At 49.5% G+C, this 54,005-nt stretch overlaps 2 protein-coding genes across 10 annotated transcripts; one reads left to right on the forward strand and one right to left on the reverse strand.

The window, feature by feature from the left end:
* The first annotated feature begins 31,038 nt into the window (after window positions 1-31,038).
* On the forward strand, window positions 31,039-48,430 carry DDR1 (discoidin domain receptor tyrosine kinase 1). 9 transcript variants are annotated; one of them, XM_040250164.1, is made up of 20 exons: window positions 33,101-33,184; window positions 33,520-33,621; window positions 34,383-34,560; window positions 37,496-37,622; window positions 37,713-37,815; window positions 38,033-38,261; window positions 39,607-39,754; window positions 40,017-40,125; window positions 40,621-40,807; window positions 41,019-41,265; window positions 41,782-41,877; window positions 42,000-42,151; window positions 42,950-43,115; window positions 43,858-43,968; window positions 45,010-45,254; window positions 45,427-45,554; window positions 45,724-45,939; window positions 46,388-46,622; window positions 47,174-47,323; window positions 47,436-48,430. In XM_040250164.1, the coding sequence occupies exons 4-20, from the start codon at window positions 37,538-37,540 to the stop codon at window positions 47,574-47,576; spliced, it is 2,748 nt and encodes a 915-aa protein (XP_040106098.1). In that variant the 5' UTR covers window positions 33,101-33,184; window positions 33,520-33,621; window positions 34,383-34,560; window positions 37,496-37,537; the 3' UTR covers window positions 47,577-48,430. The 9 variants fall into 9 exon arrangements, with proteins under 9 accessions (XP_040106103.1, XP_040106100.1, XP_040106105.1 ...); XM_040250165.1 differs by having other exon boundaries at window positions 33,184-33,280; window positions 47,436-47,927; XM_040250172.1 differs by lacking the exon at window positions 43,858-43,968.
* LOC120869754 (basic proline-rich protein-like) lies at window positions 33,957-34,655 on the reverse strand. Its single transcript, XM_040249030.1, has one exon. It carries the CDS (start codon window positions 34,653-34,655, stop codon window positions 33,957-33,959), a length of 699 nt encoding a protein of 232 aa, XP_040104964.1.
* Window positions 48,431-54,005: the final 5,575 nt, after the last annotated feature.

Genomic DNA, 54,005 nt, shown 5'->3' on the forward strand with positions numbered 1-54,005 from the left:
TCTTCTATTCTAACGCCATGCTTCTAACTGAGAAGCTGGATGCACTAAAAAGATTCTGCTCTTCCTCTATCATCTGGAAACTTGACACATTTGGTCAGCAAAGGGACTAACTCCTAGCATGTCTTTTTTCCTTTTGTTGGAACGAGCTTCCCCTCCTACCAAGAGCAAAATTCCTTATCATTTCCTGCAGTGATCTGGACACCATCAAGTTGAACACCCTGCCATTTAACAGAGTGAATGATAATTCTAACGGGAATATGGGAGGAAAGGAAAAGACAAAAGGGAATTACTCGAAAACAACGCATGCATACTTTTTTTCCAGCAACTGCAAAGGCCATGCCGCAGCTCACCAACCATGTAATCTTGTGTTTCTAATTTATTTGGCCACCAGAGGGCAAACTGAGAGCATTTTTTTAAAGGAAGGGGGAAGGCTGCCACCCTAAACAATCCCAACAAAACACTATTAGATAATCATTGCTGAAAATGCCCACAAGAAATCACATTCCAAGTGTCTGTTCTAAGTTGATATTTTGATATTGTTTCCTCTCCATGAAGGCATCTTAACCTTAAAATTTCTAAGATGGGCCTCCTGAATTTTCTTCCCCTCCCATGTGTGTGCACGTGTGTGCGTGTGCGTGGGTGTGCGTGTGTGTGCGTGTGCATTGCGTGTGTGTGTGTGTGTAGAAAGCCCCCTGAGAGCAAGAATGGGTTGCCTATACTGCATCTGACATGTACCTCCCGTTGCTATAAACGCCTTGTTATTGAGCCATTGAATCTCCAAGTGGGTGAAAAGATCAATGAGGAATTAGTGCTAATCTTAACATTATTGGACTAAAACATGAATCCCACCTGTGAAGAGAAGTGCTGAGTCCTATGGGAGTCTGAGGATGAGTGCAGTTGATCCCTCAGTGTTAGGCTGTCCCTGCTGGTTGCCTCTGGGTATGACTTGGTGCTTGTGGGGTTTGGAGTGCCCAAGTCTGCTGTGGGTCTTTGAGGCTGAGGAGGTCGGGGGAGGAGGGTGCATGAGAGCGGTTATGGCAAGAGGGAACTGAGAAAGTAAAAACATGCAGGGTTTGTTTTGTGTTTCTGTACACTTTTGACCCTGGGGAATTTTAAAGGACTTTTTCTAATATTTATCTTAGATGGATGGAGTCATTCATTTGATACATATCCCAGGCACTATGTAGGGGTTGGTAATAAACAGTAAATGCTGCAGAGTTCCAGGCTTCAGGGAGCCTTTTTTTTTTTTTTTTTTTCAGGTTGGCTGTGCTGAGCAACATGTGGAATCTTAGTTCCCCAACCAGGGATTGAACCCTGGGCCCCAGCAGTAAAAGCACCTAGTCCTAACCACTGGACTGCCAGGGAATGTCCCTTCAAGGAGCTTTCTAAGTTTGTTTTTAGCCCCATAAACATGGAAATCCCAGGAGAGGTGCCATGACACCCCAGGAAACATCCAGGGTCCAGATGTGTGGATGGAGACACAGCTCCCAGCAAAAGCAGGTTGTGTTGAAAACTGCTGAATGCGAGGAATAAGTCAAAATGGCAAACCTTCAGGAAAATACCCTAAATCATTTCTTATATAAAGGAAAACATTGAGTGTTTGCTGAAGAAAGCAAGAGAAAGCAGCATAACCATGCTGCAAAAATATAAATTGATCCCTGGTGATTGCTAAGATCTTGATGATCTGATAAAATGGCACATAAGGCAGAGCAAACACACCCTTGTGTTAAAGCCAGAAATTTCATCTACAGTGAAAGATGTTACCAAAGACAATTGGAGGAAATCAAGTCTGTTACCGAGTATAAACAAGGTTCTACTGTACAGCACAGGAAGCTATAGTCAATATCCTATGATAAACCATAACGGAAAAGAATATAAAAAAGAAAGTCTTAATAAACAAGAAGGTCATACTGTGTAGCACAGGGAACTCTATTCAATATCCTGTGATAAACCATAATGGAAATGAATATAAAAAAATGTCTATATGTGTATAACTGAGTCACTTTGCTGTACAACAGATATTGATACAACATTGTAAATCAACTATACTACAATTAAAAAATAAAGATTGTTACTGAGTCCAAGCTCCTACTGTTCACTGCTCAACAGGCTAATACATCGCACTTTGCTGTGGGACCATCACCACCATCCTCTCCAGAACTCTTTTCATCTCGTATGACAAGCTCTGTACCCATGAAACAACTTCTCATTCCTCACTTCCTCTAGTCCCTGGCAACCACCATCTTACTTTCTGTCTCTACAAATTTGACTACTTCTTATAAGTGGAATCTTACAGTGTTTGTGTTTTCGTGGTTTATTTCACTGAAAGTAATATCCTCAAGGTTCATCCATGTTGTAGCATGTGTTAGAACTTCCATTTCTTTCTTCCTTTATTATTTTTAATTATTTATTTTGGCTGTGACAGGTCTCCCCGCTACCCCCAGGGGCTTTCTCTAGTTGTGTCCAGCGGGGGCTACTCTCTAGTTGCAATGAATGGGCGTCTCATTGTGGTAGCTGCTTTTGTTGCCGAGCATGGGCTCTAGAGCACAGGCTCAATAGTTGTTTTCTTTTAAAGTTGAGTAATATTCCATCGTATGTGTAGGCTATGTTTTGTTTACTCATTTATTCACTGATGGACACTTGGATTGCTTTCACCTTTCACCTTTTAGCTGTTGTGAATAGTGCTGCTATGAACGCGGGTATATAAATATCTCTTTGAAATTCTGCTTTTGGTTATTTTGGGTATGTCCCCAGAAGTGGAATTGCTGGATCATATGGTAATTCTGTTTTTAATGTCTTAAGGAACCACTATGTTTTCCACAGCGGCTCCATGATTTTACATTCCTACCAACAGTGCATAAGCGTTTTAATTGCTTCATATCCTCACAAATACTTGTTATTTTCAATTTTGATAGTAGCCATCCTAATGGTGAGATGGCATAAAACCTTTTTAAACACAGGTTTTCTGATAATTTTGATCTCCCAAACTGCTAACTGCATAAAGTCCTAAATTCCCTAATCACAATGTTTTTATCGAAGAATATTTTTAGGAAACAATACCCCCCATGTTAGGGAAAGGATATTCTATGTCATTTGAACAGTCTTTACCAAATATAAAGGTAAAAATTTGAATTCTATTATAATTTTCTTTCATTATGAATGAAGTTGAACTTTTCCCTGTAATTGTTAATTAGTTATGATTTCTCTGCTATGAATTGGGTCTGAATTTCTTACATGGTACAATATAAAGTAGAAATAACTATTGAATGTTTTCTGTGTGCCAACTACTGTTCCAAGAATTTCGCATGTGGTAGCGCAGTTAATCCCGACCCACCATGAGGCAGGTGCAACTATTAATCTCATTTTTATGGAGGAGACAGAAAAATGGAGAGATCAGGGAACTTGTCCAAGGTCCTACCCAGGAAGCCTGGATTCAGAGTCTGTGCCCTTAGCTACAGAATGGCCAATATTTTCCCAACCTGCTTGATTTTTTTTTTCTATTAACTATAAAATTAAAAAATAATTATCAGCCTATGCCTTTCTCTTGTTACCAATTTTTTGGGGGGACCATGCCCTTGCCAGTGAAAGCAGAGTCCTAACCACTGGACCGCCAGAGAATTCCCAGTACATTTCTTTTTCTTTCAGCCAGTCTAGAACATTCTGTCCTTTTCAGATAATAGAAAAAATTTTATATTAGATGTTTATATATGTATTAATATGCATTTTCTTTCCTTTCTTTTTCATTTTTTTGTGGACTATTATGTGAACCATTTTTTAAAGTCTTTAATTTGTAATGATGTTGTTTCTGTTTTAAGTTTTGGTTCTTTTTTTGGCCTTGAAGCATGTGAGATCTCAGCTCAACCAAGGTTCAAACTCCCACCCCCTGCACTGGAAGGTAAAGTCTTAACTGCTGGACTGCCGAGGAAGCCCCTGTATGTATTTTCCAAAGAATCTTCTCTCTGAAACCATTTATTGAATTATACTTTTCATTCCTTGTTTCATGTCGGTACCTTTCTGCTGGTCTTTATCTCCTAATCGCTGTTTGTTTAATAAACGTATGTTCAGTCATCTCTTTGAGGATCCTGAAGTCTCCTTCTGGTCATTCTGTTTTTTTTCACTTCATCTGGCGTGACTCTGCCTCTGGAGTATTGATGCTGCTGGTTGCTTTTCTTAGTGTTAGTTTCTGTGTATTGTGGAATTTTAGTTTCCAGGTCATTTCCGGGTTTTCCATTATTCATCTCCGGTTCCTCACTCCTTATCCAGCGACTGAGCAGTTGCCTGCCCAGGGTCCTGTCCAGTGTGAAGTCTTCTACGGCAGCCAGGGCTCCTGCCCTGGCCTGACCTGCCGACGACTCAGGTCCCGCCGAAGGACGCTGGGTTACAGGCGTGTGCAGCACTGTATGCTCTGTAGGCCACAGTCCCAGGGAAAGTCAGTAGCAACTTATTTCAATCTATGTTTTTTTGGAGATGATGGGAAGAGACCAATCACAGCTCCTGAATTTTTGGTATGAATTGACTACTCTGGTCCCCTAGCTCAAGTGGGCAATTCAATTCTTTATCATCACTTGACAGGACTTGAATTACCAGCTGCCCTTGACTGTATCCAGACTCCAAAAAGCTACAGCATCAGCCTTGTTCATCTTTTGTGCTTTTATATTCAGGGGATAATCTCCTCTGGTTAAAAATGGATTTTTTATTTTATCTTACAGTTTATCCACCATTGCTTTGTGGATTCTATCTATTCTATTGGGTTCTCTATTCTATCTCACTCGTGTGTCTGTGTCTTTATGTGCAAGCACTCATTGTTGCTTTCTCTCTCTCATTTTTTCATTGTAGCTCTCTGCTATGAGTTAAGGAGCCTGTCTCACAAGTTCCTCCAATCATGTCCTGGTCGTTTTCTCCAGTCTGGATCAGGTAGGAAGCTTTACAGCAGTAATCTGACATGAGAGAGGAGGAAATGGTGCTGTCCCCCACCCAATGTGAGGACGCATCAGTGGAGCCCTGGGGTTGCTGTTCTGAAATAGCAGGAAGGTTTCTCCTTGGGAGTTCCATGCCAACATGTCACCAAGGGTCTCCAGCCAGGCTAGATCCAGCACCAGGGAGTACAGCAGAGTGAACATTGGTGGCTTGACATGGTTCCTAGATGGACAACCAGAAGTTTAGAATCTGAGGGATTCCTGCAGAAAATAATGGTGCATACAGCAGCCGGGATGTACCTGAGGCATTGTGCACCATGTCCTTAGGACCTCTTGAGTAAATTATCCAACATTCCACACTGGAGGCAGGGCACATCCATGGCCCCAGGTCCCTCCGCCTCTCCTGCTGCACCAGAATATTTCTCATGCCATAGGCAAGGTGATTGAAACACAGAGCTGCATGCAAAGTGGTGCCTCTTTTGCAGCATAAACAGAACCAGATCTTCAGCTTGAGGGTCCTCATGGCTATGAATTCAGGGGCAGGGAGCAGCAGCCTCTGCCCCACCCAGAGGCCCTGGCTCCCTTTCTGCCACTGTCTCTTGAGATGCCTGTGCAAGTCTGCCCCAGAAACACGTTCTTCCTGGAGCTGGGTGTCATCTCAGGACAGAGAATATCAGGAGTCATAACTTGGCCTTGCGGCAAGTGAAGTCGGCTAGTCCGGCCGGAGACTGCAGGTTGTTGGGCTTGGGCTTTGGGCCTGAGCCGGAGCTTGCAGCGGGTAGCCTCTGGGAGGGCCACCAGGGGGAGCCCTTTCCACATCTTAGATGTGCTGGTGTGCGCACACCTGAGTTTCTACATGATGACCGTATTGAATCGTCCTCCATTTTCCTAAATTACGTAGTCAAGTCTCCTGCCATGGTTCAGGTTCTAACTTACTTCGATGTAGTTATGTAATGTTGACATCACACATCACACTGTGGGCTCGGAGAGAAACAAGAGGGGTTGCGTGTGGCGTCACTCCCCAAATGCCCCCCACCCCCCAGGTCCACCTCATCTGGCAACCAAGGTCTTGAGATCATCCTGAAGCTATAGTGGCTCCAGCAGCAGGTGGAGAGGGACATCAATGTAAGGAGGGCGCCTAGATTTGCTGCACAGCCCTCCAGCAGGCACCTTTGCTAGGATGGAGAGCCCTGGCTGCTGGCAAATCCTTCCTGCTCTTTTTGGATGCTCTGGAGGCTGCAGGTGGGGCCACGAGTCGTTCAAGGAGGCTCAGGGAAGAATCTGCCTGGGTGAGAAGAGAGTGTGGCTGCATCTGAGGAGGGCAGTGGCTGACCCAGCTTCAGGTGTATAGGAGGCTCACTGGGGAGGGAGCTGAAAAGAGGGGCTCCGCAGGGCAAGATGGAGCCAAGGGGACCTTTCCAACATGAACGTCACAATGGGATTCTGGCTCCCTTTAAAGCACCTCACGCTCTCTGGCTGGGTCACAACACTGAAGGGTGGTGCTGTTAGAAGCTATTGAGTAAGTCTGAAGGAATTTCAGGGTCTTGGGGGCCTTATTCTCTGGTGCAGGCTGAGAAAAGGCCAGGCCCTTCTAGAAAAAGAACCATGTGCAACATAGTCCTGCCCACGTTGTAGGTAAGAGATGGTAGGAGTGGGGAGAGATTGAGGAGGAGAGAGGAGGCAGAAGGTAGGGCCTGCTGATCCTCTCTGGCTCCTGTGTTTCAAACACTAGTCCCCCTGAGGGAAATGAATGGATTCAGGACATAAGCCCGGCACTCAGAGACTAAGAGCCACCCCCGACTCCCGAAGGGAAGGGATTCCCTTGGAGTGAGACTGAGGGGATTCTATGAGGCTGTGGACATTGTGGGTCCTAGAGGATGAGGGTCTTTGGGCTGAGCCCTGGGAAAGGGGCAGAGATGGCAGAAAGGTCTGTAACAGCAGGGAGACCTCGGTCTGGCTTCTTGGAGCCTGCAGTCGCTGAGGAGGAAGCAGCATGGGGAGCTGCCCACAGGGCAGAACCTCAGCTGCCTCACAGCAGAGCCCTTGGCCCCAGCTAGAGGCAGAAGAGCTGCTCCCCACACAAAAGCGCCATGTCCCCCAGGGAGCAGGGGAAGGAAAGTTGTAGCCGATTTGTGCAGTGGATACTTCTCAGTGAAGACAACATATCATCCTATAGCCCCATGGGACAAAGCAGTGACTCTGCAGACAAAACGTCGAATGGAAGAAGCCAGATCTGAAAAGGCACATAGCGTATGATTCCATTTATAAAAAGCTCAAGTCCAGACAAAACTGTAGAGACCAGAAGAATGGTTACCCTCAGGGGAGGGGTGTGACTAAAAGGAGGCCTGAGGGAGGCCCCTGGCACTTGGGGAATGTTCTGTTCCTTAGTGTAGGTGCTGGTGGCATAGACATGCTTGCTCGGTGTGTGAAAGTTCACTGGGATTTGTGTGCCTTTCTATACAGATGTTATATTTGTGTAAAACATTTTTTTTTTAATTTAAGTGCAAAAACATGAGACTCCAGAATGGAGTGAGGAGGTGGGAACACTCTTCTATTATTTCAGTACCCATTGTGTTCCAAGCCCTCCTCCTAGGATCTTTGCTCCCATCTTATCAAGAGGAGGGGAGGCAGGGCAGAATTTAAGTCATGAAGGACTTTTACTCTTCATTTTTGACATCTTCTGTGAATCAATATATATATATATATATTTGACCAACTGTTTAATGGCATCCTGAATTGATCTCATGCATTTTTCAGCTCCTGCAAAAACTAAAATGGATAAAATGGGGTTTGTGTTATTGTGAGCCTACAATTTGCTTACTCCTTCATAAAATACTAGCCGGACCTCCACTATATGAGCATCAGCATCTGTAAATCCAGCAGCATGACTGGTGGGCTACTCACATCAAGCAGGCAGACACTGTTGATTAAGCTGGAGGTCTCCTTGATATCATTTCCTGGTCTCCTGGTATCATCTCCAACACCCCCAGTTTCATTGCAGCAGGCAAGTCTCAACTCACTTGGATTCCCATGGAGGAAGAGGACTAATTCTATCCACTGCTTGCGATTAAAGATGGCCACAAATGCTTTTGGCCACTTCTCCCATTGAGAAATGGGGTCTTCTTGAATCTGAGTGGGTTCTGGGACTTTTTGATCAACAGAAGTTGGTGGAGGCGATGCTGAGCCACTTTCCAGACCTAGGCAACCTCCATTTCCAGTCTCTTGGAACACTCTCTGGGAGCCCAAACCACCATGCAGGAAGTCCAGACTCCCTGAGGCTGCATGCTGGAGCAGCCATGCCCAGCACTGTGGGTACACCAGAGGAGCCCAGTGGTCCCCCCAAGGAGACAGAAATGTGAGGGAAGCTGTCTTGAACACTTTGGACTTGAACACTTTGCCAACTGAGAGAGATCCCAGTCCACATTGATAGGAGTAGAATTGCTGAAATGACAGGTAAAATCATGAGCGAGGCTGTTTTAAGTCACTTGGTTTGGAGCAGTTATGCAAAAATAGGTAACTGAAACATCTGAATTGCTACCTGGACCGGAGCCTGCATGTCCTTGGTTCTGCAAGAATCCATCTCCTTGACTCACTTTGCCAATGCAGCTACTACAGAACATGCCAAGTCTTCATTCTATTAGAATTCTTTTTGTTGCCAGGCTTGTGGCAGAATAATTTATTGTGGAATTGTGTTTTGTTCTGTTCTTATTGTGCTATGTATATTTCCCCCACTGAGAAAGTTATGAAGCTTTTGCTCTCAATTCTGAGCTTCTGTTTTGATTATAGAGAGAGTGGGTGGGTGTTGGCATTTGGATTATGTGCAAACACCTAGGCCAAGAGAGACAGAAGTGGGCTGTGGGTATGTGCTGAGCAGCAGAGGCTGAGAATCTCTGGGATCTGGAAGAGTGGTGCCCTCCCCGAAATGAGTAGTGGAGTCCTAGATCCCTAACTGTGCCCAGAGCACACCCAGACTGGACGATAGCTGGGGAATGCTCAGAGAGGAAGAAATGGTTTCTCCCAGGCTGGAGCACATAGACCAGGGTCCCCAGGGGAGACTCTGCAGTCAGTAATATGGACATCTGTAAGGGGCAATGCTGGGCCTGACGCAGGGGGCTCCAGGGTTGACAGCAACCTCTGAAATCAGAGAGAACAGCAGAAACAATGGCTGCTGCTATGGACTGAATGTTTGTGTCATCCCCAGAGTCATGTGTTGAAGCCCTATCCCCAGTGCGATGGTATTGTAATGGGTGGGAAGTAATCAGGTCTAGATGAGGTCATGAGGGTGGAGCTCATATAAAAAGAGGAAGAGACCAGAGCACACCTCCCCTCAACACTGTGCCATGTGAGGACACAGTGAGAAAATGGCCATCTGCCAGCCAGGAAGAGAACTCTTACCAGACACTGAAGCTACCAGCACCTGGACTCCCCAGCCTCTAGAAGTGTGAGAAAGAGACGCGTGTTGTTTAAGCCATCTTGTCTGTGGTATTTTGTTGCAGCAGCCTGAGCTGCCAGCTACCCTAGTTAGCAAGTCCAGGGACTTGCTCTCAGCTCTTCTGGCACTGCTTAAACCCCTGATGTTTTACAGTCTCCTGAAGGGAGGAGGGAGCCCCACTAATGACTAGGGTTGAATTTCCTTGCAGTCTGGCAGTTTGGGACACAGAGCAGATTCCATTTAATTGAGAAAAAAAATGAGGAATGTGATATTTCATGCACACTTTGTAACCAAAAATGATAAATGTAACATGCTTCTCAAGCCATCTGGAACATTTCATGGCTTTTTCTTTATTGCATTGAGGGCTCCTCTGGCCATTGAATTCTTGGTATTTTCCTTGGCAGGATTTTCGTGAAACGTCTCCAAGGTTTGGATTTATTTAATTATTTAAATAAAAAGGGCATGGAAACAGAGGAGGGGCTTGCTCAGAAAAGTAAAACCCAAATATTTTTGATACATGTCCTTTGTTGTTCACTTACTGAACATCTGGTCTCTGGATTCTTTGATTTTAACAAATCGTGTATGGATTTTTTAAATTTCCAATCTTCTTAAAGAGATTACATTTATGTAGTTTAAAATGAAACACATATCAAAAGGTACATGAGAAATATCACTCCCATTCAGGTCCTTCTCTCTGTTTTCTCTCACTTTGCCCCTGTAAGTAACCATTTTTAATATAATAGTGACTTTTTTATCCTTCCAAAGTTTCTTTGTGCAGATGTACTTTTTTTCTTTCCTTCTTTTTTTTAAGTCCTTTTTTTTTGGCTGGCTGTGCTGGGGCTTTGCTGCTGCACAGCCTCTTCTCTAGGGGCTACTCTAGTTGTGGGGTGGGCTTCTCATAGTGGCTTCTCTTGCTGTGGAGCACGGACTCTAGGGGGTGCGGGCTTCAATACTTGTGGCCAATGGGTTCAGCAGCTGTGGCTCACAGGCTCTAGAGCACAGGCTCCGAAGCACTTGGGATCCTCCCGGACCAGGGATCAAACCTGTGTCTCCTATACTGGCAGACAGAATCTTTACCACTGAGCCATCAAGGAAGCCCTGTTTTGTTCTTTCTTACACAAAAAAGCATATTATATATAGCCTGTTCCTTCTTTTTTAAAAATTTAACTATTTCCTCTGGGTATCTTTCCATGTCAGAGCACATAAAACTCTTCTGCTGGTTTTTGGACACTATTCCATTGGTGTCCCCAACCTTGGCTCAAACGATAAAGAATCTGCCTGCAATGCAGGAGACCCCAGGTTCAATCCCTGGGTTGGGAAGATCCCCTGGAGAAGGGAGTGGCAACCCACTCCAGTACTCTTGCCTGGAGAATCCCATGGGCAGAGTAGCCTGGTTGGCTACAGTAGTCCATGAGGTCGAAAAGAGTCGGATACAACTGAAGTGACTTAGCACACACATAGGCTGTACAGTAATATAGTTGGCCCTCCATAACTTCAGTTTCTGCATCTGCAGATTCAACCAACTGTGGATCACATGATATGTTTACCCCCAGAGGCTGGTTTAATCTGTGGATGTGGAACTGGCAAATACAGAGAGCTGGCTATGAGACTTAAGCATCATCAGATTTCGGGACCCCTTGTGGGTTCTAGAACCAACACCCCGCAGCTACTGTGGTATGACTCCTTTATAAAATAGAGATGAGAGATGCTGACATATTTTGAGAAGTCTATCACAAAAACTTGAGTGTTTAGCCAATGCATTATGAAAAGAAATCAACCAAGTGCAAGTGTCTTATCACAGAAGCATAGGATCCAAGCTTCCAGTTATTGTAGGAATTGAAACTGGATGTAATAAAGGTCCAGCCATTGTAAGGGAACTAGTATTCTAAAAGTTGAGGGAAGCTGAGGACTCTGTCAAGATACAGACATGAAACAGTGTCACAATTTACTTATTCTTTGCCTTCTCTTAGGGATGGAACAAGAAAAGATTAACCCAGGAAGCATATAGTACAGTTGGCTTCCTCCCTTATACAATTCCACATTTTCATTTTCCACATTAACATTCATATGGAATTGATTTTGAGTATCGAGAGAAAATCCTAATCATTAATGTATTTCATATGGTTAGAAACAGAATACCATTTATGTTATGTAATATAATAAAACTGTCTTTTCCCACTAGTTTGAAATGTATATTTTACCATATACCTGTTGACCTAAAACAAATAAACTGCCAGTTACTTCCCTAGCAAAGGTAAGATTACTCTGGATCAGCAAAAAATTGCAATTCAGAGCCTGTAACCGCAGCAAGCCGAATGCAAGTCCTTGAGCAGGAAGGAGAGTAAAACTCTTTTTAAAAGGGGAAAAGGAAGTTGGGGGGGCTGTAGTAAATAGAGAGTCCACTGGAGAAATTGAGAGTTCAGAGTATAGTGGCTTGACATTGGCTCAGTTGTGACAGCCTCTCATTGGCTGAACTCTTGCCAGGAGGAAGAGGAAGTCTTTCTTCCTCCTGTTAAGACACTTGCAATTGGTTGAAATACATTGTCATGGGGTGTGAGAGCTCCCCCTTCTGGCCTCTTGACTATTTTAATTGAGGTTTCCACTTATCAATTTTTATATATCAAATTCTATTTTTTTAAATTTTAATTAATTAATTTATTTATTGACTGCACTGTCTTCATTGCTGCACAGGCTTACTCTAGTTGCTGTGAGTGGGGCCTACTCTCTAGTTGCATTGTGCGGGCTTTTCACTGTGATGACTTCTCTTGCTGGGAAGCACAGGCTCTAGGGTGTGTAGGTTCAGTAGTTGTGTCTTGCTGGCTCTAGAGCACAGGCTCAGTAATTGCAACGTGGACTTAGTTGCCCTGCAGCATATAGGATCTTCCCAGACCAGGGACTGAACCTGTGTCCCCTGCATTGCAGGGTGGATTCTTAACCACTGGGCAGCCAGGGAAGTCCCAATATACCAAATTTTTACATACAACTGAGATCTCTTTGTGAGCTTTAGTCAGCTTCATTGGTTAAGCAGTTTTAGTACCAGCAAGACTTGATTTTAACTCTCAGGTCTTTCCAGTGTATTTTAACATCTAGTAGGTCTGACACCCTTTCATTCCTTCTTTTTTTTTTTTTCCTCAAAATCTCTTGAAAATTTATTACATTAAAAGTCCTCTACTATTGTAGTTATCTTATATTCAAAGATAACTTGGGGAAAACTGATGTATTTACAATATTGAAGATTCACATTCAAGAACTCCTTCAAAAATGTTTAATCTTCTTTCTAGGGATGTGAATGGATGCATTTCTCTTGAGTGTTTCTTATGTATTTCATATATCAATATTGTGAATAAGAATTTTCTGAATTATATTTTCCAACAGGTTGTTGCTGATAAATAGAAAATCTATTGCTTTTATATATTATTTTGCAATTGTCCACATATCTGCATTTAGTTTTACAGTTGATACTCTGATTTTCTAGGAATATAATCAAGGCTGTAAGAATACTTTGATTTTTTCATTTTTTCCTGTATATCCAACATACATTCAAGCTCTTTAATTTCATATTATCTTATTGTTTTGGATATGTTTGCCTAGGAAATGTAAATAATAGCTAATGATAGTGGCTATAGTGGGAAATTTACATAATCATGGGAATGTTTCAGTATATATTATCTGGGTTGTTGATTCTTTAGCAAGATTTTTTAAAATGTCTTTTTATTCCTAGGTTCTAAGAATTCTTTTTTTGTATGCTTATAGTATTAATTGTTCAGTTTTATTAGCTATCACTAATCTTGATGATCCTGTGGTTTATCTCCTTTGGCTTACAGATACGATAAATGTGTATACATTTTAAAATATTAAGCTATCTTTGCATTTTTGGTTAAAATATTTTATACTAAAATTTCATTTTCTGGATCAAGACTCTGGAAACCTTAAAATTTCTTCCTGAAATTCTATATATCCAGTCAGCTCCCAGAAAACCTCTTATGACTAACCTCTCAGAAAGAAGATATTTTTCCCCTTTGTTCTTCATCTAATATTAAAGGAAATCTCCAAATTCCAAGTAGGTCAGGCTACTAATACAATCAATTCTGATAAAATCATCATACAATAAACAGCTGTTGCTGCTAAGTGATTACTCGGTGCTAGGCACTGGATTAAGATAAATATTATTTTATCTAAGACTTAAAATTGCCCTTAGTTTCTCATCAAAAGTATACTGTAGTTGAGACAAGAGGGAAGGGGGCAGGGCACAACATTTAAAAGAATGCCATAGCCACTGAGGCTATGACAAAATCTGGTTAGAACCTGCTAGGACCAAGATGGCAGCAAGATTCAGTAGACCTTGAGCTTCATTACATGCTCATTGTAATACAGGGTTCTTCCCTACCCCAGCCCCCACCCCATGTCCTCAGTCTGCCTTTTGTTAAACTTTAGCCAAAGAATAAGTTTAATCAGAGAAGTAAGAAAGCAAAGCAAAGTAGTCAAACTGGACAAAGCAATAACAGTTTAGTCATTAAGCAAAGTCAAGGACCTTTAGTTTCTCCTCAAGGACAGGCATCTGCCTGCTGCCTTCCCCCTCCCCCTCCCCCCATTGCTGGCTTCCAAAATAAAGCAAACTTCTCACCAACCTTGCCCCTCTAGTGTTGTCTTTAGAGAGGCGAGCAGCCTGGCTGAAGCCTACTTTCAGTAACACAACGACACCCACAGTTGCCATGACAGTTCCGAGGCTGATCATAAAAAGCCGAAAAGTGGGCTTGAGACTTTCTGCCTCTTTCCTTAAAATAGTTGAAATAATCCTTCCACTTATTAGCCAATGAAATTATCCAGCCCATAAAGACTAACCACTCCATATTTAGAGGCCACGTGTACCTTCTGAGACGGACCACTCTCTATGGACTGTGCATCTCTGCTCTCACGTTTCTGTGGCTCTGATCTTGAATTCTTTCTTGCTCGAAGCCAAGGACCCACACTTGATGGCCCATCCCAGGAACTCACCGGAGACCTGGGACATGGCCATCCTCTTGTGCCCCATTTTCCTGCAACCCCTTTATAAAAAAATATTACTAAATCTACTTGCCTATCATTTTGCCTTTCACTGGATTCCTTCTGTGCTGAGACATAAAGAACCTGAGTGTCATTAAGTCCTAAGACGAGCCGTGTTAAAAAAAAAAAAAAAAAAAAAAACACTCTGCTTTTGATGATAATTTTCAAACCTACACAAAAATAGTAAGAGCACAATGAGTCTTGTATCCTTCCCAAAGCTTCAACAACTGTCAAAATTTGGTCATACTCACTTAATCTACCCATACTACTTCTCCCCGCCCCAACCCCACCCAGGGATCTTTTAAAACAAATTCCAAACGTCATAGCATTTCATCTATAAATCCTTCAGCATTATGCCTAACTTGTATTGTGTCCCTTGAAGCTGACAGCATCATGCCAAACCAAAATTAATTATAAGAGATTCTGTTAAGGTTTGTAACAATGCAATCCAAATTCATAGTGCAATGAACGTCTGTAATTGTACAGTCCACAGAACTGGAGGGACTGTGTACACTTTGAGGAACCCTATATGAATTTTGTTTCCCTTAACTGAGTTTTTGGTAAGAACTGGAGAGAGGGAGTGATGTTCAAGGTTATATATATTCCAGCAAAAGCTTAACAATGCGCCACAACTACCGAGACCTCATGCCACAACTACTGAAGCCCATGCTCTGCAACAGGAGAAGCCACCACAGTGAGAAGCAGGATTTTCTCAGTCCCTGGGAGTTGTTCATGGCATTGTTATACTTTGCCAGGGAAAGGCAAGCCTGACCGCAGCAGTGATTAGACAGTGGGTCCAGTGCTCCCCTAGTGGGCCTGGTGCCCCCCTGGCAGTGGCGGCCTTTAAAGTCACTGCCTGGATGTCACTCTGAGGCATTGGGTCCTCGGCTTTACACTACACCCCTGGCTCAAGTTCCTGGCCATTCTTGTAAATGTTTTAGGCTTCCTCTTTTCGTTCTCTCTTCTTTGGCGTCACTAATCATAGGAGTGGGTCTTGCCCACTGTTCCTGATTTGAGGGGGTGAACCAGAACTGCCATCTTTTCATGGGTGGGTCCCTGTCTTTTTTTCTTTTTGGCTGTGCAGCTTGTAGAATCTCAGTTCTCTTGCCAGGGATTGAGCTTGGGCAAATGGCAGTAAAAGCCTGGAATCTTAATCACCAGGCCACCAGGGAACTTTCCAAGGGTCCCTTTTCCCCCTCTCTCTGTCAAGAGGTCTCTAACACCTACACGTGATATTCTCCTTCCATTCCAACATTTGCTGTGAAATTTGCTGGGATGCTTCTGGAGCTGTCCACAATTCTAAACCTTGTGTAGGTGCCACCCCAAGCACCCTGCCCCTGAGCCCACGGATACTGTTGGTGCAGCACCCATAAGCTTTGTACCAGTCCCCTTCTCTTTCTCCTGTGACCCTGCTACTCCTCCAGTGTCTTAGAGGAAAGTTCTAGCCAACACATTAAATGCTTTTTTCTCTAGAGCTGGCATAGTACAACCAGAAATCATCTTTGGTCCGAAGGCTTTGGATTTTTGGTGACTTGTGATAACCATTTACATTGTTACAACTATACACTGCTGCTAAGTCGCTTCAGTCGTGTCCGACTCTGTGCAACCCCATAGATGGCAGCCCACCAGGCTCCGCCGTCCCTGGGATTCTCCAGGCAAGAACACTGGAGTGGGGTGCCATCTCCTTCTCCAACTATACACTAGGTAAGAAAAATCATGGGGCATAAAGGTGGAGACCATCAGCTACACAACGAACTCCTCTCTTCTTGGGGCACACAGACTACATTTCCCAGACACCCTTCCAAACAGGTTTGGTAAATGATCAAGATATCACCAATGGAGACCAAGTTATCTCCAATGGAATGTGAGCAGAAGTGTACATACCAACCTCCAGGCCTGCTCTGTTAAAAAATCTCCCACATTCTCCTCCTTTCTCTTCCCCTTTATGGCTGACTGGGAGCTTGACACCCAAGGTGACCTTGGAAGCCGTAAGTTGAAATTGGCAGAGCCACTATCAGTCCAAGTGCCTGATAGACCACAAGGAGGGCAGCTGCTGTTGGAATGCAAAACTTCTCAAGACTGTTATATAAGAAAAAACTTGTATTATATTAACTTTAAGTGGTTTTTTTTTTTTTTTAACTACCATAGCCTTGTCTACTCTAACTAATAGAAGGGAGGATGACAAACTATTTTATTTTCAGTTTTCTTTGTCCCTTTAAACCCATTTGGTGGGACTCATTCTACTTCTGCTCCTTGATGGACATTTAAAACAGGTTCCAGGCTTCCCTGGTGGTCTGGTGGTTAAGAATCTGCCTGTCAATTCAGGGGACATCGGTTCGATCCCTGGTCCAGGAAGATCCCACAGGCTGTGGAGTGACTAAGCCCATGAGCCACATCTACTGAAGCCTGATTGCCTAGAGCCTATGCTTTCCATCAAGAGAAGCCACCACAGTGAGAAGCCGGCACCTTTTAACTAGAGAGTAGCCTCCGCTTGCTGCAACTAGAGAAAGCCTGTGGACAGCAACAAACACCCAGCACAGCCAAAAAACAAAATCTTAAAAAAGAAACAAACAGATTCCACCTGTGTAATCAAAGGTCACTTGGTTTAATTTCCCCCCAAAGCCAGTAATTAAATGGTCTGGTTTCATGTAATAGTAAAAACTTCAAACTTTGTTTAAATTCAGGGCTTCTTCCTCTCTTTGTGCCACAAACAGACCAGCTGCTGTCACCTGGAACTGAAGTGTGTGGTGATCTCTCGTTTCCTGTGTCTTGCTTTGTGGCAGAAACTGCTTTTGTCCCTTAATGTGCATTCACTTCTTTTTCCCTACTACTAAGACTCCCAAATTTTTGGTGGACTTGTAGCCACCCTGAATAAAGACTACATTTCCCAGCATCCTTTGAAGCTAGGTGTGACCATGTGACTAACTTCTGGGCAAAAGGGTCTGAGTAAAGTGAGTGATGGGAAGAACCCCTGGAGGAGGGCAACCCACTCCAGTATTCTTGCCTGGGGAATCCCCATGGACAGAGGAGCCTGGCGGGCTATAGTGCATGGGGTCGCAGAGTCAGACACGGCTGAGTGACCAAGCACAGAAGCACATAAAGTGCGTGAGGAACTTTTTGGCAATGCTTTGGATTGCGGAGGGGGTGGTGCTCCCCTTCCTCTTTCCCTCTTCCTGCTGGCTGGGACAAGGACCCTGGCAGATGTGGTGATGGGTCATTTCAACCTTTCAAGTGAGAACAGCATTTTAGCGAATGGCAGAACAGGCAGATAGAAGGATCCACTGTCCCCAACCTGGTGGAATTAACATATGCAGCCCAGGAGTCCTTATGTCAGAAGCATTCCATGAAAAGTACTTCAACTTTTGTCTCTTTTTAAAAGAAGCTTTTGCCCCCAGCAGCTGCACTTGTATACTAACTATTCAGTTCATCCTGGATGCATGCTTCTGTCTTTCCTGCATCATCTTGCTAGCTTACCTTGGACCCCAACAGGGTTGAGTGGTGAGAGGGAGAAGCTGAAAGGGACCAGAAGAGGACTTATTTGGCTAGAACTCCAGTGAGATGGCCTAAGTTTTTAGGCAGAGCTGATCCTTCCTTTCATTAGGCAGTTCTGTGGGTTCTTTCGGAGAAAACTCCTTCCCTTTGCTAGGGTTTCTCACTCCCTGATCATTCAATGTGGGCAAGTGCCCTGCTCAGGCTAGTAAACTATATTTCTTTCTCCAGTCTCTAGAATTTGAGCAGGACTCCATCAGGCTCACCAAACCCCTCCGGGTAATGCTTTTGGACAGCATCTAAAATTATACTGCATCAGGCTTCACATCTGGTCCATAGGAAACGTCATAAATTCAGTGCTGGAATCTGGGAAGGCTGGCAGCTTCTCAGCCCAGCAACCTCTCTTGTTCCACCATCAGGACAGCTAGCCAGTCTGTTTTTTATGATTTTCAGATTCAGCCAGCCACCAGTTCACCCTGTCCTCCACACTGCAGGGAACACACAGTAAAGTCTCTGAAGGATACTATGAAGCCCCTTTCCCTGGGCTTGAAGGGAAGAAAAGGCCTGTCTCAGATTTCCTCAAGAGACTAAAGAGCTACCCTCTTTCTTCTCCCACCCATGATCCCAGCTTTATGGAGACATTCCCGGCTCAGCACTGTAAAGGCTCTGGCTCCTTCCCCAAGATTCCCTTCTTATTGAGGAAGAGATTCAAATTTTTTTGTTTTGAAGCTCATTTTTCTTGAATAAGAGCTCATTTGTCTTATCTGTTTGCTTTCCAAACACCACCCCCACCCACTTACCTCTCATCTTCCAGGTCATCCTGGAGAAATGAACATGTCCAGAAGCTCTAGTGAAACTGCATTCTGTTCTTCTGTTTGAACTTCCAGCCCACTTCACCCAAGGCTGCCTGCAGCAGGACTCCGCCACTGCCACTATCCCCAACAGAACAAGGGAACCTCTCACCCTAGTCTGTGGTGCAAGCAGTATTTCAAGGTTGAGTTAAAACATGTAGCCTGAGTTTCCCTGGGTCTCACTAGCCTATGGGTGGGGTGCGTGTTCAGTCACTTAGTCGTGTTTGACTCTTTGCGACCCCATGGACTATAGCCCACCAGGCTCCTTTGTCCATGGGATTGTCCAGGCAAGAATATTGGAGTGGGCTACCATTTCCTCATCCAGGGTATCTTCCTGACCCAGGGACTGAACCCATGTCTCCTGCATTGGCAGATGGATTCTTTACCACTGAGCCACCTGGGATATGCAAATAGGGTCATCTTAAGATAATAAGCCAAATTTTAGCTTCTCTTTTCAACCCTTGCAAAGTCCCCTTCTCTAAGTATTTCTGGGGGTCTGAGTGAGGTGTCACAGGTCTCACAGATCTAGTCATCCAGTATACGGTAACTGTCTCCATCTCCGGCTGAGCATCACTCACTGAACTGGAGCTCTTAAGATGCCAAATCTGCAGGGGGTGGGGGTGTCTATGCCTAGAGGGGAGATGCTTTTCCTCTTGTGATCCACTTCATTAGTGCAGTGTCTCTGCAATGCCGGTAGGCTCTGGGATCTTGCAGAGCTTGTAGGACAACAGCTTCCAGGTTGCCATTCAGCCTTCTTTCTTCCTGGGATGCATCCCTGGAGCAGGGATGCTGTCAAACATCCACTGACTCTGTTAGTCACCAGAAATTTCCTGAATTCCTCGTCCCCGCTAGTCACATGGTGAACAAGATAAATGTGGTCTCTGAAACCAAGGAGCTTTCAGCCTCATGCAAAACTGAAAACCAAACACCCCCCACCCCTCAAAAAAAAGCACTTAAAATTAACATTCAAGATTTTGTTATTATTGGGTCAAGTTCATTGTACTTGGCTGTTGCTTCTGCTTGGGTGAGTTCTGTGCATGAAGCCTGTCAACCCTCAAGCAAATAGATGCTGACAGCGCCTTACTTAAGGCAGTAGCACTCCTCCTCACCGGCTGGCTGCCACGGGAATCCCCTGGGGCCCAGCGCTGGAGGTTAACCCTTACTGTGCTGTAAGTATCTGAAACTCTCCACTCCCTGCAGTAAAACTGCTTAAGAGACTGGCCAGGCCACTGCGATAACTTCAAAAATATAAAAGGAGGCCAGAGATTTTCTAATCCTGGGGTAAGAGGGGTCAAGTCAGCGCAGACCAGGCACGGGAGGTGTAAGACCTTGAGAGAAGGTAAATGAAGGGGAATTTGTACAGAGAGAGGGGTCAGGTTGAAGAAGGAGGTATGGGAGAAACTGAGGGCAGTCTTGGAGGCCTATTTTCTGCTGGTCTAGGGAACCAGAGAAGGGAGAGAGAAAACCTGGAAATGAACTTATAAATGAAAATTCCAGAATACATGAAAACTCACACTGAGGAAGGCAGCCAGCAACGTCAACACTCCAGAGACAGATTCATGCCAGATGGAAAGAGTAGAACAACCAGAAAGAGACTTCAGTATCCTCAAAGAAATGATTGAACATATAATGTTCATTTGAAAAAAAAGCACAGCAATTAGGAAATAAAGACTAGCAGAAAAGTACCATCACAAAATAATGGAAGAAAAAATATAATTCAATAACTATTTGGGGAGAAATGATTATCTGGGAAAATACATACATATGTGAAACATCTAATATACCAAAAATCCAAATATTTTCTATTATCTGAAAAGGAGAGGATGTTCTAAGCTGGCTAAAAGGTTAAATGGTCCAGTTTAAAAAAAAAAAGGAGTATGGTGATAAATTTAACCACAATTTTGTTTTCATTTTTATAGTTTATGGAAAAACATTGAAAACAAACAAATAACTTAAGAAAATACTGGCCATATTATAAGTAAGGACACAGTCTCTGAAGCCAGACTTCCTGGGTGGGACCTTGGGCAAGTTCATTGACCTCTCTGTGCTTCTGTTTCCTCCATTAAGTAATAATTGCACCTGCCTCATGGTGGGTCAGATTAACTGACCCAGTAACTACTCAGTTACTACATGTGAAGCTCTTAGAACAGAAACTATCACATAGCATCCAATAGCTATTTCCATTTTTTTGTGTGCCATGTAAGAAATTCAGACACAAACAATTCACAACAGAGAAACCATAACTAATAATTTAGTGAAAAGTTCAACTTCACTAATAATGAAAGAAAATTAAAATAGAATTCAAATTTTACCTTTCTAGTTGATAAAGACTTTAAGATGACAATATAGTATTCCTTCTCTAACCATGGGGGTTATGTTCCTAAAAATCTCCTTGAATGAAAACACTGTGATTAAAGGATTTAGGATTTTATGCAAAGTTGGGATAGGAGAGATCAAAATCTTTAGTAAACCTATGTCCTGAAAAGATTTTATGCCACTTCACCATTAGGATGGCTACTTTTAAAACAGAAATAACAAGCGTTGATGAACATATGAAGCAATTAGAACCTTTGTGCACTGTTGGTGGGAATGTAAAATCATGGAGCCGCTGTAGAAAACAGAGTAGTGCTTCTTTAAGAAATTAAAACAGAATTACCATATGATCCAGCAATTCCACTTCTGGGGACATACCCAAAATAATTGAAAGCAGAGTCTCAGAGAGTTATTTACACACCCATATTCATAGCAGTATTATTCACAATAGCCAAAAGATGAAAGCAGCCTGAGTCCATCAGTGAATGAATGAATAATCAGAATGTGGTCTGTACATAAAGTAGAATATTATTCAACCTTAAAAGGAAAGGAAATTCTAACACACATGCTACAACATGGATGAACTTGAGGATATTACGTTCAGTGAAATAAGCTGCCTCTAAAAGATGAATACTTAAGATTCCACTTACAAGAAGTAGTCAAATTTGTAAAGACAGAAAGTAGGATGGTGGGTACTAGGGGAAGTGGGGAATGAGGGGTTGTTTCACGGGTACAGAAACTGTCATGAAAGATGAAAAGAGTTCTGGAGAAAGGTGTGATGATGGTCTACAGCAATGTGAACAAACCTAACACTACATTTAAACATGGTGAAGGTAGTAAATTTCATGTTATGTGTATTTTACCATAGTTAAAATTTTTTAAGATTTTATTTTTTTATGTTTAAAAAGCATTCTTTATTTCTACTAAAATAAGCTCATAAAAGATTACAAATTTTACCAGAGTAACTGCTGACCAAACAACGATTTTCCATTCACCCTCTCTTATTGGAGGGCGGCCTCCAAAGTCCTCCCTCTCCTGCAGTTTCAATGAGATGTTTGCAAATTAATTCCAGTTTATTACCGCTAATGGGCCTACAAAGAAGGATTTTGTTTGCATACAGTTCTTCATCCAAACACTCAACGCCTTTCTAATTATCAGTAAGAACATGTAATGTATTGCAATCATGTATTGCAGTTATGAAACAGAGAGAGTGTGGTCCAGGCAGAATGCAGTTATCAAGGTCACAGCACTAGAAGAGAGGCTTGTGCACTGCCCTAGTCCGTGCTCCCAGCCCTGGGATTCCAATTTGCTGGAGGGGTGTGGAAAGGGCCCGGCTGGCTCTAAAGGGCATCTGCAGAAAGGGTGGGATCAGGGAAGGAGACCTGGCTTCCACTGGGACCCATCCCTCAACCTGCAGTTCAGCCATAGAGGAGAGTTTCCATTTCCTGGGTTTTAATGTCGTCCTTTTGTTATAAAGTGGAAAAGCTGGACTGAAGTCGGGTCCTTATTCCATGACAAGACAACATGATATGTGAGGAAAGAACATGGGCCTTAGGTGTTCTCTGTAATCCTCTTCCTCCGTCTCCCCTACATAGGTCTTTCCTGCCTGGAAGTCTGTCTCCCATCTGTCCCCACCTGCCTTTGGCAGCTGTCTTTACTCAAGCGTTCAACACTGCTCACTGAGACAGTTTCAATAGCCTCTCAACTATTTTTCCAGACACCAGTCTTGATTTTCTCCAACCCACCCTGGCACTGCCTCTAGCATCTTTCACTGTGGATGAAATTTCCAGCTTTATCACAAGGGTGTGTTTGCTCTGCCTTTATACACCATTTTATCAGATCATCAAGATAGTAGCAATCACCGGGGAGCAATTTACATTTTTGCCACGTGGTTCCCATTGTGTTACTGTCTCCTTTCTTCAGCAAAAACTCAATGGTTTCCTTTGTATAAGAAGTGATCCAGAGGGAGTTTCCCGGTGGTTAGGATTCCACACTTGTACTGCGGTGGCTGGGTTCAATCCCTGGTTGGGGAATTGAGATCCTGCAAGCTGTGCATCAAGGCAAAAATGAAATGAAAGAAAGAAGAAATAAATGAGTTAGGATGTTATCCTGCAGGTTTCCTATTTTGACTTACTGCTCGAAATCAGCAGAGTTTTAAAGGAATATTGCTTTGGCTGGAGCTGTGTCTCCATCCACACATCTGGATGTTAGGTGGTCCCTGGGGCCTCAGTGAAACCTCTTCTCCTGGGATTTCAATCTTGTCCTTAGGGGCTAAAAAACAAACTTAGAATGCCCCTTGGGAAAAAAAAAATTTAAAAAAAAAAAGAAAGCCCCTTGAAGGCTGGAGCTTCATCTCATTTACTGTTTATTCCCAACCCCTACTCAGTATTTGGGATATTTATTGAATGAATGACTCCATCCATCTAAGATAAATATTAGAAAAAGTCCTTGAAGATTCCCCAGGGTCAAAAGTGTACAGAAGCACAAAACCAGCCCTGCATGTTTTCACTCTCTCAGTTCCCTCTTGCCATAACCGCTCTCATGCCCCCTCCTCCTCCCATCTCCTCAGCCTCAAAGACCCACAGCAGACTCAGGCACCCCTTACCTCGGACTCCAAACCCCACAAGCACCAAGTCATACTCGGATGCAACCAGCAGGGACAGCCTAACACTCAAGGATCAGCTGTATTTGTCCTCAGATTCCCGCAGGACTCTCAGGAGTTCTCTTCACAGGTGGGATACACGTTTTAGTCCAATAATGTTAAGATTAGCACTAATTCCTCATCGATCTCTTCACCCACTTGGAGATTCAATGGCTCAATAGTGAGCAGTTCATAGCAAAGGGAAGTAAATGTCAGATGCAGGTATAGTCAACCCATTTCCAATTCTTACTCCTGGAGCTTTCTACACAGGGAAGAAAAATCCAGGTCTAAATTAGGATTAGGAGGCCCATTTTAGGAATTTTAAGATGAAGAAAGGGATTTGGAAAAAAAGAAAGAAAGGGATTTGTCTGTATCTTGATGGTCAGAAAACCATAGAATATCATCTGTCACTTAGAACAGAGATAGCCCCAAGGCCTGGGCAGTGGGTGCGAACCCCAGAGACTTGGTACTGTTTGGATCTGGCCTTGAACACCTTCAGAACCATCTTTCCTCGGGGTTTTCTGTGAAGGTGAAGAGTCTCCTCAGCTCCCAAATGACACCTAAAGGAAATGTGTTCTTGCCCCACTTGCCCAGGTGAGGAAAGGACACCCCAGCAAGCACACAGCAAGACCCAGCCCCTTGTCTGTCTCTTATCCTGTCCTGGGCCTTCCCTACTGCTCAGCCCCCTCCAGCTGGGCATCCCAGAGACACTCAGCTGAGGTTCCTGCTCCATTTGAAGGTCATCCAGAGTCGAATACCAGCCCCAGAATTTAGCTTCCTGTCCAGGAAAACCAGCTACATAATTTTTTTTTTTTTTAACAATTAGAATTTCAGATTTTCATTTTCGTTTGCTTACTTTCTAATTGTTCTGTTGCTTGGAATACAGAAACTTTCAGTCCCTCCCTCTGTGAAGTGTCTAAGGATGTGAAAACACACACTACGGAAACATTAAGAGAAGATACCGCTTAATGGGATCCCATGATTCTTTCATCAAGTGTGAGATTCTTTCATATTTTGAAAGTTTTCACTGTGTCAGCAAGTAGAATATTCTGGAACTGATGTTATAATGTCGATTCAATAAGTTAAAAGGCTGATTCCGTGATGGGGAGGAAAGATCACTGCAGAAAAGTTTCTTCCTCTACCTCCCACCTCCAAACTCCTCAGACTGGGGTTTTCGGGAAGCCCAAGCCTCACTCCAGGTGGGAGCCTCACTGAGGCTGGAGGAAGCCTCCAGAAGGTGACTAATACACTGCCTCTGGCCGCCGATTGTAGGCAGTGGCAAGTGGACAGGCAAAGTTTGAATGCTATTTTCCAGAGCTCTGTGAACTTCAAGCCTCAGCTGATGGTCACGTGGTTGTGTGGTGGAGGCAGACTGTTTATCTGATGAACGGAGGGAGTCAGCCAGCCCAGAGGATGACATAGGCCACTTTGTCTATATCACTACTTGCCCTCCATTCAGGCAGGGCACAGGTCATTATGAAGCCCTTGCCAGTGGGTTCTCTGGAATCTCGGTGATAGGGGCATGAGATGCCCCTTGGACATTGCTTCCCCTACCCATGAATATGTCACAGATGGGAGTGTATTTTATGACATGATGCTTAAAATTAGACAGTTTGGAGTCTCAGGGTATCACTTTTAGCACCCTCAATGGGACACAGTGGTCTGTTTCAGGAGCATAGTGGCACAATTTAGCACTTGTGTGAGCCTCCTCTGATTAAAACATTACAGGCTCCCTCCCACCCCAACCTCTGATTGACTCCATACACACAGGGTGGTTCTGGGTCCTAGTCAGGCACTGGGGGTCTGCTGTTTGTACTCAGCTTAGCTTCTCCCATGGCTGAAGAGTTGTGAAGTTCACGGTGGAAGGTCTCCAGCAGGGGCAGTTTTTGCTGCCCTTGTGATCCAGAGGGCATGATGAGCTATCCATCCATCTGCCAGTTCTTGTTTCCTGGTATGTGTATAATTTAGAATTAGAAGCACATTAAAAAATAGCCTTATTACTGGCAACTCTGCCTCTTATTCCACTTTACCTTTATTTTATTCTTTATGCATGCATGCTAAGTCGCTTCAGTCATATCTGACTCTTTTTGACTCTATGGATTGTAGCCTGCCCAGCTTCTCTGTCCTTAGGATTTCCCAGGCAAGAATACTGGAGTGGGCTGCCATTTCCTTCTCCTGACCCAGGGATCGAAACTTCATCTCTTACATCGGCAGGCAAGTTCTTTACCAATTGCACCACCTGGGAAGTCCCTTTATTCTTTATAACATTATGCAATGGGGGCTTCTCAGCTGGTGCTAGTGGTCAAGAACCTGTGTGCCAGTGCAGGAGGCATGAGAAATACGAGTTCGATCCCTGGGTCAGAAAGATCCCCTGGAGGAGGGCATGGCAACCCACTCCAGTATTCTTGCCTGGAGAATCCCATGGACAGAGGAACTTGGCGGTCTACAGCTCATAGGGTCACAAAGAGTCAGACACAACTGAAGCAACTTATCATTATGCAAATCTGATCATGTCCAGACTCAACTCTTAAAACGCTTTCCAGAACCTACTGGATAAGATCCAAATCTCTAGGTGTGGTGGGCAAGTCCTTTCAAGAAAGCCTGTCCAATCTCATGAATACGTTTTGCAGAGGACAATTTTGGCACTCACAAAACGGCCACCCTAATTTCTTGCTGGCAAACCTTTTAGAAATTTTATTTACTGGTTCAGCGTTGTCCTTTCATATATTCAGAGAAGGTGGTCTCTTCACAGCCAAAAGAGCTATATTACTATGATGGCTGTCCAGCCAAGCCATTCCTCTTGCCACAATGGATTTAGGTGCAGGGTTCTGGACCCAGTGTGACATGGTGGGTATTCAGTGGGGAGTTGGCTGGGGCACTTCCAGGAAAGATTTTATGCCTCTGGACATTATTATTTTTTAAATTTTAATTGTTAATTTTTTTTGGCTGTGCTAGGTCTTTGTTGCTGTAAGCAAGCTTTCTCTAGCTGCAGCAAGCAGGAGCTACGCTTCATTGAAGTGCATGGGTTTCTCACTGCAGTTCCTTCTCTTGTGGAGCACAGGCTCTAAGGAAGCGGGCTCAGTAGTTGCAACTCGAGGACTTAGTTATTCCTCAGCATGAGGGACCTGCCCGGACCAGGGATCGAACCTGTGTCCCCTGCACTGGCATGTGGATTCTTAACCACTGGACCACCAGGGAAGCCCTCTGGACATTGTTGAGGATGCAGTATCTACAGCTGACGTGGGCAACCAAAGTCTATGATGTTGAGCCCTGACACACTGAGGATGGGAAAGCAGACAGCTGGAAAAAAGCTGGTCCTTGATGATACTATAAAGCCACTACGTTAACTGAGAGCTCTTTTCTCTGGGAAACTTTTTAACTCAGAACCTTTTGTTTCTTTTGTTTTTTTGTTTACCCAGCATCATCTTTTATGATTCACCTTTCCTTCTACTTAAAGCCTGTGGTGGTCTCTCTCACACCTTCATGTTCTCTCCTCAATTCTCAGAAGTCCAGAGGTCCCAGGCTCTAACTTCCCTGCTCTGGATCTTCAGGGGAGGGGAGGGTTTGGATTTTAACAGAGATTCCAAAGCTATAGCTTTCTTTTGGAGACTCCTGAAGGGCCAGGTCAAGTTTAGCCCTGCTCTGAGGGACCTTTTGGGAAGAAATATAATTCTCATGAACTTAAGTTATTTTTATTACAATTATATGCAGCTAACTATGAACCCTCATGCTTCAGGACTTAAACAGTCATAAACCCAAAACTAAGCTGCAATAAATACAAACACAAGTAGAAAGATAAATTAAAATAAAAGTAATTTGATGTGATGGGGGCTTCCCTGGTAGCTCAGATGGTAAAGAATCTACCTGCAATGCAAGAGACCCTGGTTCAGTTCCTGGGTTGGGAAGATCCCCTGGAGACGGGAACAGCTACCCACTCCAGTATCGTGCCTGGAGAATTCCATGGACAGAGGAGCCTGGTGGACTACAGCCTATGGGGTTGCAAAGAGTCAGAAGCTACTGAGCGACTAAGCACAGCATAGAAATATGATGTGATGAACGGTGTTTTTCTGAAATGAAGTTGCTGTTGGCAACATGAACATGTACAGGTACTGCCTAACTGGTTCTTTTGCAGCTGACATGATATTCCACTGTGTGCCCAGCATGACTCAGTTCTCCCCCGACTTGTGTCTATTCAAATAACTAAGAAATTTTTGTCAGTACATGCCCCCTGGACTTCACTTGGTACAAACGCAACCCAGACAATTAAAGAAGTGCTAACTTGACCATCAGCAGGTGAACACACAACAGGAATGCAGGTACTAGCACGCAGGGCCCTAGATCAGTTACGTAGTATCCAGAACATGCTTAAAACACTTTCCCAAAAATTACCAATGAGGCGAAAACATGGGATTTAATCATCTTCACAGACAATTCATGGGATCTCAGTTTGAGAAACACTATCCTATGGCTGACCTTGCTTCCAGTATGACCTTGAGCAAATTGTTAGCCATTGTTCAATCTCTGCACGCTGTTTGTGCACAAATGAGAATAATTTGGGCCCCCAAAATAGAAACATTCTTGGGGGATGAAGAAAGTTATAGAGAAGTTAAGACAATGTCCCAGGGTCTTCAAGGGCGATAAAGGAAGGGGTGAGGGTTTATGACAGATCCCTATAGTTGAACCAATGACGATAGGTGAGACACTCCAATCCAATTTTGACTTTGCTGTCAAAAGCACTTGGGTTTGAACTCTAGATCTGCCAGTTGCCATGTATATGTCTGTGGGCAAGTTCCTGACTTCTCCGATCCTGTTTCGGCCCCTGTAAAACCGGAAGTATCTCAAAATGCCACATCACAGAGCTGCAGTGAGGGCCAAGAGAGATGATTCCGGCAGGTGCTGAAGGCAGAGCCTGGCACCTACCTAGCAAGGCTCAGGAATCAGCTCTTATCAGGAAGAGGCCAGGGGTTGCTGAGAATGCCACAGGCTTTGGCAAAGGATGACAGCAAAGAGAAAGATTCTAAGATTCTGTCTATAAATAACAATATTTCTGCTATGTGACTGTGAGGATATTTCGCCCTAATGAGCCCTGCAAGCTACCCTGAGCTTCCGCTCAGCCTTTGTCTTTTCTCCTCCTTGGCTGCCTCTCCAGAGCTCGGCCCGGCCCCGCCGGGTTCCGCGCCCGGGCTTGAAACTCCTTCCCTCCAGGCTTTCACAATTATTCTAGTGTTGGTCACCTGTGCGGCGAGCGCCCTCCCGTGGTTTTCCTGTTCATTGCTGGGACCGTGGGGTCCACAGAAGACTGAAGGAAGGTGGGGTTTCCAAGGCGGGCAGGACTCCAGCAGCTCCGGCCTCTGCCTAGCTGGGCCGCTCTGGGAGCCCCTCGGCACCTCCCTCCTGGCCCCCGCCCCGCCCGCTCTTGGAAAAGAGAGGCGAAGGAATCTAGAAATCCTGGGTGAGAAGCCGCAACTCACCACAGATCTAAGGCAAGTTACAACCTCTCTGGGCCTGATTGCCTTTTTATGAAGCGCTCTGCCCCATGCACCTCAGAGGCCCCAAGGGGACTACCAAGTGATCGGTGAAGACGCAGGGAGAGTGCCTAGCATGTGTTTTTCTGTAGGATCTCACCATTTGCGCACGGCATTCCTGGCTGGGGGTCTGGTAGGGGGAGACCCCAAATGGAGGAGGACGAGAGAAAGGTGTTAACTTCTCCCTCCTCCTCCGCAGCCATTACTCCGCGCTGTGTATCCGACATGTTGCCAGAAACCACATACCTCACATCTAATCATGCCATGCGGTGTTCCAGCTCAGAAGCCCAACGCCCTGCCTCCTCACCTTCAGAGTAAATCAAACTGCTACTGAGATTACCCACCTCACTCTACCTCCCTGGATTTACCCGGGCAGATTCTGTCTTCCAGTCACAGCTGCATTTTCACATAACCCACTTTTACGTCTCTCTGCTATTGTTCCCTCAGCCTCTTTGGCCAGGGATGGCCTGGACTCGTTTCTGCAGATCTTTGTCTGATTTAAAACCCACTTCAAGCTCCAGCTCATCCATGATGTTGTCCTTGATCTTACCTCCTCCAGAACTCAGGAGGACTGGCCTGCCCCTCTCCTGGGTTCCCACAGCCCCTTCCAGTTCTGACTATAGCACGGGTCAGGGTGTCTTCTGTGATTCTGTACATATACAAGCACACACACATACACATATATAAATACATATTTTACACATGTATATACTTGCCTGGCTCCCCTCCTAGACTGTAAATGCCCAGAGGATGCAGAGGGGGTTGTATTCCTCAATGTATCCTTTGCAGCTCTTACTGTCAGAACCCTGCCCTGCACAAACCTTTCATAACTGTAGGATGAATTGGGAGGTGGGACTCAGGGACCCAAGTGACCCATAAGAAAAGACACAGATGGAGATTCTGTTAGTGGGATTTTGATGGTTGTCTCCATCAGTGGGGCCTATATGCCATCCCACATTATCATCCCAGCAGAACCCGGGAGCGGGTACTTAATGCCATCTTTCTGATGAGACTGGGAGGCTGTAGGACTCAGCCAGAGGAGCTAGATGGCAGATGGCAGTTTCGATCCTTGCTTCTCAGCAGCAAAGCCTGGCTCTCTCTCCTTCCCTTTTGGTACTTTGCTTACTCTCATCACTGTTCCCTCCTGGCTCCACTCCCTCCAGGCCTAATCAAGCCCTTTTGGCTCTAGGGAGCATATTTTACAGGTCAAGAATCAGAGTACATGTTGACTGACGTTGATGTTTATACTTCAAGGATGACCAGTCAGAATAAAGTGGGATTGTTCTTGAAAACTTGAGTGTGCCTATAGGGCCTGAGTGCTTCTTATGCTTTGGTGTAACTGGTGGGGGCACTCACCGTATAATACTTTGGGGGTAGAGTACCAGGATGCTGGTATTCTCATTCTCCCCAGAAGGGAAGAGAGAATTCCTGAGGGAAGGAAATGAATTGCTAGGGACCCAGAAGGAGGCCTTGGAAGGACCACTGTTAATCTCTTCTCCCATCTCCTGTCTGTCTGTTCTCCTGGATTCTCCCCCTCGGCAGGACCTAATGCCTGTTGCCTCTCAGCCTCAGGCTGCTGCCGCTGCTTTCTCCCTCGCTGCTGCCTCGCAGCCTCCCTTTGCCTCCCTTTGTCTGGGGTCTTTGTCTGTGGTCCCTGCGGTCCACAGTCCTCGGCCTCCCCTCCCTTTCTCCCCGGCCTGGCTGCTCCCTCCCTCTCTGCGGGGGCTGGGAGGCTCGGCGAGGGGAGCGGGCTGCGTTGCCATGGTCACATCGAAGCCGGCCGCAGCTGGCCCGGGCAGCTGCTCCTGGGGCTCCGGATGGGCGGACAAAGCCAGGCGGCCTTGGCAGCCCCAGAGCCGGAACCCCAAAGCCCTGAGACAGGGGGGGACTGCGACCCAGGAGAACCTTGAGCTGGAGGTGAGAGGGAGGAAGCCAGAGCCCAACCGGGAGGGCAGGAGTGGGGACTGGTGCTGGGCCCTCCCCTCTCAGGGAGGGACCGGGCGGTCCAGGCTGGAGGTGTGGTGGGAGGAGGGGAGTGCGGCCGAGCCCACGGGGTGGGGAGGAGGGAAAGGATGGGGAACAGAGTTGGGGCCGAGGTGTGGCAGATGGGCTAGGGCTAGGCTGTTTCCAAGGGGAGTTCTGGAACCCTCGTGCCCTGACACCCAGAGGCAGATTTGCTTCAACCTTTGGAATTGGGGCCCGCGTCCCCCTAGTCTGTCCCGTAGTTTTCCCTTCCCATTTCAGCTTCTTACTCTTCTCTTCTCCCAGGTCCCTTCCTTTCAATCCCTATGCTTCCATCTTCCTCTTCTCTCATCTCTGGGTTCCAGCCACCTCTTTTCCCCTTGGTGTATCTGCTCCCCTTTTGAGGCCCCCTCTTTTCTCTGCCCTCCTCTCTGAGCATCCCTCCCACCCTTTCCTGCCTCCACTCCAGTTCTCTCGCTTGCCCAGCCCTTCTCCCCAAACTCTGGTCTTCCCATCTTCTGCTAAGAGCCCTCTGTCTTCATTCTCCCTTTCCTCTCTCTGATCCCCAGTTCCCCTCTACCGCAGCCTAGTTTATCCCCTGCTCTCAGAGATCTCTCACCGCGGCCTCATCTCTCTCCATCCCCCAGGCTGCCCACAGCTGAGCTCTGTCTCATCTTTCTCCCTGTGCTACATCATCTCTTCCTCTTCCTCTCAGGCCTCAGTTTCCCAAGTGGACTTGGTGGCATCAAGGCCTGTCTCACACTCGGGGCCTTCTCTACCCCCTCACCCTGGCCCCCGCCCCAGAGGATTCTCGCTCTCCCCAGCTGCTGACCCAGCCTGCTTGTCACAGAGGCAGCTGCCTCTCCCAGGAAGGGGACAGCAACTTGTGTGGAGGGCCCATCCTCTCTCTCACTGGTCCTGCTGGGCTTCCCTGTAGTGGCCCGGTGGTCTGCGGGCTGAGCTGCTCTCTCCTACGTGCCTCTCCTCACATTTTCCCCAGCTGTTCCTCCTCTCTCCTGGGCAGCAGGAGGCCATTGGCTTGAAGAGGAGGGAAGCCCGGAATGAAAGGACATGGAAGGAGGAGGGGTAGAGGGTCCTCTGGGGGCTCAGGAGGACATGGGGGCCTACTGGAGTTGGGAGTGATTCGGAGATGTGGGCGGGCTCTGGGGACCACCAACCGCTGTGTGGATACACTAGGTGTGTGGATACACTCGGTCCTGGGTACTACTCTGGGGGCCTGGATGGCAGGGACTTCCCTCTCTGGCCCCTGAGAGTCTCGGCTCAGAGCCTTGCATTCCAACCGGCTCCAGCCCCCTCTCCGCTGTCACTTGACTCCACTGGGCCCCAGTCCTGCATCCCTCCCACTCCTCTAGCTCTGGGCTGGGATGAGGTGGGCATCACCAACTAGGAATGTCTCCTGGGGACAAGAGGGAGCAAGGGTTTCAGGAGTCGATGGTTTCTTTGACTCTCTGCAGTGGACTCCTCGGTCTGGCACCGCCATGCCACCTGGCCAGGGTCAGCGTGCGCCTGGGGTGTGGAATGTCCCACTGGGGTGTGAGGGGCTGTGGCTCCTTCCCTGAGGGATCTGGCGGCAGCTCAGCCCGGCTGCCCGCCCGGGGCTTCCCGGGAGCAAAGCCCCGGGAAGGAGGGGCCGAGAGTCCACCCAGGTGAGGTTCCTAGGGAAACCTTGGCCCCACCCCCGGCGGGCCCCACCCCCGGCCCGGCCTCTCCGGGCCCAGATTCCCCTGCGGCCGACTCTGGAGGGGGAAGGTACGCCGGGGAACCCTGGGGCTTTGGTGGGAGGGGACGGAGAGGCAATTCTACGGGGCTGTCTGTTAGTGAGTCCCTTAGCAGTTGGGGTTCCCGAAGGTTTGTGGGTTGACCCGGGGTTGGAGTACGTGCCCGTGTGTGCCTTCACCTCTCCCAAGGGCCCGTCTCTTCCTGGTAGTGCCCTTGTGTACTTATCCAGGACGTCGTGTTTCTTGGGACTGTTGTCTGGGTCTGCACGTAGGGTGAGTTTCTGTCTACTTGCTGTGAGGTGCAGTCGGGCAGAGATCTGCAGTGGGGCAGAGATCTGCAGTGGCGTGAGGCCCTACCCTACCCTGCAGGTGATTGGCAGGTGTGGGGGGTGGAGAGGTGGTGGGCCCCCGGTAGCCCCTGAGGGGGGTGGAACACCTCCCCGCACAGCTCTTCTGTCCTGCCCACCTCACCCAGCAGCTCTCTGCTCTTTCTCTCACTGGATCTGTTTACTCAGTCTCTTGGCACCCAGCTTCTCTGTACCGCTCCTTTTTGACTGATTTTCTCTTTGCCTCCCTGTCCTCCTCACCCCCGCTGCTCACCTGTCCAGGCCTGTCCTTGCCAGCGATCAGACCCTCTGACCCCACCAGGGTCAGAGCTGCCTGGGCCTGAGGGGGCCCTACCCTGAGGAGGACGCCGAGGCTTTGAGCAGGTAGCTAGGGGAACCAGGACCTCGGAGTCTGGACGCTAGGGTCCTTGAGAGAGACTGGGAAGGGCCTTGCTGGCTTGTGGGGAGGAACTGGAGGGTGGAAGTCGAGGAAGGGGCTGGGAGAGGTGGAGCTGGCCCTCAGGCTGGGCTGGGGTGTAGAGGACTCAGAGCGGTCAGAGAGAAGCCGAGGCTGGTGATGTGAAAAGAGTAGGTCTAGGGGGCCAGGTTGGACAGGTGAGCCCCGCTCCCTTCCCCCATTCAAACTCCGGCGCAGCGCCGGGCCTGTGGGAACGCGCTCCTTCCCTGTGCCCTGGGGCTGCTCCCCTTCACCTCCCTCTCTAGGAACTGAGCCCAGAAAAGGGGGGGTGGGTGGGTGGAGGGGGGGGGCATCCCGTCGTGGGGGCAGGGAGTGTGGGAGGCCCTGAGCGGTCCACAGCTGGCCCTCCTTGCGGCGATCCTCCTTTGTGGGGCTGCGGGGGCTGGGCCGTGGGCGGGTGGAGGGAGGTGGGCGCGCCGAGCTGGTTACCTGGGGGAGGCCGCGGCGCGCGGGGGAATGCGGGTGGGCGTGGCGGGGCGCAGGGGAGCGCGGGGCCGGGAGGGCGGCGCCGGGCGTGGGAGCGGCGGGCGGGGACTGTCCGGCCCGGGCGGGGGAAGGGAGGGCCGCGGGCCGGGCGCGCGGAGAGCCGGCGGAGCGGGGGAGTGGGGAGGGGGAGGCGGCGCCTGGGCTCGAGCCGCCCCAGCCCTGGCTCCTCTCCCCGGAACAGGCCCCCGACAGCTGCTCGCGGGAGCCGCCTCCCGACACCCGAGCCCCGCCGGCGCCTCGCGCTCCCGGCTCTTGGCTCCCTCCGCCTCCCCCTCCCCGCGCCCCGCCGCCGCCGCCGCCGCCGAGGAGGCCCCGCTTCGGGGTCGGACGCCCGGGTCTGCGGCGAAGAGCGATGAGAGGTAGGGAGAGCGGCGGGAGGACCCCGGCGGGGTGGAGGGGCGAGGGCGGCGGCCCGGGACTCCGGGGGCGCGCGGTGGCCCAAAGATGAGGGCATGGCCGGGAAGCAGGACGTTCCCGGGCTGGACTTGGTCGTCCAGCGTTGCTAAGTCAGTCCCTGCCCGCCTCCCCAGCGCTCTGGCTTACTGCCTGAAAATGCGGGCAGAGGGGACACCCCTGACCTCCGAGAAAGTGTGTTCCAGTCTTGAGGAAGGACCCCCCTAACTCAGTCTGGAAGGAACTGCACCCCAGGAAAACAGGTGTCCCCACCCCCACCCCCCATCATCTCCAAGCTTTCTGAAGTGGGCCTGTCCTCCCACTGGGCCAGTCTCTGCGGGCACCTACTCACTGTTAAGCCTGCTCACCCAGCCAGCTCCCAGTTGGGCAGCCTGGCCTCAGCCCAGCAGGGAGAGGGCCTGACACCCTAACCTGCCAGCGACAGGCCCTCATTCACGCTGGATGGTCAGTTGGTTCTGCCAGGAGATACCGTCATTGCCCGGTGAGCACCATTCTCAGTGTCCCTCCCCTACTCTGGTCTCCTAAGTGGGGAGGGACACCAGGGGTTAGCTCTGTGTCTGGCACACTCCCTCCTCTCCAGCCTTCACCCTACAGGTCCTCTGCTGGGTGGACATTCCTTTCCAGCACTTCCACCCCCCCAGACTCAACTGTTGCTGATGGCACATAGGCGTGCCTGGAATTGAGTGGTACAGTGAAGACAGGTGAAAGCTGAGCCTATGGGAAAGTAGAGAAATGGCTTTTTCTTATTGTCACTCCAGCCACCCAAGTTTCCTTCTGTTCCCCAGTCTCTTGACTTCCTTATTGTCACCTTGAGTAGTGGGTGGGCTCCAGTTCTCTTGGGATCCTGTGCCCGAGGACCCGAGTGTGTGTGTCTCACACTGTCCTCTGATCACAGGAACGTGTCCATCATGTCAGGTTCACGGGGGTCGGAGGAAGCTAGTCACTAAGTGGTCTTGTAAGAATGCAGAGGTGTGGATGGAGCTGATGTGTGCACAAGTGTCTGTGTTTGCCCTGGAGTTGGGGGGGATGTCTATGTGTGTAATGGATTTATGAGACTGTCTCTGAAAGTCTGTGAGACAGAGTTTTGTGTATGTGTGTGCGTGTACCCTACATCTAACCCCAGTGTTTACATCTGGCTCTATAAGTTTGAGTGACCACGTGTGTATATGTGTGTGTGTGTACAGAGCTCTGTGGGTGTTGTCTGCACTGGGGGTTGGGAGAAGAGGGTGATGGGCTTGCAGCAGAGTGTTCCAGCCCTTGGCTTGTAATTGGTTGTGATGGGGTTGGGAAAGGTCTTCTGGGCCTGTCCTTAGTGCTTCTGACCCAGTGGAGAGAAGTGGGGTGACAGGGTGTCAGAGAACAGATTGCCCCAGACGCCTCTGTGCATTTCTCTGCTTGGCTCTGTGCCCTGCGCTTCGAAGCCTGCTCTGTTTACCTCTTGCTTTGTGTTTCTCGCCCTGTCTCCCCCTGCCTTCTTTCCTCTGTCTTTGTATCTCTGCCCCAGGCTCCTCTTGCTTGCTCCGTCTGGCTGCGATGACTCATCTGGGGTAGGCATGAAGGTTACTCAGGGGAACAAGGGCCCCGCTGTTCCCTGGGGAGGTGGGGGGTGGAGAGCAGCACCCAGGAACGTCAGGCTGCCTGCCTGGGGCTCTGGCAGTCTGCTCTGGGTGTCGGCTCCCCGACCCCCAAGGGACCAGGTGTGATGCTTCTGGTTCCAGCTCTCCTTTGATAGCTGGGTCCCCCCACAACTCAGTAGCCCCTCAGCTGCTGCTGTAGCGGAGCTGTGGGGTCTCAGCTGCCTCTTACATTCCTGCCCTAGAGCATTGTGGGAGCAGCTGGAGGAGGACAAAGGGATGGGGGAGTGTCCCCCCACTCCTCCTACCTCCTGGGGTGACCTGGCTTCCCGGTCTTTAGAACCGCCCTCATCTCCAAGGCAACTCAGTCTTTCCTTCTGCCCTGGGCTCTTCCTTCTGAGGCAGCCCTCTTCAGAAACTGGGAACTGGGGGAATAGGATGTCAAGATCTTAGGAAGGGAAGGCAGAGCAGGCAGAGGGGATAGGAGGCTTGGGGCCTGATGGCAAAGAGGGTAAAGGTCGGAGGGGTGGCGCTAGGAGTCCCAAAGAATTCCACAGCCTGGAGAACTGAGTGCTGACCTCTGCTGGGAAGAAGACAGGTCAAGATAGTTTGGTCTGGCCCTGGGCCTGGGACTGAGGCTGGGGAGGGTAGGTACCTGGGTTCATAAGGAGTTGTAGTTGAAATGATTTTCAGGGGTGGGGTGGGACAAGCTGCCTGGGGCCCAGTGAGGAAGAGCCAGGATCCTTGAGCTGTAACAGGCACAGGTCACCTGGGGATTGCGTTAAAATGCAGATTCTGATTGTGTGGGTCTCAGAGTCTGCATTTCGCCCAAGCGCCCAGATGTTGCTGAAGCTGCTGGGTCAGGGGCCAGCAGGGCTGTGGCGGGCACTGAGATTGGGAGATGCTGGGGTCCCCCACTTGTTTGAGAATTCTGGTCTCCTAAGTGGGGAGGGGGAGAAGGCAGTGGCACCCCACTCCAGTACTCTTGCCTGGAAAATCCCAGGGACGGCGGAGCCTGGTGGGCTGCCGTCTATGGGGTCGCACAGAGTCGGACACGACTGAAGCGCCTTAGTAATAGTAGTAGTAGTAGTAGTAAGTGGGGAGGGAAACCAGGGTTTAGCTCTGTGTCTGGCACACGGGGAACATTCTAAAAATACCGCTGATGCTGTTAAACAGCGACTGTTGTGGTCGTTTTGCTGCAGTTATCCCCAGAGCAGTCCATTCTGTCTCTCTCGGGCTGTTGGCCGTGAGCCAGTCTCCCTGATTGCCCTTACACTAACCTCCCCTCTGCTTATGTCCCTTGCAGAGATGCTGCCCCCGCCCCCGTAGGCCCAAGGGATCTGGAGCAATGGCACCAGGGGCCCTTTCATTTCTACTGCTGCTGCTCTTGGTGGCAACTGGAGATGCTGACATGAAGGGACATTTTGACCCTGGTGAGGAGACTGGCTGTTGGATCCCTGATGGATGGGGCTTGGGAGACTGAGTCGGTGGCCTTGACCCTCCATACACCTGTGTTCACCCAGCCAAGTGCCGCTATGCACTGGGCATGCAGGACCGGACCATCCCAGATGGTGACATCTCTGCCTCCAGCTCCTGGTCAGACTCCACTGCCGCTCGCCACAGCAGGTACCCGGCATACCTGGGGCTGTCCTGGAGGGAAACCCCTGGGGCTGCTGCTTGTGCTTCCAGCCCTCTGACCAAGTCAAGAGGCTTCTGAGAGGGCCAATGCCAATGGCAAACCGCCCTCCCCCCGCAGTTTCAAGTGTCTGGGTGGGGATTAAATCTTGGAGACAGAGGCAGACCTAGGGCCAGGCATCCCCTGTGACCTCCTGCCCCCTCCCAGGCTTGAAAGCAGCGACGGAGATGGGGCCTGGTGCCCTGCAGGGCCGGTGTTCCCCAAGGAGGAGGAGTATCTCCAGGTGGACCTGCGGCGGCTGCACCTTGTGGCGCTGGTGGGCACCCAGGGACGGCACGCGGGGGGCCTGGGCAAGGAGTTCTCTCCCAGCTACCGACTGCGTTACTCCCGGGACGGCCACCGCTGGATGGACTGGAGGGACCGCTGGGGCCAGGAGGTGAGGCTGGCGGGGATAGCCCCGGAAGGCTGGGTGCCCTCTGTGCCCCAGCTGTGCGCTGTACACTAATGACTCTGCAGTGTGTGCCCTCTCTAGCCTGGGCATCTCCCCTGAGCGCCATCAAGTGTTGCAAACCTGACCACTTCCCACCTAGATGTGTAATAGGCTTCTCAAACTTACCATAAACTTCTCAGGCTGAACTTGATCCCCATTCCCACCCCAAACCTGCTCCGCCCCCAGCATTCTCCAACTCAGGAAATGGTACCACTGTAAGCTAAGATGCTATCCCTGATTCCTCTTTTCTTCCCACCTCCTACTTTAAAGCATCAGCAAGGCAAGTCTGTTCTGCCTCCATGATATTTCCTGAAATCTACTCATTTCTTAGCACCTCCATCTCTACTGCCCCAGGCCAGGCCCCACCATCCCCTGCTTAGACGAATGCAGTAGTCTCCAAACGGCTCTCCTTGCTTCTTTCTCTCCTGAAGTCATCTTCACCTGGAGGCTACATCCAGGGTGCCTGAGAAAATGCCAAGCAGATGCCTCATGCCTGGCTCACTCCCTCTGCTGGCTTTCCTCCCCGCCAGCACAAAAGCTGAGCTCCCTCCTGGGTGCAGAAGCTCAGCCCAGGCTGGCTCTTGTCCACACCCCTTAGTCCTCTCCCTGTTCATGCAGGCCATGCTGGTTTTCTTGCTGTTCCTGGAACACTCTAGGGCTCACCCCACAGTCTCAAGACACCTTCACTTGCCAGTCTCTGTGCCTGGAAAGCTCTCCCTCCCCAGCTGTGCCCAGGCTTTCCTCCCTCCATTCAGTTCTCCCCCAAGATATCACCTCCTCAGAGCCTTTTTCAACTCCCCACTTCCTGCTGCCTCTTGCTTGTATAGCTGTCTCTCCTCCTGGACTCTCAGTCCTACAGGGGAGGGATGGATGCTCACCCCCAGAGGCTGTGCCTGGCTGGTGCAGAGTGAGTGCTCAGCCAGTGGCTGCTGAGTGAACTGAGGGATTGGGGTGAAGGAAGAGGGAAGCCAGAGCAGGGGTACAGAGCTGCAAGGGCCTGGGTAGAATCCGGGCACAACAGGATGAGCGGAGCCAGGCAGGGAAGGGATGGGAGAGCTGATGCTGGAGGTCAGGACAGACCGTCAGGCTGGGAGGGGTGTCAGAGGGCTCTGCTGCAGCCCCTTGTCTTACTGAAGGCCCGGCTGTACTCCACGGCCCCAGATGCTCGGTCCCACCTTTTGTGGGTCTCTCTGTGGCCACTGTGGGCTGGGCCAGGAAGCTGCTGGTGGCTGGGAAGTTAGATCTGATCTGGAGCCTCCTTCTCCCATCTATCCCATGTCCTGGCCCACAGGTGATCTTAGGTAATGAGGATCCTGGGGGAGTGGTGCTGAAGGACCTTGGGCCCCCCATGGTGGCCCGACTGGTTCGCTTCTATCCCCGGGCGGACCGGGTCATGAGCGTGTGTCTGCGGGTGGAGCTCTATGGCTGCCTCTGGAAGGGTGAGTGTTCAGACCCCGAGGATTCATTCCTGTCCTGGGGATGGGGGAGCGGGGATGAGGAAGCAAGGTGTCTAGGATCCTCTCTCCTGTTGGGAAGCTGTCCCTATGAGTGAGGAAGGGACAGGCAAGCATTGCCTCTGCCATGCCAGTGGCCTATGGCAGCACTTGAGAGAGGGGCCTGAAACCCACCCAGGCCTGACACGGGTGGGGGAGGGAGGCTAGAGGTTCTGTGCCCCTAACACCCCTCCTACTCCCACCCCAGATGGACTCCTGTCTTACACGGCCCCTGTGGGGCAGACGATGTACTTATCTGAGGCCGTGCACCTCAATGACTCCACCTACGATGGATATACCACGCACACTGTTGGCGGGTGAAAGAAGCGGGCCCCACAGGACACGGAGCCTGGGGTGGGAGGGTGGACGGGGTGGGTGGGGCAGGGGTTTGGTTAGCTGTCTGGGCAGGGAGAGGGCGGAACTGCAGAGAGGGATGGCTTGGGTGGGGCCTCCAGGGACAGGACCAGGATTGAGGGGTAGCAGGGTGACCACTAGTTCATGTAATACTTGGTGCAAATTAGGAAAAGGCGAAGACACTTAGCTCCATTGTAAATTGTCACAGTAAATACATACATTGTGGGTTGAGCGGTGTCCCTTAGAGGCGGAGCCTTCGTGCAGCATGTGACTGCAAGGTGCTCCACCCCACCCTCCTCCCCGGGTGTGGAGAAGAGAGAGCTGTGTGAGCTTGGGACGGGGTGGGGGGTTGCTGGGCCAGGCTAGCCAGACCACTGGGAGGCAGGGTTGTAGAGCACCCAGACAGGTGACACTTTCTTCTCTTCCAATCTCTTCTTCCTCGGCCCCCTGCTTGCCAGGCTGCAGTACGGAGGGCTGGGCCAACTGGCAGATGGTGTGGTGGGGCTGGATGACTTTAGGAAGAGCCAGGAGCTACGGGTCTGGCCGGGCTACGACTATGTGGGCTGGAGCAACCACAGCTTCCCCAGTGGCTACGTGGAGATGGAGTTTGAGTTTGACCGGCTGAGGGCCTTCCAGGCCATGCAGGTGGGTACAGCCAGCTCCTAGGGCAGGCTCTGAGACCACGCTGGGTGCCCTGGGGTGCCCGCTTGGGCTCTCCTTGCCTGAGGGCCTTCCAGGCCATGCAGGTGGGTGCGGCCAGCTCCCAGGAAGGGCTCTGAGACCAGGCTGGGTGCCCTGGGGTACTCGCTCGGGCTCTCCTGGCCTTGACCTTGTGTCCCTCCTCCCTTTCCCCCAGGTCCACTGTAACAACATGCACACGCTGGGAGCCCGCCTGCCCGGTGGGGTGGAGTGTCGCTTCAAGAGGGGCCCAGCCATGGCCTGGGAGGGGGAGCCCGTGCGCCATGCTCTGGGGGGCAGCCTGGGGGACCCCAGAGCCCGGACCGTGTCAGTGCCCCTGGGCGGCCGCATGGGCCGCTTCCTGCAGTGCCGCTTCCTCTTTGCGGGGCCCTGGCTACTCTTCAGCGAAATCTCCTTCATTTCCGGTAAGCCCCTGGTCTCTGCCCAGTTCCAGGCCCCTGGGATTGCCAACCTGTAGTGACCCCAAATAGTCATTCTTGGCACCAGCTTCTCCCCACAATCCAGCAACTAAAAGGTTAACACCTACCACAGCCACAACCCTCCAGGATCCTATTCTACTCCCCTTCCCAGTGGGCTGCTGCTTCACTGAGTATCAGCCCTGCAGCCTGTTTAGCTGTTCAGTCGTGTCTGACTCTTTTGAGACCCCATGGACTGCAGCCCACCATGCTCCTCCGTCCATGGGATTTCCCAGGCAAGAATACTGGAGTGGGTTGCCATTCCCTTCTCCAGTGGTTCTTCCTGACCCAGGGATCAAACCATGGTCTCCTGCATGGCAGGCGGATTCTTTACTGCTGAGGCACCAGGGAAGCCCTGCTCCCGCTTCTAACCAAACAGCAGGTCATTCCTTGGCTCCTGTGCATGTGGGCCTCCCTTTGGTTGCCCCCTTATCTGACTCCCTCTTTTTTCTCCCTTCTCCCCAGATGTTGTGAATGACTCCTCCCTGGCTTTGGGCGGCACCTTCCCACCAGCCCCCTGGTGGCCACCTGGCCCCCCTCCCACAAACTTCAGCAGCTTGGGTGAGCCGCCCTCGGGCCCCCTTAAAGGCGTGTGGGTCCTGTGCCACCAGTCGTCCCTGGGGCCCCCGCAGCATGGGTGGGGGGTTCTCCGGTGGTCCTGACCCTTGTGCTCCCCCCGCCAGAGCTGGAGCCCAGGGGCCAGCAGCCTGTGGCCAAGGCCGAGGGGAGCCCGACCGCCATCCTCATCGGCTGCCTGGTGGCCATCATCCTGCTGCTGCTGCTCATCATTGCCCTCATGCTATGGCGGCTGCACTGGCGCCGGCTCCTCAGCAAGGTGGGCGATGGGGGGACGGGTGGGATGCAGAGGCGGAGAGTGGGGCTCCCGTGTTAGTTTGGGGTCCAGCAGGGACCACAGAGTGCAGTCGGATGAGAATAATTAGAAGGAGCTTAGTAAGGAGCCCACATCGAGAGACGTGGGCAGGGGGTATGTAAATCAGGAGAAGTAGTGCAGTTCCTAGGGCCTGCTCACTGCAGCGCTGCCTCCATCCCTGGGCCTGTGGGTGAGAGGAAAAGGCAGTGACCGGAACCCAGGAGGAATCTAGGAGGAGTGTGGAGAGGGCGCCTGAGACGGGCAACGGACATGGGTGCCAGGAGGCGGCTCACCTGGGTCCATCCCTTGGGGTGAGGCTGTGAGACTAAACACCCTGACCTCACTTCCTGCCTGTTCTCCAGACTCCTGCTGGGGTCCCTGTCTGGCCAACCCAGACCCGGCCCGCTGATGGGGCCCACACATCAACCTCTTGGGGCAGAAGCCCAGTGGGAAAAGGTGGCGAGTGGAGCTAGAGGGGCAACTGGAAGAAGTGGGGCACACCCCATCCCTGCCCACGTCTGGGCGAGAGTCCAGTGGTGGTGATAACAAGTTAAAGTTGATAGTTATGAACTGGTAGGATTTGGGTTGGAACCCCATTGTGGGACTTAAATGCACTGGAGCCTGTTTCTTTGCCGGTGAGATGGAGTGATAGTAGACATGATATAGGCCTGTAGTGAGGACTGAAGGAGGGCACACGGGTAGAGCAATTAACAAACAGCTGAGCAGTAGCTGCGCTTAACGTTTCCTGTTCCCCACGACAAGGCCGAGCGTAGGGTATTAGAAGAGGAGCTGACGGTTCATCTCTCTGTCCCTGGGGATACCATCCTCATCAACAACCGCCCAGGCCCCCGAGAGCCACCCCCTTATCAGGAGCCGCGGCCTCGTGGGAATCCACCCCACTCTGCTCCCAGTGTCCCCAACAGCTCTGGTAAGACCTGCCTTTTTCCAGTCCCACCTCCATCCTCTGCCTGTCTTCCTAGTGTATCCTTTCCTCTCTCCTTTACCGTTCTTTTCCTTTCCCAGTTTCAACTCATTTTCTTATTTCTGTGTCCCTGGTCCCAGCCCTCTACGTTACTCATGTCCCTACCGTATAATTTCCCTGCAGAATTTCCCACAGTTCCCAGCACTCTCATCCTGTTACTGTGTCCCCCACACACCCTAGTCTCTTCTCATTGTGTCTTTCTGGCTCCTCTCCTCTCCTAGACTCACCATGTTCATTCTGTCCGTCTATCTGTATTTATATATCCATTCTGTCATTTTTCCATCTGTTTGCCCATCCATCCATATATACTCATGCATCCATTCGTCCATCCATCATCCGTTCATTAACCATTCATCATCTGTTTGTTCTTTCATCATCTATCCATGCACTCACTCTCCATCCATCCACATATATTCATCCATCCATCTACCCATCTACCCATCACCTATTCATCCATCTATCACCTATCCGTCCATCTATCACCTATCCATCCAGTTATCCAGCACTCTCCAGATCCTTGTTTTACACCGTCTCTCTCAGTACATTCACTCTCATCAGCCCTAGTCTTGCCCTGTTCTGTGTCTCCCTGTCTGTCTAGCCTTGAGTCTCTTGTCTCCCCCTGCCCACCCTCTGTCTAGCCTTGAGTCTCACCCCTTCCCCGTGTTTCCCCCCCTCCTTCTCCCGACAGCGTTGCTGCTCTCCAATCCAGCCTACCGTCTCCTTCTGGCCACTTACGCCCGCCCCCCTCGAGGCCCGGGCCCCCCCACACCCGCCTGGGCCAAACCCACCAACACCCAGGGTAAGCCCCTCCACCCCTAGGCTCTGCCAGGCTCCTGGTACCTCTACTGGGGCAGGGAAAGTCCTCAGACCTTGCTCTCCCTCCTCTCCCGACTGTGGCCTCTTCTGCTCTCCTGAGCTCCCAAGGAGGAAGCTTTTATGCCCATAGCACTCTTCTGCTGCTGCTTGCTCCTTTTTAAGGCCACCCCCTTGAGCTGCGGAGTAGAAAGCTCCCTGGTTCTCAGCTCGGTTCCCCTCTTCCTGTCGCGCCCATCTCTTGAGCTCCCAGAGCCAGAGGAGGATGCTGCAGTAGCTCCAGCTCTCTGTAACCCCTCCCTCACTCTCCCCTCTCTAGAGCCGCAAGGAGGCCCTCTCCCCGACGTGTCCTCTCTCTGCTCACGCCCTCTCCCTTCCGTCTGCTCCTCCTCTCCCCTGTGTTGCCTTCTTGTTGCCCCTTCCCCAGGGCTAAGCGGGGACAGCTCTGCTTCCTCTCCTGTCTATAGACTCCATGTTGTGCAGGCTGGGAGGCACTGTTCTCTCCCTCCATGTGCCCCTGTCTCTCCTTGTCTCTGAGCTTGGTGTGTTGGGCCAGGGAGGGTTTGGGTAACCATGGCAGAGAGGATGAAAGGATGAAAGCAGAGGGTAGCCCAGCAACATGAATGGCAGTGGCCGGCAGTGAGTGGAACAAGGGTTTGGAAAATGGAGAGTCACCAGATGGCTGGGACCATCCTTCTAGTGGTGGGTAGAGGAATTCCATTTTCAGCCAAGACTTTTTCATGGTCCTGGACTGTGCTAGGATCCCTAGAGAACATGAGTTCATGACCTTCTTTGCTTATCCATTGCCACTGCCTTGAAAGCTCTGTAGCAGCTCTTATCCTGTGCCAGCGCCTCCTCTGTTTTGAGGCTGCTGGGTGGAATACCAGGAAGTGGAGGGTAGACCCCGTCTCTCACCTACCTGGGAGGCAGGGGATGGGGCCTCTAGGCGGTGGGGGATGTGGAGAACCTTGGCTCTCAGGGGCTATTCTTGATGCCTCTTTCTGTCTTCTTTCCCTCACCCCTCCAGCCTGCAGTGGGGACTATATGGAGCCTGAGAAGCCAGGTGCCCCGCTTCTGCCCCCACCTCCCCAGAACAGCGTCCCCCATTATGCCGAGGCTGACATTGTCACCCTGCAGGGCGTCACCGGGGGCAACACCTATGCTGTGCCCGCGCTGCCCCCAGGGGCGGCTGGGGATGGGCCCCCCAGAGTGGATTTCCCTCGGTCGAGGCTCCGCTTCAAGGAGAAGCTTGGCGAGGGCCAGTTTGGGGAGGTAAGTAGGATTCCGCTCTAGCCGTCTGCAGTGTCTGCCTCTCTCTGGGGCTGCATGCCACAGCCAGGCTTCCCCTTGGCCAGGAGCCTGTCCTCGGTGGCTGTGTTGTCCCAGTTGGCCCTGTCACCTTGGTGAACCTCGAGGCTCCTAGAAAATCGCTTTCTTCCTCTAGGTGCACCTGTGTGAGGTAGAGAGCCCTCAGGATCTAGTCAGTCTTGACTTCCCCCTCAATGTGCGCAAGGGACACCCTTTGTTGGTAGCGGTCAAGATCCTACGGCCAGATGCCACCAAGAATGCCAGGTGAGGACCAGGGATGGCGTCTGGAAGGTGAAGAGTGAGAAGTGATCGAGAGGAAACCTGGAACAGTGGGGAGAGTGGCTGGGGGCTAGTGAGCAGGGGTGCAGGGTGCTAGTGTAGAAACTGCAGGGCAGCCCCTCGCTGTCCCGCCACCTTCTCCCTGCTTCTCCAGGAATGACTTCCTGAAGGAGGTGAAGATCATGTCGAGACTGAAGGACCCAAACATCATCCGGCTGCTGGGCGTGTGTGTGCAGGACGACCCGCTCTGCATGATAACCGATTACATGGAGAACGGCGACCTCAACCAGTTCCTCAGTGCCCACCAGCTAGAGGACAAGGCGACGGAGGGGGCCGGGGATGGGGAGGCGGCCCAGGGGCCCACCATCAGGTACACACACAAGGGGGTCTCATCTACTCCCCTCGCCTCAGCTTAGCGGGAAAGGGGAAGCACGGGGTGGGCAGGCAGGTAAGGTTCCAGGAGGGGGCCTGGGATGAGACACACGTGGCCATGTTCATCTGGAACTCGAGGGGCAGGAAGGCCGGAGATGACGAGTGTGGGTGGTGCAGGTCAGGAACTGCCCTGTGCGCTCTCTCCCCCACTCTCTCTCTGCCCCTGAGTGCAGACTGGGCAGCATAATAAACATGGTGCCTCTTTGGGGTCGGGTGAGCATAGAGAAAGGTTGAGTGGGCCTCCACCTGGACTTTCCATCTCTGCCCCAGGAGGAGGGAGAACCCAATCCTGGGAAGTGGGCTCTCCTTCATCTCCCAGCAATCTGTGAGGTGGGCACGAGTCTAGGGCTGCCCCATGACCCTCTGTTGTCGGCTCCCATACCCAGCTACCCGATGCTGCTGCACGTGGCGGCCCAGATCGCCTCGGGCATGCGCTATCTGGCCACACTCAACTTTGTGCATCGGGACTTGGCCACGAGGAACTGCCTGGTTGGGGAAAATTTCACCATCAAAATCGCCGACTTTGGCATGAGCCGGAACCTCTACGCTGGGGACTATTACCGCGTGCAGGGCCGGGCGGTGCTGCCTATCCGCTGGATGGCCTGGGAGTGCATCCTCATGGTGAGAGGCCCCTAGAGAGGGGGGCAGGGAGGGGAGGCTGGGGCAGCACTGACTGCCACTCGGAGCTCTGGGAACTCGTTCAGTCACCTGCCTTCCCTGGACTGCAGTCTTCCTCATCACTAAAGTGAAAGTTTGGGCTAATGTTCTATAAGGTCTCAAGTGACTTGAGGAAGCAGGGAGTTATGGTGTGATGCGAAGCAGTCCAGGAGCCAAGATCGAGTGTGAGAGATGGAGTCAGGGTAGCAGAGAGAAAGGAAGATAAAGAAGCTAGAGAAAGACTGGGAATCAGGACCAGAAAATGGAAAGAAAGATGGATAGAAACAGGAAGAGGTGAGGCGAAGACTAGAGCAGCAGAAGGAAGGCAAAGCCAGAGGAGAGGAGTGGGCTTGGTGGGAAAGAGGGCTAGCTAAGGAGGGTGGAGTGTCAGGGGCGGGAGGGAGGGAGTGTGGGGGGCAGTGATGCTGAGTGGACATGGGGTCCCAGTGGGGAGAGCAGGAGGGTCTCTGTTGTCTGATGGCTTTCTCTGCCTCTGTTGGTTTACCATACACCAGGGGAAGTTCACGACCGCCAGTGACGTGTGGGCCTTTGGGGTCACCTTGTGGGAGGTGCTGATGCTCTGCAGGGCCCAGCCCTTTGGACAGCTCACCGATGAGCAAGTCATTGAGAATGCAGGGGAGTTCTTCCGGGACCAGGGCCGGCAGGTGAGAGCAGAGGGGAGGGAAGATGGGTCCGAGGGGCTGGGAGGCCCAGAGCCTGTCATCTTAGGGACTAAAGACCATTTGCCTGCCTTTCATCCGTGCTACCACAATGCAGGTGTACCTGTCCCGGCCCCCGGCCTGCCCGCTGAGCCTGTATGAGCTAATGCTCCGGTGCTGGAGCCGGGAGCCTGAGCAGCGACCACCCTTTGCCCAGTTGCATCGGTTCCTGGCAGAAGATGCGGTCAACACAGTGTGACTCACAACACCCAGCCGCCCTCCTTGGGGAGGATTCAGGGGAGGCCAGTGCACTAAACAAGAGGAGCTTACGGCACCCCCACTCCATTCCCCCTCCCGACCTCCCTTCACCTCTGAGAGGCAGTGTGGCCGAAGGTGGGCTGGCCCTGCCAGGGAGCTGATGCCCTCCCTTCCCCGGACACGCTCTCATGCCTCCTTCCTGCTCCTCTCCTAGAAGCCCCTGCCGCCCACCCAGCTGGCCCTGTGGATGGGATCCTCTCTGACCTCCTTGAGCCATCCCTTGGGGGAGGCTGGGAGAAGATATAGGGCAGACACTGGACCTGGCCCACTGGCGCACTTGGGCCCCACTGGACAACACTGGTACCTGGAGAGAAGGCTGCTGCCCCTAGCCTCTCTCTCTCCGTCACACACTGGACCCCACTGGCTGAGAATTTGGGAAGTGAGGAGGACAAGAAAGAGAAAAGGGGGTTCCCTTGCATCTCCTCCTGGAATTGCCCTCAGCTTTGGCCTTCCCCTCCTCCATCCTCTGAAACACTGGACTTGGGGGTGATCCCTACCCCCACCCTTCCACCTCCCCACCTCCCACCTGCCGTGTTGTAGCTAGGACTTCTCCAAGCCTGTATGTTTCTGTGGAATAAGGATTGGGATTAGTGGGGGAACAGAGAGCAACGGCCTGTGGCCCTGGGGTTGGACATCTCTATCGTAGCTGCCACATTGGTTTTTCTATAATCACTTGGGGTTTGTACATTTTTTGGGGGGAGAGACACAGATTTTGACACTAATATATGGATCTAGCTCAGTGCTATTTTAATCCCCTGCACTAGGCAGGGAATAATAAAGGTTGAGTTTTCCACAGCTGCGAGTGGGCTTCTTGGGGTTTCATCAAAATCTGCCTCCCGCTCCCCCAAACCCATTTCCTTTCTTCCTTCCCCCCCTTTTTTCCTTCTTCTCCCTACTCCATTTCCTCACGTGTTTTGCCCAGCAGAGTGTTCTGTTTCTGCATAAGCCAGACCCTTGCCTGTGGGACCTAAGGTCCCACATGAATACGGAGGTCTGCAGGAGGCCTAGAGGGAGGCCTGACCCATGGACCCCTTTGTCTGACCCATGGACCCCTTTGGCAGTCTGGAGAGGTCTACTGATTCTTCCTCAGAATTATGTTTTAAAACCTGTTTAAAAAACATTACATATATATGTACATACATACATGGAATATATATACACATATACAATTATGACTACATGTATATAAAACAAGAAAGCAATTGAAAGTTGACCAAAATGTTAATAAAAGATATAGTAATGTGTGCTGCTTTAAAAAATACTTAAGACCTAGCAGCAGGTATAATAATTACTGATATTTTCAAAAAAGTAATGAGCATAAATGATATTCCAAGATTTCTACAGCTGTAGTGGGATATGAAAATAGCCATGGTGTCTATCAGTGACAAGTCACAGGTACTGCTAATATACTGGGGCTTTCGCTCAGTCACACTTGGAGGAAATGCTAAGTTTCAGTTCAGTTCAGTTCAGTTCAGTCGCTCAGTCGTGTCTGACTCTTTGCGACCCCATGAATCGCAGCACGCCAGGCCTCCCTGTCCATCACCATCTCCCGGAGTTCACTCAGACACGTCCATCAAGTCCGTGATGTTAGAGGATAATAAAAATAGAGGTGTAATTTTTTTTCTTGCCGAAGTTCTAGAAAACCCTCCCACGTCTTGGATCCCTGGGTCTGGAAGCCACGGGTAGAGAATCCCTGGATTAGACTGATCAAGTGTGCAAATAACCCAACAGGTGTGAACTGTTTGAGAGCCAAACCAGAGCATAAATGATCTCAGAGGCCTGGAAGGATGAGCCACAGCCACCAGGAAAATGTTTAACAAAGAGTCCAAATCTAGTTGGAATGAAAACAAAAAAAAATTCACTGCAAATATTGGAAAAGGCAGACCCATCTTGATGGCAGTTCATGTGAAATAAAGACCCTGGGTCTCAGTTGATGACATTCACAAAATGAGTTAACTGGATAATGGAGTGACAATAAAGATAATTTAATCTTAGGTTGTATTAACAGGCCCTTGGGGTTCCAGGTCACAGGTCTGAGTCCTGCTGGGAACTACACAGGTCAGATCACAATGACCCACAATTTAAGATAAGCACTGTCAGAACAAAGAACTCCCCAACCTCTGACCTTATAAGTCTTAAGCTCTAGACCTCTGCAATCACCTTGGGTTCATTTGAATTTAAGTCTCAGCAGGTTCAAACCTGCCGCTCATCTGTGGTTTTCTGACAGCTACACAAGACAGAAACCTAGGGATCATCCTTACATCCCTTTGCCCCTACTCTCATCTCCCAAATCCAGTCTACCAAGAAGCTCTGTTGCCTTTGCTTCCCCAATTCCCCTTAAATTCATCATTTCTGTTTCCATCCCCATCGGGGCACATGCTACCTCCATCTTGCCTGGACCACTGAGTAATCTCCCAGGATCTGTTTCTGTTCCTCTCTGGTTTGTTTAAGCCAGTGTGATCTTTAGGCATGCAAATCTAAACCCACTCCTTTATTCCAAACCCTTTAATGGCTTCCCATGGGCCTCAAAATAGAACAAAATCTTTTGGGGCAAGTTTGCTCCCCTACCCCTACTTTGTGCACTACTGGCCGCCTTTCAGTCCCGCCAATGGACACAGTCCTTCCTGCCACATAGAATTTGCAGCTTGCTCTTCCTCCACCTGGAACACAGTTCCCTGGTATTTTTGCCTTGTTAACTCCAGCTTGTCCTTCAGTAACCTTCCCTGACTTGCCCAACCAGGTCAAATCCCCTCTTGATGCTCTCAGAGCACATGACTCTTCTTTATAGCACTTACTACAGGTATGAATTTACATGTTTTTAGTTATTTTTTAGAAAATAATGACAATGCTACTTACTGAGCACCCTCTATGTGCCAGGCTGTTGTTCAATTGCTCAGTCATGTCCAACTCTTTGCCACCCCACGGACTGCAGCACGTCAGATTTCCCTGTCCTTCACTATCTCCCAGAGTTTGCTCAAATTCATGTCCACTGAGTAGTGATGCCATCCAACAATCTCATCCTCTGTCGTCCCCTTCTTCTGCCTTCAATCTTTCCCAGCATCAGGGTCTTTTCTGGTAAGTTGGCTCTTTGCATCAGGTGGCCAAAGTATTGGAGTTTCAGCTTCAGCATCAGTCCTTCCAATGAATATTCAGGACTAATCTCCTTTTAGGATTGACTGGTTTGATATCCTTGCAGTCCAAGGGGGACTCTCAAGAGTCTTCTCCAACACCACAGTTCAAAAGCATCAGTTCTTCGGCACTCAGCCTTCATTATGGTCCAACTCTCATATCCATACATGACTACTGGAAAAACCAGAGCTTTGACTAGACGGACCTTTGTTGGCAGAGCAATGTCTCTGTTTTTCAATATGCTATCTAGGTTGGTCATAGCTTTTCTTGCAAGGAGCAAGCATCTTTTAATTTCATGGCTGCAACCACCATCTGTAGTGATTTTGGAGCCCAAGGAAATAAAGTCTGTCCCTGTTTCTATTGTTTCCCCATCTATTTGCCATGAAATAATGGGACCAGATGCCATGATCTTCGTTTTTTATATGTTGAGTTTTAAGCCAGCTTCTTTACTCTCCTCTTTCACTTTCATCAAGAGGCTCTTTAGTTCCTCTTCACCTTCTGCCATAACGGTGGTATTATCTGCATATCTGAGGTTAATGGTATTTCTCCCGGCAGTCTTGATTCTAGCTTGTGATTCATCCAGCCCAGCGTTTCAAATGATGTGCTCTGCATATAAGTTAAATAAGCAGGGTGACAATATAGAGCCTTGACATACTTCTTTCCCAATTTGGAACCAGTCCATTGTTCCATGGCCAGTTCTAACTGTTGCTTCTTGACCTGCGTACAGGTTTCTCAGGAGGCAGGTCAGGTGGTCTGGTATTCCCATCTCTTTAAGAATTTTCCACAATTTGTTGTGATCCACACAAAGGCATTAGCATAGTCAATGAAGCAGAAGTAGATGTTTTTCTGGAGTTTTATATCTTAGTTAATTCAACACAGGAAGTAGTTATTGCCATTTCGCAGAGAAGAAAAACCTCTGTTAGGTTAGCAATATGCCCAGGACAGCACAGCTGGGAAATGGAAAAACTGATGGCGAACAGCCTGTTAGCTCCTGGCTCTGTTCCTTCTTTCCAGGATGCCTGAGGGGGAGAAGACATGAGCTCTCCATTACCCATCATAGAATGTTTTCATACACAGAGTGGATAGCCCTAGTCAGGGAGCTATTTCCATAATCGCAGCTCCAAGAAGCCCAGGCTGACTTTCCTCTTGAAGGCCAGTTCTAGGATCTCAGACTGTGCTCAGCCGGACGTGAGACCCCTTGCATCCCTTAAAGCAGGGCTCTCCAAGAGAACTCTGTGATCATGGTCTAACTGCACCATCTAATAGGTAGCTGCTAGCTACATGCAGCTATTATTTGAAATGCAGCTACTGTGACTGAGAAACCGAATTAAAATTTTTATTTTAGTTAATTTAAATAGCCACAGGTGACTAGCAGCTCCTGTTCTGGACAGTGCAGACTTAATTCTCCCTACATTGTAGGGAACCATGATCCAGTCCACCCAGCTCCCCTTGCTTGCTCTGATTAAAATGAAGCATATGGCCTATTTCAGTTTTACGCACACATAAATGCTTACTTAAAAGATGGCACTGGACTTGGTGTGCCACTTTGTAATCTCCTTTTCTCCCTGTCATGATAGGTGGTCCACAGTTCAGGCCAGGAGGCAGTGACCTCCTCTGCAATTGTTGCCTGGTAGTCTATATTTCAACGACCCACATTTTCTCTCACCAGCTCCCAGTGATAAACATTTGGGCTGTCTCTAATGTTTTCAGGCTACAACAACAGACACAGTTTAGTAAACATTTTTGCATGTATATCTCTCTACCCATGTGGGAGAAGTTCAGTATGCTACCTTCCTAACGGGGAGTTGCTAGGTCAAAGGGTAATCATTAAAACCATTGGTACATACCGCCAAATTACCCTTAGAAGGGTATGCCTATGTCAACTTTCCACAAAAGTATTATGAATATGGTCAAGTGCTCATGTATACTGAAGCCAACAGTGAGGTTGTCATTATTACTATCATTGCTAACTGGACATTATTTATTTAAATTACTTTTCCTTAATTAACAGTGAATTCCCTGGTGGCTCAGACAGTAAAGAGTCTGCCTGCAATGAGGGAGACCTGAGTTCGATCCCTGAGTTGGGAAGATCCCCTGGAGAAGGAAATGGCAACCCACTCCAGTATTCTTGCCTGGAAAGTCCCATGGATGGAGGAGCCTGGGGGGCTACAGTCCATACAGTTGCAAAGAGTCGGACACGACTGAGTGACTTCACTTTCAATTAAGAGCGAAGGTGAGAGTTTCTTGGACTTCCCTGGTGGCTCAGCTGGTAAAGAATCCCCCTGCAATGCGGGAGACCTGGGTTCGATCCCTGGGTTGGGAAGATCCCCTGGAGAAGGGAAAGGCTACCCACTCCAGTATTCTGGCCTGGAGAATTCCATGGACTGCCCATGCAGTCTCAAAGAATCACTTTTGAGAGTTTCTTCATTTGGTTACAAGGCATTTGTGTTTATTCCATTTACTGTCTGTTATTTTTTAGTATTTCTATTATATTGTTTCTTTTTCTTACTGCTTTTGAGCGATAAGTGCTTTTTGTATTTTGGCTATTTTATCCACCATTTCTTACTAGATTATCAGTTCAGTTCAGTTGCTCAGTTGTGTCCGACTCTGTGATCCCACGAACTGCAGCATACCAGGCCCTGTCCATCACCAACTCCCAGAGTCCACCCAAACTCATGTCCATTGACTCGGTGATGCCATCCAACCATCTCATCCTCTGTCGTCCCCTTTTCCTCCTGCCCTCAATCTTTCCCAGCCTCAGGGTCTTTTCAAATGAGTCAGCTCTTCGCATCAGATGGCCAAAGTATTGGAGTTTCAGCTTCAACATCAGTCCTTCCAATGATTACCCAGGACTGATCTCCTTTAGGGTGGAGTGGTTGGATCTCCTTGCAGTCCAAGGGACTCTCAAGAGTCTTCTCTAACATCACAGTTCAAAAGCATCAATGCTTCGGCTCTCAGCCTTCTTTATAGTCCAACTCTCACATCCATACATGACTACTGGAAAAACCACAGCCTTGACTAGATGGACCTTTGTTGGCAAAGTACTCTCTGCTTTTTAATATGCTGTCTATGTTGGTCATAACTTTCCTTCCAAGGAGTAAGCGTCTTTTAATTTCATGGGTGCAGTCACCATCTGTGGTGATTTTGGAGCCCCCCAAAATAAAAGATTATAATTTGTCCTTTAACCTTATTTAACGTTTGTCATAAAGAAGCTGTGCCAGTTTTGTGTCACTCTTTGAGG

Source organism: Oryx dammah, unplaced genomic scaffold (assembly GCF_014754425.2).
Source record: "Oryx dammah isolate SB20612 unplaced genomic scaffold, SCBI_Odam_1.1 HiC_scaffold_11, whole genome shotgun sequence".
In the NCBI taxonomy this organism is placed as follows: Eukaryota; Metazoa; Chordata; class Mammalia; order Artiodactyla; family Bovidae; genus Oryx; species Oryx dammah.

Bases quoted from the DNA above. Each gene is read 5' to 3' on its own strand.
- LOC120869754 (XM_040249030.1), bottom strand. From the start codon at position 34,655: ATGCCCTCATCTTTGGGCCACCGCGCGCCCCCGGAGTCCCGGGCCGCC.
- DDR1 (XM_040250169.1), top strand. From the start codon at position 37,538: ATGGCACCAGGGGCCCTTTCATTTCTACTGCTGCTGCTCTTGGTGGCA. The intron at 41,878-41,999 runs GTGAGCCGCCCT...TCCCCCCGCCAG, and splicing joins CACAAACTTCAGCAGCTTGG to AGCTGGAGCCCAGGGGCCAG. The intron at 45,255-45,426 runs GTAAGTAGGATT...TTCTTCCTCTAG, and splicing joins GCGAGGGCCAGTTTGGGGAG to GTGCACCTGTGTGAGGTAGA.